Source organism: Protomyctophum bolini (assembly GCF_963924005.1).
Source record: "Protomyctophum bolini genome assembly, chromosome: 17".
Lineage (NCBI taxonomy): Eukaryota > Metazoa > Chordata > Actinopteri > Myctophiformes > Myctophidae > Protomyctophum > Protomyctophum bolini.
In genome coordinates this window covers 9,367,889-9,439,977 of record NC_137878.1, presented here as the reverse complement: position 1 = coordinate 9,439,977, position 72,089 = coordinate 9,367,889, and the positions used below count along the sequence as shown (strand labels likewise).

Below are 72,089 nucleotides of genomic sequence, written 5' to 3'. Positions count from 1 at the left end.
TGAATCTGATCTCAGGTCAGAATGGGTTAATGGCGAGTCATTTTGTGTCCATCTGCACTTTGACAGTATGTTCCTTTGTGTTGCGTGCGCACGTGTGTGTGTGTGTGTGTGTGTGTGTGTGTGCGTGCACGCGGGTTTCTCCAAATGGAATTTCACACTCCTACGCAGTATAAAGTTTTTTTTCCTGATGCTTCTGCACAATGCAAGAAATTCCAGATTCAGCTCCCCTGTCTGGAAGATGAAAAAGGGGGATGGCATTCTAGCGAAGTATCCATGCCAGAGAGAGGCAGATAAAAGCCAACACATAAATCCCATACTGTCTCACTGTATACTGTCTGGACCTTCAGCCGACTGCAGACACATCCACGTTGTTTTGTTAGAATGGTGTGTGTGAAGACTACAATAGACTAGACTACTATACAATACATTAAAATAGACTTCTTGTATGCTATTTTTGACTCATATGTGACTTAGGGCCGATTCATACTCCTATTTTACGCTGTTTCGGCGCTGTAGTGCCGAAATGATTTCGGCTCGTCAGAAATTTTCAGTAGCACCAAAGAGCCGACTTTAGGACGGTACCCGCCCCCCCCTGAACCTCAAATGACGTCAAATTGTAGGCTCTACAGCGCCGAACCGACTTTTATTCGGCTCTAAAATAGGAGTATGAATCGGCCCTAAAAGTTAATAAGGAAACTTCAATAGAACGGGACAGAATAAGACAGAACAACTATGAAACCTTGCATGTTTTTCACATGTCCCACTCAATTTTGTCACTGAATGCTGTCACTCAATTTGTCACGTCATATATTGTTGCCCAGATGACATCACTATGACATACTTTTTTTTTTTTAGATTAGATTAGATTAAATTTATCACTGCACATAGTATACAAATACTTTGACAATGAAATGAAGAGTGGCGTCTATATGCCAGAAGTGCAGTATTATACAGTAATGCATATGCTCCAGCATAATATGCACCACTACTCACCCACCCACTACTCACACAGACACCACCCTCAGCTCCAACGCCAACACAGGCAATTTAAATCTTGGCCCTTTTGCAGATGGAGTTCAAACATTTCCAAATCCCAAACCCATCCAGGCCATGCTCTGTTTGTTTCGCATACTGATTAGAATGCACAGTCCAAGTCATTTACCGTATGTCCAAAAATTCCTTTCAAATTGGGCTGTACAGACAGACAATCAATCATTTATTTCCATTAAAACTGAACCTATGGTAAAAACCCCACTGTTATGGCCTCCAATATAACCCAAATAACGAATGGCTCAGAATGGAGAAAACATGAAAGGGCACTACGGAAAATAGAAAGATTGAGAAAAGTTTTATTTCCTTACACACACACACACACACACACACGCACACACACACACACACACACACACACACACACACACAAACTCAAACCATTTATACCAGAACAAATTCAATAGAACTCAAACAGAACTCAGGGTTTGAAGATAAAGGAGGGGAGATGAGGCCAATAACCCCTATGGGGCCATGAAGCTAACAAAGAAACGGACTATTGGCCATCCCCAAGCTATAAACTAAAATAACACATCTAATTAAACAAAGATGAGGCTAACCAAATCCTACAAAAAAAATTAAGAAAATAGCCTAAAAAGCTATATGGGCTGTGAAGCTGCTGCATGGGTCTGCGTCTGTGTGTGAGCTGAGCTGAACATGCAGGGTTTTAGGCTAAAAATGTGGTGTTTCAGGTGGGGCTGCAGCAATCATCAATGATGTGCTGCAGGTGTGCCAGTCTGACGAGAGAGAAAATTGACAATTTATCAGGGCAGCGCCATTGCCTCCTCCTCCGGGGCTGTGTGATGCTTCATTCAATATCTGTTCACTTTCACACTAGTATAGGCTACTCTGCGGGTAAAGACAAGCCGTCCCAACAACTAGTAGCTGAAATGGCACACAAACAGCATGTTTAAAGATGGGTGGCCGTGATCTTAAAAAAGTATGCCTTGTTTGCCTGGTGGAGTGGTGGGTGGTGATTGGTGGGTGGTGATCTGAAGCCGCACCCACAGCTGTTGTTGTATGATAAAGGGGGAGGGGTTAGGGGAGGGTAGTGTGATGTCACTATATCACTGTTTTTTTTTTCCATTGGCACGTCTGACTGTAAAGGTATCAGCCTCCAGGAAGAAACCCTAAATACAAAGGGAAGACATCATTGCACATAGAAATACAAAAATCACGGCACCCAGCAACAATGTTCGGGAATATTGTGTGGCTTGTGGCGATTGGGTCCAATATTCAGTGACCATGTCTAAAGACTCGCTCAGAAGCTGTGTTCAGTGTTCTCGCTCACTTCTCCCATTAGAATGAATAGATTCCGGGATGCACTCACAGCTAGAAGGTCCTGGGTTCGATTCCCGGGGTAGGTACCCTACCCTCACAAAAAACATGCAGTAATCCTGGTCTCTAAACTGCCTCCCCCTGGCCAGCCGGGGCGCCTGATGGAGGGGAAAGGAACTGGTTGGAATAACGTGTTCCTTCCACGCGCTACGTCCAACCAGGGAAACTCCCCCCTGTCAGGTGTAAAGGAGCAACCTGGACACTCGGGCATGAAGGAAGCATGAGTTCAAGTCTGTTGCTCTCCCCTTGTCCCCCATATATGGGGACTAGGTTGGCGGAGGGTGTGTAGAACCCAGGATCACATTAGATATTTGACACAGGGGTGAAAAATGGGTTACAAAATCATGGGATAAAAAATGACTCCTATACGTCACGCAGATACATGATGTAAACCAGAAATGGCATGTCTTTCTTTTATGTTTTATTTATTTTCACCTGCATTACACGCAAGACAATACAAAAAAAAGAAAATAAACATTATGGCAGAGTGCTTTCCTTGGCCTACTTGCAGCTGGGATGCATAATCTTTTTGGTGTTTGTGGGATTATCTGGCCACACACACACATGCACACACGTGCACGCAAGCACACACAGACAAACAGGGGTAAAATTATCTCTGCCTTTCGGGCTTTATGGAGATCAAAATCCCAGAATTCACTAACCACCATCCATAAATGATAAACGGAATTTGGAAGAACAACATTTGGAAGAACATCAGCTTCTCATTACCTTGCACTCCTTTCTGTCTATTTTCCTCTCCAAGTCAGCTCATCTCTCTGCTCTGTTTGTTACATATTCAAATAAACCACAGGATTAATTTATGTCTGTGGCCTTAACCGATTCAGGACGGGAACCCTTTTTGTGTTTTAAAGCATTACGTTATGCTGTAGCTATTGGAAAATGGCATATCTATAAGTTCATATAGCGTACATGAACCGTCCTTGAGTTCCACGTTAAGAAGATTACTCAGTCCTGCTTCTTTCATCTTCGCAGTATTGCTAAAATTTAATCTATTCTCTCACCTCAAGACCTGGGGAAAAAAAATCATGCCCGCTTTCATATCCTCCCGTCTGGACTATTGCAAATGAACTCTACACCCCTCTGAGCCGTTCACCACTATCCTGACTTCAACTAGTTCAAAACTCCGCAGCCAGAATCCTCACCAACACAAACAGGGCACATATAACTCCAGCATTAGCCGCACGGCACTACACTGGCTTCCTATTATTAATACTTGTAATTACTGTCAAAGCTCGACATGGGCTGGCCCCGCTATCGTTGACCTACAGAGTACTGCCTCCTAAGACCAATGCTAGACCTCTCCGGTCCTCCAACAAAGGTCTTCTAGAAGCTTAGAACATAGAGGGTGAGCGGGCATTCGCTGTGGTATAGCTCCCACCCTATAGAATGCCTTGCCCCTAGCTGGCGTTGAACAATGCTGAGTCAGTTGACGGTTTTAAGAGACTAAAGACTCATTTATTCCGTAAAATATTTCTCCCGTGTAGCCAACCTTTGACCTGATTCATTTTTATAGCACATGTTTGTTTGTTTTTGTTCTGCTCTCTGCTCACTGCTCACTGTTTTTGTTCTGCTACTAGTGCTTTACACTACTGTACTGTACTGTATATTGTCACAACTGTATATGTTCCTTGTTTTTTAACTTCCTTCTATTGTTTATACTGTGTCAAATGTTTAGCACCTTTGTACGTTGTTTCGAAACGTGCTTTATAAATAAAATGTACTTCAAATCTTTGCTTCTGGGCGGGGGTCCCTGGAACAACATATTTTCAGATGGGGGGGTCGGCGGACAAATACATATATAATTCTGGTCGGTCCTTGACAGGAAATTGTTTGAGAACCACTGTCGTGATTTATAGGAGACATTTTGTGGAATCTTGTCTCAGTCCTAAATGGGTTAATGTGATGAACACATTGTGTAGTGGAAGCATTATGCATCTGTCACGTGTGCATGCTGTGAATATTCAAACCAGACTATGGCTGTCAAACACAAATCTGCTTTACGACCGTGACTTTGGTTAATCTGGGCAAAATGTCACTTTGATCCAGACCTTTAAAATCGATGCGATGCATCATGTCTATGACAGTAATGGATATAGTTGGCTAATTTATATGGTTTTTTTTGTTTTGTTTTTAAGATTTGTTTTAGGCTTTTCTGCCTTTATTGATGGTTTATAAAGTGGAGATTGACAGGAAAGAGGGAGAGAGAGAGAAGAGAAGGGGAGAGACATGTAGCAAAAGGTCGTCATGAACGGGACTCGAACACGCGACGCGCTGTCAGACCACAGAGCCTATATTATGTGGCATGCGCCTGGACCACTATATAGGCCAGCGGGCGCCGGCTAATTTATATTGTTGCACAGGAAACGTTGCTATAAATCAACACAGATAATTAACACTGAGTGTACAGTGAATATAATGGTCCATTTCGGGTTCATGATCCGGTCGACGGCGTGATGATAACTTTCGTCATTGTTGTAGTCAATGATTTGTAGTCATCTGATCTGGCAGGAAACCACAAGGCGGAATCACTACTATATGAATGGTCTACAAATGGACTACAACATGACGTGAATTACCATGATCCGCTCCAGTTCACCGGTTCATGACACAGCCATTTTGGAACACAGACCCTAGGCTTTCCTCCGAGGTGAATTAAAGCCTGTTGACGCGAGGTTGATGTAGAGAGCTAAAGCAGTGTTGAAAGTGTTCAAAGAAGTCTGCAGGCATAACCTAGTGGCGAATATTGAAGACGTTGTGATGGATGTATTTATGCAGAATCATAACATACAGTACACCACTGTTTTTAGGCCTATACGTGACTCTCCAAAAAGTGAGGGAGAGTTTTCCCTGTTTCCCTTTAATATGAAACAGATGTTCAGTGTGTGCACATGGCACATGGCATGTAAAATAGTAAAATTTTACGGTTTCAAATCATGTTCAGCCAAAGCACTTTACAATTATGCATCTTCTCATCTGTAGCAGACACTTAAAGGTTAAGTGTCAGTGAGTGCGTGCGTGTGTGTGTGCGTCACGTGCGTGCATGCGCCAGTGTACTGTATGCACTTTTGACTAGGCTATACCGTAACTAGGGAGAAGAAATACCAGACGTGTTCACATTCTGCACAAACTAATCCATGGATTTAGCCTCTCAACCTCCCTGTCCTCTCTCTCTCTCTCTCTCTCGCGCCGTCTTCTATCCCTATCTATCTCTCTTGCCCCTCTGCACATTCATCATCAGGATTATCATTTAGCTATGCTGCCTGGAGGTGTCTTTGTAGGCGGATTGCCCACACACACACACAACACAACCCACTGTAGTAGTGCTACAACACAACGCGAGAGATAAACCTCTCGAAAGGAATAATGTGTGTGTGGAATCTGATTGTGTGTTCTCCTCTGTGTGTTCCCAGTGGAATCCGTTTCACTTTCTCTGCGCCCATTATTGTGTGTCTCTTTGGAAACAGTGGTAATGCTGTGCTGTACTGTACTGTACTGTACTGTACTGTACTGTACTGTACTGTACTGAACTGTACTGTACTGTACTGTACTGTACTGTACTGTACTGTGACAGTGACCAGACAGTGACCTTTTACTTCTATACTCCACTACATTTTAGAGCCAGAATTTTTACTTTTACTCCACTACAATTATTAGAAAACTTGAGTTACTATAGTTACTTTGGAGATTTTCATTTTGATTAGAAAATATCACCACTTCAACCCTATATATTTGAAAATAACCGAAAATAACGCTATTTTCTAAATATTTTGTAGATATTTTGAACTTGTGAAATGGGACATTTCACAATTAATAATTGTTATTAATATATTAATATAATATATTAATATAATATTAATATATTAATAATAATAAGACATTTTGATGCCGACACTTTTGTACTTTTACTTCGGACAAGAAGGCTTTCTTACCTTTATTTGTAGTTGTTACGGCCCCACCAAAGAGGTCCAGGTGTTATTTTGTGCAAAAGCACATTATTAGCTATTTCCCCTATACCATAAGCCCTCAATGGGTGTTGGGTTTTAGTGATAATTCTCTTATTTCCATCGAAATAAGTAGTAAAGTGTGCCGCTTGGGATACTATTTACATTATGAAGAGATTATATTAAAAAGATTATATATATTTTTGAGTGATTGAAAAAAGCGAATTAGCACTAACACCCAACACCCCATTCAATTAAATTAAATTAAATTAAATTCATTGAGGGCTTATGGTAGGGGAAATAATGCGCTTTTGCACAAAGAAACACCTCGACCTCTGGTGTCATAACAACTACAAAAAAGGTAAGAAAGCCTTCTATTCTGAAATTCTCCTTTAAGTAAATCATTTGAGTAGGTTTTCTCCACCGCTGACACTGAGCCTGTGCACTGTATAGCTGTTTGTGTGATTTGTGTGATTTGTCATTCTCAACTCGACCGTGCACCTTTGGCAGGCATCTCCGCACTGTAATAGCTTCACGTACACAGACTGCAGGAGGCTTGACAGGTTGCTATGGCTTCATGTAGCGCTCACCGTATAGCCCCAGGCACTCCTGAATGGAGGCAAACAACACCTTATCTATGGGTGGCAAGTGGCTAGCTGTCCCCGCTGAACCTGCCTGTGTTACATGGCCTTAGGGGGGGAAATACACACTTCGCTTCGAATGTGGAAGGGGATTGTGTGCGTGCGTGCATGTGTGTGTGTGCTTCACCCCTAAGTGTGAATTATATTACATTGTCAAAATGTCAAATAAAAGCTTGGTGTTGACAGTCAGTGACGTGTGTGTGTGTGTGTGTGTGTGTGTGTGTGTGCGCGTGTGCGCGTGTGTGTGTGTGTGTGTGTGTGTGTGTGTGTGTGTGCGCGCCACCCCACGTGAATTATATTACATTGTCAAAATGTCAAATAAAACAGTGTTGACAGTCAGTGGCGTGCGTCCGTGCATGCGTGCTGTACATGTGTATACATGTGTGTTCACAGCCTGCACATAAGTAATAATAATAGTTTATTTATATAGCACCGATCATGTCATAAAATGCAACGCAAAATGCTTTACAGGGCAAAAGAAGATAACAACACAAACTAGAGATGTTCCGATATCGGATCGGCCCTTATTTGTCATATCGGTATCGGTGAATATGTCAGTCTAGCCACCTATCCGACACAGGGGGTAAGGGGGTTGACACTGTGACAGGTAAATAAAATGTTGGGACATGTGGAGTTTGCTTTGGAGTTGACCAAACTGCAAGTGCACATTTGAGTGAGGAGTCTGCTATAAACACAACATGAGATACTGTAGCTATAGCTATAAACACAACATGAGATCACGACACTTATCGGTATTTGGTGTCGGTATCGGGACATCCCTAACGCAAACGCAAAGTAACAATTAAGTTACGCCCAGAGGGACTTCACACTCCCTCCGAGCGTGAAGTCTGCCCGAGAGCACGCTGACCCTTTTGAAGGCCAGTATATCTCTCTTTGAACCAGGTCTGAATTTATTGACACCCAGCGGTGAACGTGCTGTTGTCGTTCCCACCGCGCGAGCGGCGTTGCGGACATGAAAGCTCCATAAAACTCTCTGAGCACCGCAGAGAATCGGTTGCATGTTGTGGACTCTGGAAGGAAGTCCTTGGCCGCGCTCGCCCGCTGCGTAACGAGACTCAGAGGTACCCTAACTGTGTAGCCCTGTGGTCTTTATGGGGTTAGTAAACAAGCCCAAAATGACATAGTTATTACCAGCTGCACGCACGCGCGCCCGCACGCTCACATACACACACACACACACCCACACACACGCGTTTGCTTCGCATTACTTTACCTTACGTGTTGTTGTACTTAGTTGAATTAGAACCCCATGGCCAAATAACATTGGCGCGCGGTGTGATAAGAACTAGTGCGTTGTTGCTGGCTGCAATTCTATCCCATTGGCTGAAAGGTATACCGGCTAGAGGCAAAACGTGTCTGGTTGCCTAGAGAGACGAGGCAGCCAATCAGGACGATAGCTTAATTGTCACTATACGGCAGCCAATTAGAAAGATAAGTCGCTACTACGGTATACAGCAAGCCGAGAGAAAATAGACCAGCTTTGCTTACACATCAGCAGCTGGTAAAAAGGACCAAAATGGAGCCACATCTGCTACATATGTTCAGCATGCAACCAAGCATAAAATGACTTGTCTTTTACTTATACTGGATCTCGTGTCCCTTCCTAAACATTTTGTGACCAGATTTGACTGATTTGACATCGTGAAGCCTCCAGGAGAAAAACTGTTTCATTTTTTATCATTTTGATCCTAAATGAGACTACAGACTCTTCACATACTAGAGCATGTCTGAAATAAATGTCAGAGCTGAATTCGACATGCAAATATGGAAAATAAAATGCTTAAACGTCTAGCTAGGTGTAATGTTATAGAGACCACAGAAGTGAACCTTTCAAGCCTGTTTTCTCAACTCGCTGTTTCTCGGCAAGACATTACTCTGTAAGCCATATTTCCAAAACTGGTGGGTCAAATGGAACAACCAATATGTCAATTTGAAGCTATGATTCCCTGCTTTTATATGACATGAAAAAACGAAAATGTCTCTCACACACACACACACACACACACACACACACACACGCACACGCGCGCGCGCACACACACACACACACACACACACACACACACACACACTCACTCACTCATAACAGCTTAAGAAATATAAGGCCACATCATAGCACGCCCTATTTTGGGTATAACTTCTAGTTACATGACCTCACTGGCAGCAGCAGATGTGTGAAAATGTTCTCTTGTTGGACCCAACTCCTCCTCAGTATAAAAATATACATATACATAAATAGTTATGAGATTGTTTACACTGCACAAGCATTCCATATCACTGAGTAAGATCGTCTGCTTTTAGTTTTCAGATGATAGTATAGGGAGAAAACCATTATGATGAGCAACATAGTTTTCAAGTGATTATGCTTAGTGTCCCTGGAAAGGATTTTTCTTTTTCTTTTGGTTGTTTTGACAATGAGCATACAGTACATTATGCTAATTGCCTTTTTAACCCATTCTGACCTGAGATCAGATTCATACGAGGTTTCCACTGGACACACACTGGTCTGATTAACCCATTCTGACCAGAGATCAGATTTAAAAAAATGTCAGTCGTTCTTCGATTTTTCAAAAATAGCAGACCTACAAGCTCGTAGCGCGCCACTCGGTGGCGCGCTACGAGCTTGTAGATCTGCTATTTTTCAATAGCTAAAGCATAACATGATGCTAACACCAAAATGGGTTCCCGGTCAGAATGGGTTAAAAGGAGAGCAATGAATTAATTTGGGAGCATGCTGCCACGGTGCTGCAAAACAATACGAAACTATTCACAAAATGCTGACTGATTCCCCACGCAGCCACAAAAAGGTTCCTTCTAATGTCCTCACCAAATGCAGCTAATTGGTACAATATCAGGCAGATGTGAAACCACATTTTCGCAAGAAAGAAAACACATTTTGTTTTCTAGGTTTCAGTGACACGTCGCAAAGACAAGAAACGGAAAAATTGGAACCGCACATGTTGGGGGAAGCCCCTTAAAAGGAATTATTTTGGCTTACAAATATCATGATAATAGGAACTCAAGTGCCATTAGAGCATACATGGGCAACAGCTGGCGGCCCACTTCACTTAATGTGGCCCTCGGGTTAATATCAAATATACTGATACATTATGCATTCGCCAACATGACCCGCTTTAGTTATACTTCAGTTACTATTTTATAAAGTTAACATTACTATAATTAAAGGCATTTGGGGTTGTAACCAAATGGACCGTTATAGAGATAGTTTACATTAAGTGTAAAATGAAACCAGAGGGTCCATTTGGTTAAATTATTGTTAAATATCTGCATCATACTTAAGTTAATTTACAAGAAGTCTACATAATTAGAGAATGTATAGAAGTATTGTTACTTTGATCAACGTTTGCCTGTTATCTCTCCTAATGGTACCAACATATACAGCATGGAAATGTGGACATATTCTTTAGATCTGATCTGAGATCTGAGGCTAAATGTCATCAAATGGTGGCCCGTGGCTCAAATGCAGAATAAATAATGGGCCTTGATATGAAAAAGGTTAATTGAAAACCACTGCTTGAGTGTGTTCTCACCAGGATACCAGATTTAATTTACCGGCTTTTAATGTCTTCACTACAAGATAAAATAGATGAAAGAATTGCCCCTGGGAGCATGGGGTGTTGATAATTACTGTATATATGTATTCACACAATACATGAAAGACATTAAGAGGCACAAGGGCTTTGTGATGCTATTTATAATTATATGCATTTTCCGTGTAATCCTGAAAGGAATTTCATTAGATTATCATTGGGTCTCTTTATGAGAGCCTGCTGCGTTTTCATTTACACCAAAGATGCAAACATCAACTACCATTTAATTAAAAAATTCAATGAAAATGCTGATTGATCTATACCGGGTATATAGCATTTTGTGAATGTCCACATGGCAGTCATTGAAATAAGTTGGGCAATGCCTATTAGGACGATGTGCAAATTATAGGTTAATCAGGACAAAACAAACACATTTCCATGAATGACGAAGGCATTTTTCACTATTTTGAAAATATAGGCAAATTACACTATATCCAAACCTTTTTGTCACAAATGACATACAGTATAGGGGGGGGGGGGGGGGGAATCTAAAGTTCATCGTACTTTAAGTAGCATGTGATGTGTCAAACTATGGGAGTTTCATGATGCTGAATCCATTCCAAGCATTAGTTTTGCACACAAAAAAACCCTCCTTGGGCTAAAACGGCCAGTGGTCATCACGAATGTGTAAAAATGGCCATATAGCCACTTGCCCAAATGTGCCCAAAAATCCCAAATTCCAAATATTTGTCACTGCATGTTCGAGAGTTCTGCATGTTTGACATGAAGATAATTGTGTGTAAGTGTTGTTGCTGTTGTTGCTGTTTTGTTGTTACTGTTGTTTATGAGACCGAAGACAAATCCCCATTGTGGACAATACATGAAACTAACTAACTAACTAACTAACTAACTCATTAATTGTATATTTATTTATTTAAAAGCAAGATAAAACGATACGTATATAGTAGGGCTGCGAATCTTTAGGTGTCCCACGATTCGATTCGATTCCGATTCTTGGGGTGACGATTCGATTCAAAAACGATCTTTTCGATTTTTCCGATTCTCGATTCAAAAAAGATTTTTTTCGATTCTAAAGCAGTTTTTTTTCCAATTAAATAGAATTTTAGCATGATCTACTCCAGTCTTCTGGCATGAAAGCAGAGTACATTTAGTAAAAAGCTTGTATAATTGTAAAGGTTTTATCAACTGAATGATTTAAACACACAAAGGTTAAATTTGAACCTGCAGTACAAAAGTTACAAAATCTCTTCTCACTCAATACCAGAACATTAGTATTAAAACAGGTGTAAAATAAATACAATTAGCTTAGCTGGTAGTAAATGCACTATGCAGAAACCCAGGCCATAATGCATTGCATGCACAGGTACATTTGTAAAAAAAAACAAAAAAAAAAAAACCTTTTTTTTTTTTTTTTTTTTGAAAAATCGATTTTTGGAAAATGAGAATCGATTCTGAATCGGACGGCATTAGAATCGCGATTCTAACTCGAATCGATTTTTTTTGACAGGCCTAGTATATAGCTTGTGGAGTTAGTTCAGTCAGGTATACTCGGATGGCTTCATGCTATTCTCAAGGGCGCATACGTAGATATATTCTCAAGGGGTTAATATGCTCCATTACTGTGTGGGTGTATACCACGTCTGCGAGACCCACATGTCATTCGCTGATGCGGCAGTCAGCTGACCAATTGGGCGGGGTATTTAAGCTCTCCTATCCACACTTTTCCTGGGCTGTGTGTGCTCCAGTTCCTGTTGATTTCATTGGATATCATTGGTCATCTGACCAGTTTCATTGGCTTTCATTGGATCAAATCGACAGGAACTGGAGCACACACAGCCCAGGAAAAGTGTGGATAGACATGTATGTTCTTCCTGCCTTCCTTCTGCATAATGGCTGCTGGTTGTTATGTGATGTTTGCTCCCACCGCCACCCCAGCACCACCGGTGCAGGTCTGTGTTCTTTCTGTAACCCCATGGGGGGTTGTTATTGTATATCTATCTGATCTCCCTGCTCTTAATGTTTAACGATGGTGTTTAATTGTGCCGAGCAGGGAGATTTCTTTTTATTATATGCACACTATTCATGACTTATCTGACTGAACTATAGCCTACTATATTGTCACAAATATTATGGTATGAAACAATGATCGCAATATTATCTGGGAGGCTGCAAAGGCCACTTTAAGAGCTTTGATTATTTCATAATAATTGTAAATACAAAACTTGAAAAATTGTTGCAAAGAAAATAACTTGAGAAGTAAAAAAAGATGTGAAGATCAGACAATCACGTCGACAGAGGATATAATTGGACAAACGAACTTCATCCAGATATATTAAATGTCCACATTTTAAATGAAATAAACGATAAAATAACCGCATCATTTGAATTCGGTCAATTTCATTTTCCATTCATTAAAATATGACAGGCCCATACATTAAAGGAGGAGCATGGAGTAAGGACAATCAAATAAATTAGTTTCAATTAGACAATAACATAAACAGAAAAAGATGAACACAGGTTTTTATTAATTTGATCATAAACCCAAATAAATCACATCCGGATTACTATACCTCCAAAGCATCAATTTACCTCAATTACCTTATTTAGATTAACAAACAACACCTGCACAATTCAATATTTACAAAGGCAGCACTATTAGTCACAATGTTTAAAATCGTATAATAATTTAACCATTTTGTTTTTAATTATTTCATTGGTAATGTGGTAAACAAAAAGTGAAGGGACCCATGAAAATGTGTCCGCGACCCACATAATGGGTCCCGACCCCCTGGTTGGGAAACAGTGCCCACGATTAGAATTGGCTATTTTCAGTGTGCAACTACAGTGTACAACAAAGTATAGGCTACAGTAAATCAGGCTTAAAGGGGATTACCACTCAGTTTCAACATTTTACTATGTCATTCATATACCTGTAAAATAAATAATAATAAATAATAAAAACGTCCCTGTTGCCTAGAGACTGGAGGTCTGAAAACACTCACAACATTATGAAGTATGGACCTTTGGATGTCACTGCAGCATGTCTCACTGAGATGTACTTCATAATGTTACTGATTGTATCGATTCCTGGCCACTATTATCAGCAAAATGACTTGAATCTCCAGACATGATTAAAGGAGACACTCTTGCTGATAATGAGGATAGTCTTGAGAAGGCTTTTGAGAAGTTGACAGGCATTTTAGTAGATTTAATGTGGGCTCTAATTTCAATGAATAATGTTCATATATAAAAAGTTAAAAAGAAAAGAAAGCACACACATACTATTTGTTATGCTGGGTCACATACGAAGATGACAATTTTACTGCATAGAATAAGTGATATATCAATATGAAAAGGCTCAACTTATGTATCTTATAGCATTTTTATGTAGACTTAGAGAGCAGTGTATGTAGACGTATAGCATTTAATGTAAACATAGCACCGTATAGTATATAATTTGCATAGTTTCATTATATAGATTTTCCACGGTTACACTCTTAGCTTACGTATGATTCATGATAACTACTTCTTATGTATATTTGATGTATGCTTTTTTCATTCTTTGTTCTTGCTTAATGTACAGTAAATCGCTCTGGGTCTGCTAAAGGCCTAAATTGTAAATTGTATCAAGAATAAGTTCCAAATTGCTCCAACTAAATATTATAAATATATATATATATATGATTATAAAATCAAATTCAACCAATCTAATCCTTGACTACACTGTACATATATTCTGACACCAACTAAAAAATATATACATCTTGTCTTTTCACTGCATGGATGCCAGGTTTCTTACCCATTTTGGGGCGGGAACCCCTTTTGGTGTTTTAAACATTATGTTATAATTTAGCTATTGAAAAATAGCAGATCTACAAGCTTGTAGGTCTGCTATTTTTTTTTAATCGTGAAAATATTTATTTCAGAAAACTGGAGGATTTAGAAGATTTTTTTTTTAATTTTGAGGTCAGGCCTAAATGGGTTAATCCTTGGGAATAATAGATATTTTGTTAAAAAACGTATAGTCGTGTACTTGCTATACAGTATAAAAGGTCATTGGGAAGGATACACGCCACACACCACACATGTACGTATCGTATATATACACGTCAGCAGAACAAATGTTCTCTCGTGATCCATTCTCTTCTTCCAAATGTCCAAGGCTCTGAACAAACACATTTCACATTTTAATTGGTGCAATAAAAAAATCAAGGATTAATTTATTGACTCTCATAAAGTGGGAGCCCATGGGGAGGTCTTTTGGTCTTCCCAATCCCAATTACGGAATCTCGTGTCATGTGTATGTACCATTGGGGAGACGAGATTCACTGTGGGAACAGAGACACAAGTTTAACCCTCTTCAACTGCACTTTTTAGCCTGGAAGGGAAGGACTGCATTGAGAATCTTGGTATAAAAAAAAAACACGTGTTTTCATATTCTTCTATATTTTGTTTCTCTCTATACACAACCAGTAGAGAGAGAGAGAGAGTTTGTGTGTGTGTGTGTGTGTGTGTGTGTGTGTGTGTGTGTGTGTGTGTGTGTGTGTGCGTGCCTCTGCGCATGTAGAGTGCTGTAAGTATATATACTTTTTAGTCACATGGCATATTGTTCATGACATGGTAGTTTTTGTGTATATAAAAATCTCCATCATAAATATGGCCACCCATCTATATCCAAATCCTTTGTTTTGATCCATTGATCCAAAAGCCAGGTTGTATTTGGCAGAACAACAGGGGGGGGAGGGGGGGGGGGGGGGGAGTCCAAAATGAATTATCTATAGAACACTATGGAGGGGAAAACAGCTTGAGCTTAAATCCATTCCCCGTTTTTCGCTTTGAACATTTTTGCCACGTGTGGCTTGGGACATTATCAATGGTGCAAATGGTATTATGCAATATTTATGTTCGTAAAGTATGTAGGCCACGTATAGCCTATACTGTCTGTGTGTGTGTGTGTGTGTGTGTGTGTGTGTGTGTGTGTGTGTGTGTGTGTGTGTGCGTGCGTGCGTGCGTGCGTGCGTGCGTGCGTGCGTGCGTGTGTGCGTGCGTGTGTGTGTGCGTGCGTGCGTGTGTGTGTGTGTGTGTGTGTGCGCGTGTGCGTGGCTGCTGTAAGTATAATGTGATGTCTGGGGTGATGGGTTTAAATTATCTGGCTCATGGCCTGTTATTTCCCTCCTTTCTCCCTACTTGCCTTCTACTTTTATTTATTACATTGAGGGACAGGAATGTCCCTCGATGTTCATAAATAAAACCCGACATGCCTTAAAAGAAACCTTTTTATTTTGGCACAGCGAATTGCTTATTTGCCCTTCGATTCCCCCCCACCCCCCCTCCCACCCCCTGATGCCTGCTTGCCACAAAGCTCAGTTGGAATGATTCATAAATGCGGCCCTAATATTTCCAGTCCTGCATTGTGTAAAAAGTTCAGTGCATTTGAGCAGGACCGACGAGTGTGGGAGAGTTTAAAGATAACAGTGTTGATTTTTGACAGCAAATTTTAGATTTTAGTTTCGGTCTTTTTGAATAACACTTAATGTAGTTTTAGTCATATTTTTGTCGTCTGCCGCATCTCTGCCGATCTATACGACGTCTTGTAGATCGGCTATTTTCAACATGCAACCAAGCATTAAATGACTCGTCTTTTACTTCTACTCAATCTCTAGTCCACTAGTCCCTCCTTAACCCTTTAGTCTATTGACGAAATTGTCAGTATATTTAGTCTTAGTTTTATAGTCATCAGCTTAGTTTTTAGTTAGTTTTTGTTTATAGGTTTCCTCGGTGAAACAAGGTAAGCGAAAAACACTTTTTCATCGTAGTTGTAGTCGACAAAATCAACCCTGATGTATTAAAAGGCCATCCACATGGACAGCGCAACCCAACGGAGATGTCACAGCTGGATGATGACAATGATGTGATAGTTCCGACGCGGTTTATGGTCCATTAAACCATGTCGGAACTATCACATCATTGTCATCATTGACTCCGCGTGACCGCGAGGCTCAAGCTCAGGGGCCCCTATAGGCCCCAAGCTCAGGGGCCCCTATATAGGCCTGGGCTCAATAGGCCCCTATAGGCCTGCATGGGCCCAATAGGGACCTGTGCTGTTTACTTTCTATGTAGTTTACCTTTGAGCCTTTGCCTAATTAGTAACTCTCCTCACCTGGTAGCCTCACCAGGGTAGTTAATGAGGTGATTATAGTTTGGTCAGAGTCAGTTCAGTTCAAGCCAGCACACTGTCAAGAGCTATCTCTCTCACTGCATGTTGAGTTAACCCTTTCTCTCAGGCCTTGGACAGGATAAGTTTGTGTGTTGCTTGTTAAACTTTATGGCTCTTCACCGTACCAAATGTGTTACATCATAGAAACAGACGACTGTGCGAATATGTGAGTTTGCCTTCATCTCTCGGCTATACCATCAGGATTTAACAGGGCTTGTGTTGAAGTTCCAACACAGAAGCTTATGGAGAGTTCGTATTTAGTCGACTAAAACTAGACTAACACTAAAACATTCCAGGTGACTATATGTGACTGTGACTAAAATCAAAATTAGCTGTCAAAAACAACACTGCTTGCAAGGTTTCCTCTGCCATCGATGTGAGTGTGTGTGTGTGTGTGTGTGTGTGTGTGTGTGTGTGTGTGTGTGTGTGTGTGTGTGTGTGTGTGTGTGTGTGTGTGTGTGTGTGTGTGTGTGTGTGAATGGGTGAATGTAATGCACAATCTATGTAAAGCGCCTTGGATAAAGGCACTATATAAATGCACCATTTACCATTTATAATTCAACTCATGCATTTGTTTGATAATCTTGCCCTGTACTGTATGTAGCTATAGCTATATTTTGTAAATCCTGGTTCTTAATTTCTTCTCCCATGTGCAGTCTCTATATTCCCTCTCTGTATATTTGCCTCATGTCCTTGGACATTACAGTGTGTACCTTCGTAAACCATGGGAAGATTAAATTCCACTCCTAAATTGCACACCACTAATGCTATTTAGAATGTTCTACAACTTTTCAATTGATTATTACTCATTGCGGTTTCTTTATTTTCTTTCATTATTAGGCTATGTCTTGTTTGCACAGTCTGTGGACCAGACGCCACACCAACAATTCGCTGTGCCTACTCCAATGAGCAAGTGACAAATGCATCTTCTTCAAGGTCCATTAAGCAAAGTGGAGTGACTTTAGTTTTCTTTTCGTTCTCACCCATATAACCTCTCTGCCTCGAATGAGCGAGCTGTAGAAACGCAGCGCTAACAATGTTTGTCCTGTAAATGTTTGAAATGAGTAATAGCTAGTTCAGTAGACTGTGTGAACAACTTGTGAACAACTTGAATAATTTCCTTGGTGAGGGACATCAACACCACTTTATAATTACCCCCCCCGGGGAACAAAAATATGGCTTATCTTATAAAACAGAGCACACTATAAGGATGGTTTCAGCTTCCTCAGTATTTATTTAACATGAAAAAAAGTAGGTCGGAATGGCTTTTTATCGGGGTGTCTATCCCCTTTTCCATTTGCTAGACCCCTTGGAGATGGATTTCTGATTTGGAGCGTATAACACCTGTGAGTTTCCCAAGCCGTTGGTACTTTTATATGTTCGCTGAGTTAGATGTGCACTGAATCAAACCCAGAACTTTATAGCCCAAAGGCAAGTGCTACGTTTTATACACTGTAAGTGGATAGATTAGCAGGCAATGTGCAGACACATAGACATCAAAGAGGGGCTTCAGCCCCTGCCCTTTCTACCCGTCTGTAAAAGACGGCCCTCTCCAGACCATGAATGCAGCGTTTACTATGGTGAAAGAAATGCAAATGCCCCCCTTTATCCATGCCATACACCGAAGGCAGAATTCAGGAGAATTGGCTTTATCTGAACTTGGAACATTCTACGCTGAAAGAATTTTGTTTGGAAATCTATGACATACGCCACATCCTGGCCTAGATAGTAAAAAGTGCCTCGGAAATGGCAGATCTACACGCTCTCAACGCGTCTCGCTGCGAGCTTGTAGATCTGCTATTCCCCCCTTAAAGTTGCCTTTTAGGGAATTTCAGCCCGTGCCAGGCTCTCTAATATTCTCTGCACATCCCGGGGTTGGATTGACAAACAGAAGTGCAATATATGAGGCTCATTTTAAGGCTTTTAATGTCTGCTTTATTTCACAGAGTGAGGTGGAGAAAAGCGAAGTAGAGAGAGATAGAGAGAAAAGTGATCACATTTGACATACAGTAGGCCATGAAGCTATATTATTAAAACCCACATCACTTCATGATTAAGTCTTCTTGTTCTTGCAAATCCTGTACGCACTTATAATGTCATCTTCAAAATTAGCATTGGACAAATACACCGTATCTCCCCCGTGTGCGTGCGTGTGTGTGTGTGTGTGTGTGTGTGTGTGTGTGTGTGTGTGTGTGTGTGTGTGTGTGTGTGTGTGTGTGTGTGTGTGTGTGTGTGTGTGTGTGTGTGTGTGTGTGTGTGTGTGTGTGTGTGTGTGTGTGTGTGTGTGCGCGTGCGTGTGCATGTAAGCCTATACTGTATCTTTTTCATATATTGAGCATTAGAGACATTTTAAACAAAAGCTATATAGTTGGTTTTTATGTACATTTCTTTCAAAAAATACATGTGTCTGCTTTGAAATGATGCCAGTACTCCACTCTGTGCTGAGAAGAAGAGCGAGACAAACACGAGCCAAAAGAATATGACTTACAATACTGTCTGTAAGAATAACAAAAATAGCTGTCATTACATTTCACAGCATTAACATCTAAGTATACACATACAAAACTCTGCTTGTATTTACAACTGCAACAAAGACAGCTTATTAAAGAACATATACACAAAATATACAACGGCTGTCTTTACCTCCCTGTGTTGAAATGATATTCGTATAACGTGTTGTACAGTGTGCCATAACCAGGAGGAACAAGCATGAATGACTCAAACCCCTCAGGGGTGTACTGTACTTTGTCCGGACCCTTTCCCCTCGACCAGTGTTGATTTTGTCGACTAAAACTATGACGAAACAATTAATGTCCGTCGACTACCTTTTTTCACTGACGGAAACTAAATGGAAACTAAATGAAAACTAAGCTAGGATGACTAAAACTATGAGACTAAATATAATGAACATTTCGTCAACAAGTTAAAGCTAGACTAAAATGTTAGGGAAGGACTAGTGGACAAGACTGATCCAGTATAAGTAAAAGTGCACAAGTAATTTTACACGTGGTTGCAAGTTGTGAGCTTGACGTTCAGGATGTTCAGGACTAGGCCAGATCCCAGTACAGCCCTTATGTCGTTTCCACGACGTCTTCACAAAAGACTACTGTACTGTATATGACTGAATTAAAATCAAAAATTGCTGTCAAAATCAACACTGCCCTCAACACAAAATATCTTAGCTACTGTATATAATCAATGGCTATTGTGTGTTAGCCTATTATGACCTTGAATATATATTTCAGAGCGAACATTTTTAACTAAAATATTTGCTTCTGGAGGGTCCCTGGAACTACATATTTTGAGATGGGGGTCCGAGGCCCAATAGAGATAATTCTGGGGGTCCTTGACATGAAAAAGGTTGAGCACCACTGACATAGAAACATAGGTTTTTCAGAAAAATGTTAGCATTTAGAAGATTCTTTTTTTTAATCGACCTCAGTCCAAAATGGGTTAAACAGGATGGAAGATGAAAAATGCATCATAGCATATTCTTTACTGAAAATGAGCTTAAACTGACACAGACGATAATATAGGCTCTCACAAGCAGTAAAGAGTACGCCTTCTCTGAAGAGGAATGGCAGATCGTTCTGCTTTGATTCCCCTGATTAGAGTCGAGGAGATTTCTTTGACTTGAGTCTGATTGTCACTGTCAGTCAGTTTCTACTGACTGGCAACAGCAAAAGGCATGGGAACATCGGGGATAGTAGAGCAAAGATCAAATGTTTTCTTATTGAGCACATAGGGGATTGTTGGCGAAGCTAATGCTCCCATGGTCGACTCTAAGGCTATACGGGGCTGTCAGTCAGTGTCAGGCTGTTGGTCACAAATGCATTAATATAATCACTGTAGATTTGAATAATTTGTCAGGAGAGATTATACATGTCGATGCCTTTAAAGTCTCTACACATGGGAGGCTTGGTGGATGTAATGATGTGTAATATGTATCCAGAGTCCTTTGCTAGCTAGAACTAATAAACCAATGCTATGCAAACAACAAGTTACAACAAACTAGTAAACTAAGTAAAAGAAAATGACTGACCTCGTTGAATCTTGCCTCGATTAAAACATTATTATACAATAAAACAAACACAAAAAATACAGTAAAAAAAAAAAATCTGAAAACTTTAAACGAAAAGTCAAAACTAAATAGAAATAAAAACGAATGAAAACTGCAAAAACTACAATAACCATGTTCCAGCCCTATACAGTATAATATGTGACAATGTCCCCTAAAACGGTTAAATGTAGTTTCAACATGATTGGCCTCATAATACACTGTTACTAGCTAGAGTGAGAAAATATGCTGACTCATTAATCCACTTATGTGAGAGAGAAAAGATATCAAGACATTTTCTGAAAGGCCTATCAGTTTATTAAACTGGAAACAAATGTCAAATAAATCTTAAACATGGTGCAGGTTATTTGTTTGTTTGCATCTTTTCAAGTCCTTGCTATATTGCTGGAATTTTGTAAATGTCAAATTTCAAATTTCATCGATCTCAAAATGAATAGTTTCCTAATTCATGGTCTATGAGCCTCCGATTTATTTTTTGTTTAGAAAAAGTAGTAATAACATAATGTAGAAATACTCTTTTACAAGTAAAAGTCCTGTATTACTTGAGTAAAAGTATAAAGTATTGACACCAACTATACCTAAATTACCGAAGTAAAAAATATTGTACTTTTGAGCCGAATGTGAACGAAAATAAAAGCCTTGGCCTACAGAGGCTAGTACTTGGTTATTTACTGCTCATGGCTCTGGTCATTTACAGTAAGTCGCTTGGAAATATTGGGTTCAACACTATTTCAGTCAGGACAACTCAAGAATGGATGGAATATATTATATTTATTGAATATAAAATGAGCAATATATTTATTATGGTTTGGCGATGAATTGGATCTGCTTTGTAGGTACTCGGATCAAGCGCATCAGTCCCAACCATATAGGGACAAGGGACTCCGAATCCCTCGTACCTAAACAGCAGATCCAAAACGACAGGTGGTAGCTGGGGTGGAGGAGGGTGAGCATGCAGCAAAAGTTTAAGCAGACAGCAGCGCAGCAGCGTCAGTGTGCGCAGCAGCAAACGAGCAAGCAGATCGAGCAGTGAAAACTTCCAGTTTAAATAGCCGTTATGATGATGGAATGACTGTGTGTGATTGGATGAAGTGAATCGGGTGAATGATCACGTGATGCTGAGGCGGCCCAATGAGCGGCCGGCAGCAACTGCACTGAGTTTCCGGACTGAACTTGCTCTGCGCACGTCTGTGACATCATGTCTGTGACATCATGTCTGTGACATCACGACATGTGACAGGCGCGATGCTCATTTATTTTTGGGGCTTGTTTCTATAAGCGGTTCTCAAAGTTTATCATAATAAAGGGCCCTCAAACTATATTTGTCTGCAAACCCCCCCCCCCCCCCCCCCCCCCCCTCCCATCTGAAATCATTTTGTGACAGGGAACAAGATTTGGAACAAGGTTTGCGTTGTTAAAATGTTTAAATATATATATATATATGTTCAAAATGTTTTCACTCTATAAGCTCACAAAGCATCGCAAGCCTGTAGATCTGCTATTGTAAAAAGTGGTAAAACTGTTTTGTTATTATTATAATATTATATTATTTAGATTTAGCTATTAACTCATTTTATGGGGACCCCCCCTGTGTGTGTGTGTGTGTGTGTGCGTGCGTGTGTGATCATGTGGCCTAGTCGCTTCTTTTGGGCTTGTTTTCGTAGATGCTTGTTTCTCTCACAACATCTGGCAACACTGCTCACAGTATAGTGCAAGACTAAAAAATATATAATTATTTCATCATCCTTATGAATGAGGGGTAAATGATCATCGCCACACATAATCTGTGCAAGATTGCTTGGCAATGGAAAATATGCATCAAAACAGTAACGATTGAGTTAGTCTCAAAGTCAATATCATTTGTGACTATAGTCCCTTACGCTAGTCGAACCTATTTTCTGTTTCTGACATCTCTCTCTCTCTCTCCTCTCTCTCTCTGGCTGCCCACCATTTACCATTGATTTTGTCGACTAATACTATGACTAATACCATTTTTTAAAAATCGCATGACGACGGCATCAAGGCCCGCCAAAATACATTTTAGTCGACTAAATCAACTGTAGATTTAGTCGACTAAAATCGTATGACATTTAGTCGACTAAAACTAAAACATTCCAGGTGACTAAAATGTCACTAAAACTAAATGAAAACTATTCAAGAGACTATGACTAAAACTAAAACTGTCAAAATCAACACTTTAAACCACTTAAACCCTATATATAATTTGTTGAACAGCTAATAGCAAAAATAGCAGATTTACAAGCGCCTACTTTTGCCGAATGTTCACCAGTTCACCTCTTATGCCCAGAATAAGGATGCTAGGGTTCATGTGGTTAAAATGAAAGGAAACAAATAACATAAGGATGGATGAATGACCCTATATATGTACAATAAATTAGGAAGAATGACGAATACAATCAAAAAGTGTGCGAGAAAGCCTCCTCCAGAACAGAATGTTCAACCATCCAGTGTTGATTTCGTCTACTAAAAACTATGACCGAAAAATGTTCGTCGACTACCTTTTGTCACTGACGAAAACTAAATGGAAACTAAATGAACACTTTAAGCTACGATGACTAAAACTGAGACTAGATATAGGCAATTTCTTCTTATTATTCTATATTTTATTGTATAGTGTACTGTACAGTATGGTGACAGGAAAGGGGGAGAGAGATGGGGGGTGACACGCGCCAAAGGTCGTCGGGATCTGGAGTCGAACCCGCGACACACCGTCATAGGCATGGCTCTGCAGCCCATCTACAGTAGGTGTCCAGACCGCTACACTAGCCGCCAGCGACGACAATGTAGTCAACAAATAAAAACTAGACTAAAATGTTAGGAAGTGACTAGTGGACAAGAGATCCACTATAAGTAAAAGACACAAGTCGTTTTACACTTGTAAAACTCGGCCATCACGACGGCATCAAGGCCCGCAAAGACACATTTCAGTCGTCTAAATCAACTGTATAGTCGACTACAATCGTATGTTAGTCGACTAACACTAGACTAACACTCAAACATTCCAGGTGACTGAAATATGACTCAAACTAAGTGAAAACTATTCAAAAGACTATGACTAAAACTAAAATCTAAATTTGCTGTCAAAATCAACACTGGAACCATCACACACACACACACACACACACACACACACACACACACACACACACACACACACACACACACCTCTTGGTGTGCGCGACATACAGTAAACATAAAAGACAAAAACACTGAATTACACTGGCAGCGGGGTACAAGGGATTTGGCAAGGAACAATAGTCCGGGAGGAAAATAATCTTTGACACTTCTGAGCTAGAAAACATCTACCGGTATTATATATATATATACAGGATTCCAGAGCATCAGGGACCTTTTAGATTTTTGACACACTGTACTACTGTACTGTTTGTCAACGGTACATACGGTTGTGCGTGCGTGCGTGTTTGTGTGTGTGCACACGCGCTGCAGTTATCACATCAGTTCTCATCTTATTTCAGACAAGAGTACATATACACCCCGTCGTACCTCCGACCACTAGACCCTTCGGTGCGTACCGATATATATTACATAATGGTGAAGTAGTACCAGTTTCTATCACGATAAATGGAGCTCACATAGCTGAAGTTCAGGAGCAGGACCACACCTCCAACGCAGATACCTCCACCTCCTATCGAGCCACCTCCAATGAGGCCACCTCATTGACCACCGCCCTTATTTAAAAAGCCCTCTGTTCTCGTTTCTCGTCACCCCTTCCCCCCCCCCCCAACCATATTTCTCATCCTATACTCATCCCCTCTCACCCTCCCTCTACATACAGGTTCCTGATGGGGGGTCCGTCATGAACCGGGAGCATGCCGGACCCCCCTCCCACCTCGGCTCAAACCTCCTTTGTCATCGATGGCCCCGTCGTGGGCCATCATCCATCGTGGGGGGGGGGGGGCGCAGTACGTAGTTAAGACTAGTCGTTGGTCCGACAAACGACAACCCACCTCAAACCCTAACCATAACCGCAAGCACGGGAGCAGCCGCATGTCGGAATTACATGCGGTCCCCCCATCGTGGTTCACGTTCACGAACACGACTCATTTTGTTTCTTTCGTCGATAAAATCTGTCAAACGTCCTCATTCGGCGGTGTGGTCCTCGCTAGTGAATCATCATCAATCATCTTCACCACCATCATCACCACCGTCATTATGATCATCATCACTGTCATCAACAGCCTCCTCCTCCTCTTCAGAAGTGCATACAACCAACCGTCATTCAAAGGGTCACATTCACCTTCATCGCCGTCTCTTACAAAAGAAAGCGTCATCGACCTGCGGCGTCACAGTATAATAACATGTCACTATCGTCGCATGCCCCGGACGGACGTGAGCAGCAAAACTCACCACAGTTTAGCAGCATTGGGACGAGCCAACAATTAGGACGCAGCCCGTATATTCACGGCATTATAACACCAGACTGTTCTAAAAAAAAAGAAAAAAAAAAAAGCAGCCACAGCAGCAGCAGCAGCAGCAGCAGCGGTGTGTTCCAAAATGAGCTTTGCAGCTAATCCGTCTCAGCAAGCTTGCAATCTCCAGACCCGTAACATCTCTCTCTCTCTCTCTCTCTCTCTCTCTCTCTCTCTCTCTCTCTACTTACAACCAGGCTCAGTGGCAGCAACAATATGAGGGAAAACATGGCAAATGTTGAATAGACTCAACTCAATTCAATTATCGAATATCCAGGAAACAATACGCGAGGATATTGGAGAGGAGTTGCCATCCAGTTTATATGTGGTGGTATATTGTATAATATGAGTGAATGTAATGAATGTACTTAGTTACTATGACTTATAGGGCTCTTGCAACCAAAAACATAGCAAACTAAACAAGAGACATGTGCTGGATGAGAGAGAGAGAGAGAGAGAGAGAGAGAGAGAGAGAGAGAGAAAGATGATTCCTGGTATAGAGGGGCGGGTAGCGCATTGCTCAAACGCCCCCTGCCCCCCCTCCGCCCCTCCCCTCACCGAGGCTATACTTAATGTCTCTCCTATATGGGATATGCCCGGCCCCAGGTGAGTCCCATAAGCGCTGACGAGCCCTGCCTCCTATATACCTGCATATAACGGGACTAAACGGAACAGAGGAAAAGGGACCCAAAAGGACACAACCACAGGTGGAGTCAGAGAGATCATCACACATCTCTCCACAGTCTGGCGACCGGGGTCATTTTTAGTCATCGGGAGAGACACATACGACCGACAAAAAAAAACAAAACCCCAAAGTCCCTTTTGTCGTTTGTCCTGGGTTCAACCGTCACAGCAGCAGAATCCATCTCTTCGTTTTGCCCCCTGATCCTTGGCCTCGTTCTTCGTCGCTGCTTGCTTGCGTTCGTTCCCCCCATTCCTTCCTTTCCTTTCCTTTTTCCTTTCTCTAAGTCTGGACTCGTGGAGGAGGAGGAGAGAGCATCAGGCGTAGGTCTCCCCTGTTTTCAGCGCCACCAGCTCAGAGTCCTCCGTGTGGCGCCCACCCCCGTTGGAGTGGTCGCCACCGCCGCCGCCGCTGCAGTCGTGGTGGTACATGAAGGCGGGCACCTCGCTGATGGACGTGGCCGTGTAGGTGGAGCGCATGGAGCAGTGGTCGCGCCGCCGCTGGCCCCACTGGGTCTTGCACTGCATCCACTGTCTCTTCAGGGCCGCCTGGACCTGGCAACGTACAAGGCAACAACAGAACCAAAAGGATGACGTCACTCGAGATATATACACAAGACAATTAAGGGTGCATATATACAGATCTAACTAGGGGTGCAAAAAAAATCCCGCTATGAACGATTCAAAATCAATTCATAATTTCCAAAAATATTTTTTTCCTTTTTTTTTTTGGTTGCTTACAGTTACAGGAGTTTTCACTACACGGTGTTTGTGTCATGAAATGTAAGCTTACGCTAATCACAGTAACCATCATGTCTTCAGTCATTTTCAAGTTACTGTAGTCAGTAGGCTACTACTACTAGTCACTTCAGTTCAGCACAGCTGTATTGTATTTGTAGTATTGAATCGAGAATCATTTTGAATAGAGAATAGTTTTGAATCTGGAAAAAAAAAAGATTTTGAATCGAATCGTGACCCCAATAATCGTAATCGAATGGAATGGTGGGACACCCAAAGATTCGCAGCCCTAGATCCAACACTGTAGTACGGTGGTTTTCAACACTTTTTCATATCAAGGCCCCTTTTATGCCCTTTATTCATTCTGCATTTGAGCCACGAAACCACCATTTGATGAGATTTTGCCTTGCAGACCCAAAAAGAAAGAATATGTCCACATTTCCATGCTGTGTTGATGTGGTACCACCATTAGGAGACATCAAAAGAAAAAAAATATTGATAAAAAAATAACAGTTCTCCTTCTACATTCTCTAATTGTGTGTAGACTTCTTCGTAAATTAAATAATTGCTACATGAACTTACTCATGTGGACAGAATGATGAAACGCGAGAAATGGTCTTGAATGCTGGGACACTGAGATCGATGCAACACTTGATGAAACGAATACAGCATCAAAGTGTTTTTTTTAATCTTGCTGGCGTAATGCTGGAGTAACACAGGTCTTTATATATAAGCAAACAATGCAAGTCTGTTGCATTATGGCCCCGGAATCAAGGGAAAATTAACCCAGATATTAGTTAGTTAGTTAGTTGAATTTATTGTCCACGTGTGGAAATTCATCTTCGGTCTCAAACAGTAAAAAACAAACGGTTACAACAACAGCAACAACACTTAACAGTTAACACAATTATTTTCACTCTGTTGCCTCCCTTCCCCTGGCTGATTGTGATACTGTGTCCACCTGCGCTTCTAAGCTGAAGAGACTTTGGTTAATGAGCATGGAGGTATATTAGGGACTCTGTGTTATTGGTTGGTTGCTCGATTATAACACTGTGTTTCCCAAGAGTGGGACTTTATGTTATAGGGTTTTCTGAGTTTAAATGAAAGTGCTTGAGTGCAAGTCGTTGTTGCCTGGATTATTCTGCATACGGGTCCAAATACTGAGGTGTTCCTGACAACATGGAACATTTTTTGTGAGTATAATTATGCTAAGCGGGAATAGCACTTACCTCCCCATTGAAGAAGCAGAATATTGTTGCCACCAATAAACCCTAGAGAAGGAGTAAAACAAGTACAGTACGTTACAGATGTGGCCTTGGGGAAAAGCATTGGATGTCCCGTAACCCCAATTTCATACCCACTCTTCTAAACAATAACCCACGTGTTGATATACTTTGGAGTTAAGCAGAATAGAAAACGTAACTGGTAGCGGTAGTTAAATAGAAAACCTGCTGTACCCCGTAGTTCATTAACTTCAATAGATCTAGTTGACCTGGTAGTTCTAGAACGGATTCGTATGGGTTCATGTATGATAATACATGCACAAGGCTGTGATCACTGATCAGACAATGGCATGTATTGATGCTGGTACAGTAAAGTCGCACGATTTGTCACACACGTTACCGCAGTGAAATTTGTTCTCCGCATTTGACCCATCTCTTGGAGCGGTGAGCTGCAGCCGTGCCGCGCTCGGGAATCATTTGATTAGTAGATTTGACCCCCCCAATCCAACCCTTTGATGCTGAGTGCCAAGCAGGGAGGCATTGGGTCCCATTTTTACAGTCCTTGGTATGACCCGGGCCGGGGATCGAACCTTCGACCTCCCAGTTTCAGGGCGGACACTCTAACCACAAGGCCATCCAGTATGTGGTTCTTACAGGGGTCATCGCCATGTTGTGGACATTTTTGTCGACGTATTTTTTGAGTGGTGCACCAGCAATGCCTGTGTACACCAGTATGTACCCATGTGGTAATGTTTGTTTGTACCCATGTGGTCATGAGCACCAGTATATGACTATAGGGTACTGAGTGCTGATAGTGCTGCAATGTTGCCTGCTAATGAGAGAGAGAGAGAGAGAGAGAGAGAGAGAGGGGTGGTGGGGGGGGCTGCACCACTCAGTTCACACGGGTGTGATTTCTTTTGCCACGGACATACAGAATGAGTGTACAATAATATTACCAGAAACACATAAATAAATAGCCCTGAATAACAGGTCTGTAACTGTGAGTGTTCTGAGTTACCAGGGGTCCTTGCAAATAAAACATATTGAGAACCACTATAGTGCTAGTGGAAATAATTCTGGGGAAAACCTGGAGACTTGACATTGAGTAAAAGTTAAAAAAACAGAAAGACAAGACCAAAGTCTTGACACTTTTTGTCCATGTACGGGCATGTTGGGTGACCCCTCCCTGGCTTCTTATACCTGGTAGTGCATGACTATGTGCATGATGTAATCGAACACCTCCCCGGCCCGCTGGTTCTCGGGCCTCCAGGGAAAGAGGAGAAACTGAATGCCCAGGAGAGGCACCAGGATCAGAGTGGCTCGCACAGCCTTCATGTACATGTTGGACTCTGCCCGGTGGGTGTCTCTCAGCTTGGTCACCAGCACGCGCACAATGTTCAGCAAGAAGAACAGGTTCACCTGAAGGGGAGAAACGTACAGGAATAGAGAGCGCATGCATAAAGTTGAACAAATCGAGTGGCAAAGTGAGTGGGCAAAGTGATTTAACGTCGCTTAATGCAATCAGATAGGACTTTTCCGTTTGTATGTATGGGAATGATCCATGTTAAAAACTCGGAAAGAATATATATTCAAAGATTTGCGCCACGTTTTCACGATTTTTCAAAAATATCAGATCTACAAGCATGTGCCGCACTATGAGCTTGTAGATCTGCTTAAAACAACCAAAAGGGGCTCCCGTCCTGAATGGGTTATTAATGCATGACTCACTCATGAAACAAAATGTCTCTGCAACGAGCCAGGTGTTGTCAGCTGCACTGGCATACTGGCTGTAGGTAAAGTATGTTTCAGCTTATAAGGCAGCAAAGTGAGCAGACTTACGACTTAGCCAGCCGGGCCAGTGTTGTTTTTGTCGACTATAACTAAGACGAAAAATGTTCGTCGACAACCTTTTTTCACTGAGGAAAACTAAATGGAAACTAAATAAAAACTATGCTATGATGACTAAAACTAAGACTAAATATACTGACAATTTTGTCAAAAAAATAAAAACTAGACTAACATGTTAGGAAGGGATTTTACAATTAGTTGCATGCTGAAAATAGCCGGTCTACAAGCTCACACCGCGTCGCAAAAAAAAACGTCTTTACGACGGCATCAAGGCCCGCCAAATATACATTTTGTTCGACTAAATCAACTGTAGATTTAGTCTACTAAAATCTTATGATATTTAGTCGACTAAAAGTAGACTGACACTAAAACATTCCAGGTGACTAAAATGTGACTAAAACTAAATGAAAACTATTCAAGAGACTATGACTAAAACTAAAATAGAAATTTGCTGCCAAAAACAACACTGGCCATGCCCCAGCCTGCATACTGTGTGATTTCTGGTCTAGAGAGGGGCGGATTCAAAACCATTTATTGGTCCACCACTTTCTCCTCCTCCCCCCCCCCCTCCCCGATAGAACACAGCAGACAACACTGATGTCACCAAATTTGGAGCGACGCCCCCTCTGCACTGTTATTGGTTAACGAAATACAAGGTTCACTCCCACTCCTATGCCATGTACTTTTCCTTTTCTTTTCTTAAAGGGATTGTGACATAAAAAAAAGGTTTTGTAAAAAACAAACAAACAAAAAAAAACGTTTTCTGAGCTAAAAAAAACCCTGAACTTTTAACATTCAGTAGATTTTCTGTGGTCTGGGGTTTTCTGGCTCAAACAAGTGCTCTGATTTTCCTGCTGTTTGTGATGTCACTACAAATCCCATATGTCAATGGGATTTGCCAGCAGATGTCACTGTTTTCACTGTTTTGCCTGTTTTAATTGCAGCTCAAAAAGGCTTCCAAACCCCAGAGAAAACTCCAGACCACAGAAAATCCCCGGAATGTTCAAAGTTCAGGTTTTGTGGGTGTAATTGATTTCATGAAACCTAAAAGAAAAATGAAAAATAAAAATAAATGAAAATGAATGTCATGACACCTTTAAACAAAACGCCCGCGGTTCCCCCGAGGCTAACTTACGAGTAACGCTGCCATAATGGGTCCATGGACCACATAGAGAAGATGGGTTTCTACGCTCATCCAGCAACTGCAGGAGGGAAAGGAGGGAAAGTCATCAGTCAAATCTTCCTCATACTGCTTAGCCCACACACATGCCCTGCACTCACACACAACCACCACACCCACCGCACACACAATTTGGGTGCTCCTACGTTAATTTTGTCTGTCGCAGACATTACACATGTGCGTAAACACCACAATGTTTATTTTTTCAACGGCAGGGAAAAAATTACTCACTTGTCATCGAAATACTTTTTCCTCGCCACCGCATGGATGGAGGCAGGCACTAGGGGAAAGCCTTCGAGGAGGGAGAAGAGATGGCAACCACATATGATGTTTTGAATACGTTCATTATATAATGTTATATAGTCACAACACAGAGGTATAGCGTCGAAGTGTCCTTGAGCAAGACTCTGAACCCCTAATTGCTCCCGATGTGCAGGTTGGTTGCCTTGCATGGTTTCACCCGCCATCGGTGTATGAATGAATGGCTGAATATAAAGCACAATCTTTTGTAAATCGCTTTGGATAAAAGCGCTATATAAATGCACTGCTGCTTGGCAACCTAAGTGGTCTTAGTTATACCTTGTATTGTTAATTAAATCACTCTTGCCAGGACAGGTTGTATAACAATGCGTTATGAAATCTTCATTTAGTAGTATTGTTGAAATGCAAACAAAGGCTATAGATTTCGGCAAGCACAGCTGGGTTCCTCGTTCGTCACTACGGCAAAGCGTCAACATTCCGACGGTGTTGTCTGAAGCCCAACGACGGCACTGCGTGCAGGGCAATTTCACCTTATAATACTGTGTCCATTTAGAAACCCTGTCCATAAACAAAGATGTCCTTTTAATTTGAGCCCAGGCATATAAACATGTGAATCTGTGCACGGTCCATTTTCAGACAGCAATGCAGGCCCTATACGGCACATTGGCCACAGATGCACGCAGCTGCTCTAAACGACTGTCTATCCCCGACACCTGTACACAATGCACATTGTCCTTGTGCACCCAAGGTTATCCACTTCATCTTTAACCCATTTAGGCCTGAAAAAAATGTTTTCTAAATCCTGACAGTTTTCTGAAATACCTATGTTTCTATAGGCCTATATATCACTCAATATTTCATGTCAAGGACCCCAAAAATGATATGTAATTGGCCTCCGACCCCCATCTGAAAATATGTCGTTCCAGGGACCTCCCCAGAAGCAACGATTGTAGTTAAAAACGTTTGTTCTGAAGGGGAAAAAAATCCAAATTTGAGGCACATTTTCACGATTTTTCAAAAAGAGCAGACCTACAAGTTCGTAGCGCGCCACACGCTATGAGCTTGTAGATCTGCTATTTCTCAATAGCTATAAGCATAACATAACGCTAACCCCAAAAGGGGTTCCCGCCTAGAATGGGTTAATAACGATTGCCAATTCAGTTTTGTCCTCCCAACTTATTAGTTTGATTCATTTGAACGAGTGGAAAAAAGAGAGAAATTGTGTGCAATGTCATACTATATAAAGCTGTCAAGCAAGGGCTTGAAAAGCGGGGAGATTGAACGGTATGAGAGTGAGTGGCATTTTTTTTTCTCTTTGGTCATTCGCTAGATTAGATCCCCGCCGCGGCTGTCAACAAATTGAGCGGGTAGCGATCAGGCAGCACTTGACGCGAGTACAGTGTGATAAAACACGACGACACGTATATATAAATCATGAAGGCAGACAGCTAGGCGTGTCAATGTCAAGGTTAGGGTAGACCAGATGCCTTTCACTCTCACGTGTGACTCTCATGTGAGCAAGGTTATACGAATCGTTAAAGTATATTTCAGCGTTTTCATGTGCCCCGCCCCCCTCCTTATACTCTCTGATGGACTGTGGTAAACACATTGTATTTTTTTGAGTGGTGCAACCAACCACTCCTATACAACCAGCAATGTCCGTGTTCACCTATATGTGTTCACCCACCCACCTATGTGTGACGTTAATGAGCACCAGAATATGACTATTAGTACCAGTAGGGGGCGCCAGAAACAGAGAGAGGGACAGTGCTGCTCTGTTGCCTGCTAATGAGAGAGAGAGAGAGAGAGAGAGAGAGAGAGAGAGAGGTGGGGGGGGGGGGGAATTGCACCACTCAGTTCACACGGGCGTGATTTTTTAATATATTATGCTTTTAAGTGTTATTTTTTCTCTTAAAAGTAGGCTTTTTATCTTTTCTTTTTTTACAGCATTTGTGTACTTATGTCTTGGGATTTCTTGTTGTCTTTTAACCACCTCAACAAAAGAGGTTTCCGAAAAAAATAAAAAATAAAGTATAGGCTACTTTGAAATCGAATAAACATAACCTACTTATTTAATATCACGGCATAAAGAAACACTGCATGCAGCAAAAAAAGAAACTAAACTAAACAAAACTAATATTTTTGCTGACGCATGAATATCACTGTATTCGCACAGTGGAAAAAATGTTGCCGGTAAATGAATTATTTCATGTGCGTCGTCACTCTTCATTAAGGCACGTACATGGCATGAATGACTCACCCCAGCCCAGGAGGTAGTACCAGTGCAAGTGCTGCTCCTCTGCGAACACGGCCACCACGATGAGCGTGTGCAGGTAGATGCCCTCGCAGAGCATCCAGAAGTAGTTGCATCCCAGCATGTACATGTGGAAGAAGTGCAGCACCTTGCACCCGGGCTGTATATACACATTTGAGAAAAAAAAAGAAAAAAAAAAGATTTAAAAACCCATTTTGTCCTGACGGTTTTCTGAAAAAGCTATGTTTCTATGTGTGTCAGTCGTTTTTCGATTTTTCAAAATATAGCAGACCTACAAGCTCGCTATGAGCTTGTAGATCTGCTATTTTTCAATAGCTAAAGCGTAACATAATGCTGACACCAAAAGGGGTTCCCGCCCAAAATAAATGAATAGAATAGGTTTAGGGAGCAGCCATATAGCTAATTCCTTGCCCTATACATTTGACTATTTATAGTGGGTTTTCAACCCTTTTCATGTCAAGGTCCATTATTTCTTTTCATTTGAGCCATGTAGACCACCATTTGATGAGATTTAGCCTCTCAGACCCAAAATATTTTGTTGTCATTGGATATAAAGACCCACAATTCCATGCTGTATTGATGTTGGTACGGTAGGAGAGACATTGATTGATTGATTGACAGGCAGCTTGCGAACCGCTCACCCAATCAACCGGCATGGAGTCATGGAGGAACACATGGAGGTGGTTCCAGGTGGTCCCCAGCTAAATGATTGTACGCTCTCTCAAGAGTTACATTATTGTTAAACATCTGCATTACTTAATTGACAAGAAGTCTACACAATTACAGAATGTAGAAGAATTGTTATTTTTGATCAACGTTTGCCTAATGGTACCACATCAATACAGCATGGAATTGTGGACAAAATCTTAAGTTTGGACTGGAGTCTGAGAGGCTAAGGGCTCCAATTTTGTCGCAGCCTTTACCCGCAGCGCGGCCCGCAATTCAGCCGCTGCCCGAAAATCACGAATATAGGAGCTTTCTCTGTCCCTTAATGGTATTTTGGCCCAGCGTCACCCTCTATCTTTTTTTGCCGACACCGGTATTTGCGCCTAGAGGTGTGGTCATGGGCGTGTTGCCCATAAATGTTACCCTAAATTGGTATTTTGGTCACATACATTTGGGAAGTCGATAGTGGAGATTAAAAGCACCTGTAAGCCGTGCCAAATTAGTTCGGTAGAGAGGAGAGGCGCGCGCCTCAATGGAGATGTCTGCAGGCACAGAGTATATAGGCTCTGCCTCATCTCTCCTTATTCTCCTATCTCTTTTGTAACTTTCCTATAATCAGCAGAAGTCGAGTGCCTGCCACTTCCTTGTGTCCATTGTGTTCATATAATTGTATAGTCAAAGAAGTTATTTGTGCGCGATTCCATTCCCATTTGCTCTTTCAGTTCATGATCACCCCATAGCAGCAAAAGGGGTTTATTGACCGAACTCAATGAAAAGACGAGTGTTCTTGGCTCTGTGCGTGGAGAATAAAAAAGCAGTGAGACTTCAGGGCAGCGGCTATGAAGCAATATAGCACTAACGGCAACGGATAAGGGGTCTATTAAAGGGATCTCTTAAAGCCAAGACTGGCGGTGATTGGTTCAATTTGGTTTAATTATTGTTTAACGCCCAAACCTCACCTATATGCATAATATAACGGGTAACGGAGGTGTTTAAGGGATTTAGACAGGTAACCAAAATACCAACTTCAGTGGGGGAACACCCTTTCCCCACTCCTAAATCCCCCAAAATAGTGGCTTTAGAAAGATGAGACAAAAATGGAGCCCTATAAATCTCATCAAATGGTGGTCCGTCCGAGGCTCAAATGCTGAATTCAATTATGGGACTTGATATATGAAATGGGTTGAAAACCAGCTGTCCTAGAAGACTAATTAATTAAAAAAGGACTATAATTCCAAAGCCCATGTATAGGTCCTTTTCAACGTTTTGCTGCTTTTCAACTTCATAAAAACATTCCTCTGACTTTAACTGCGACTGAGCGAAACGGCGCCACGTTTTAACATTTTGTGAATAATTTACTGGCGTACTAAACAAAGCGGTACAGTGCGTGTTTTCCTCCCATTTCTCCTGGTCTCCTCCCTTATGCCGTGACGCGCCGGGATAACCACAAACGGTGTTTCTATTCAAACCCTTCCCTTTAAAAAAAAACGGTGCTGCATGCAGTTACCATGAGTACACATTGGACCATGCATGCGTGCACTGCAGTAGTTCTTAACCCATTTTGGCCTGACAGACATCGAAATAAAACAAATGACCGTTTTCTGAAATACCTCATGTTTCTGTATCTGTGGTGCTCAATATTTCATGTCAAGGACCCCAAAAACGATATGTAATTGGCCACCGATCCCCATCTTAAAATATGTTATTCCAGGAGGAACGCCGATCAGAAGCAAAGATTTGAGTTAAAAACGTTCGCTTTGCGACACATTTTCACACATTTTCAAAAATAGCAGACCTTACAAGCTCTTAGCGCGCCACTCGGTGGCGCGCTATGAGCTTGTAGATCTGCTATTTTTCAATAGCTAAAGTATAACTTTGACGTATTGCTTAAAACCCCAAAAGGGGTTCCCGGCCCAAAATGGGTTATAAGTACAACCTGATTACCTTTCTTCTGAGAGAAAACAGACAAGCCATTTGACATATGGTGGAAACGGGGATGTAAATTGTCATGGTGGTGATGATGGTATGAGCTGTCATTCCCTTTAAGCTTCTTGGATGCACTGGGAGGAGGGGATCTCCTCCCAGGCAAACACTCCACTGAAGACGTGCCAGACGGATTTGGGGGGGGGGAACGTGACTCTGAGCGCTATAGCGGTAGCACAAAAGTTGGGAATAACAGCCCCAGATGCTGGAGGCAGTGGAGGCCGGCCGGCCTGTCTCTGAGACGATGATGCCTTTTCTGGCCACGGCATCAGTGTTGATTTTGACAGCACATTTAGATTTTAGTTTTGGTCATATTATGGGCTCCATTTTCGTCACCGCTTAAACCCCTTATCCCTAATGTTCTTTGCCTTTTTTTCTTTCTTTTTTTACTATTTTGAAAAAAACATTTTTGAATAGTTCAACTAGCCAATCTACATTGTCATGTTGTGAGCTTGTAGCAGTTCAGGCATTCAAATGCCAATCTGGAGGCTGTTATTTTAACCTGCCAGGTAGGGTATATCAAAGATGCATACAGTACTTTAACCCTGCTCACTTGTGCACAATTGAAACCACCACCGCATAAGATTTTAGCCGACTAAATCTACAGTTGATTTAGTCGACTAAAATGTATTTTGGCGGGCCTTGATGCCGACTGTTTTTTACACTTGCTGACGCGACGTGTTGAGCTTGTAGATCTGCTATTTTCAACATGCAACCAAGTGTAAAATGACTTACAGTATACTGGATCTCTTGTCCACTAGTCCCTTCCTAACATTTTAGTCTAGTCTTTATGTGTTGACAAAATTGTCCATATTTAGCCTTAGTTTTAGTCATCATGGCTTGGTTTTCATTTAGTTTCCATTTAGTTTTCGTCACTGGAAAAAGGTAGTCGACGAACATATTTTGTCACAGTATTAGTCGACGAGATCGACACATACATGCTCTAGCTACTTTAACCCATTAAGACCTGAGGTCGATTCTACAAATGCCTTCTAAATCAGTAGTTCTCCAACTTTTTATTAATTAAAAATTGCCCGATTAAAAACAATATAGGCCTATCTAAAATAGCTGATCTACAGCTTACAGTATCTGTACAAGCTTGCTCTATGTGTCATGTCGTGACATGACGTGAGTTTGTAGATCTGCTATCTTTGAAGGTTTTTGAAAATGTTAGACATTTTCTCACATGCCTAAAATAGGGACATCGGGGTTGAAAGTGGCTGTACGCTAGGGTAAATGGGATTTTGTGTAATGTATGCCAACTTTTTATCAGTTAATTTTAACACTATTTGGATTTGAAAGCTGATGTGTATATATATCCAATCTAGCAAATGCTGCAAACTTGGTTGACAGCCAAAATGTTTTAAAATGTAAAGGAGAAAAAAAAGAAAAGGAAAAAAAAAAAAAAAAGATTCTTGTCAACAGTCCTACAACCGTCCACCCCAGAGCTCGTTTGTCATAATGATTTCCATAAACAATAACAGGAGATGTTTCTTGAAGAGTATCGTGTTGTAAATTTAGGATCACTCCTGACCTCAAGGCATTCCAAGAGACAGATTTATATCTTTTGCCTCAGCAGACCCTCGACTTCCAAAGAATTCACTTCTGAAATTCAGCATGTGCTCAGTGGCAGCCTGTCAAAAAATCTCTTCACAGACATATCGAAAAGCACTGACTAAAGGGATGATGGCTTTTGTGCAATATCTGGTACAGAAGTGATATGAGCACAGTTACAACAATATATCCCTTAAACCTGCACTGCAGAACAGACCACTGTTTTAACTATGTCAAATCTAGATAATTTTGAAAGATATCAAAATAATTGGAAAGGGGGATCTAAATAAATATTTGCATGCATGCTTGTACTTGTCCAGACGTTGCCCAGACGTTTCGCATTTGTGTCTCATTTTAATTAGTAGTGTAGTAGTGTAGTGTTCAAGCTCACAACGCATCGCAGCGCGACGCGTTGTGAGCTTGTAGATCTGCTATTTTCATCCACAAGTGCCTTTTTGCCCCTGCCTCTCCAACACTCTCTGCACGTCCCTTTGATAGCCCTCCATATTTGAGCCAAATTCTAGGCTGTGTACATTCGTGATGGACGCGCAATCAAGGATTAAGTCTTTATCATAATGCCACGCCCTGCTCCTCGGTTCGTATTTGCACCGTGACTATATGGCTCCAATTCTGAACTATTATGGCATGGCCATTTTCTGGTTATAGTTCTTGTTCTGTATAATGCCTTTGATGTTGAGAAAGGAAGCACTTGCTATTAGTGTTGACTTTTTGTACTGTACACTGGTTACAGTCATTGACTTATTCTGTGTTTTCAGTATGTTCTGTATTTTGGTTACTTTTTTACTCTGTGTGTGTTTTTTGGTTGTCTTATTTTGTAGTTTTGTTCTGTGCCTTCCTGCCCCCTCTTGTTGGTGTTCCCTGTTCTGTCTATACCTACCTGATTATTGTTTCCTAGTCACCTGTGTTCTGTTTGCCTGTTAGCCTATCCTGTGTTTGATTGTATTTTGAGTTCACCTGTGTCCTGTTACCCCTGTCTATTTAAGCCCTTTGTTTGCAGTGTTTCCTTGTTGGTCTTGCCTTTGTTTTTGCCCTATCTTGGTTTAGTGAAATAAACACTTTGAAGAAGATATAGTCTGCTTTGCATCCTGTTGCCATGCTTTTGGGGCTTTTTTTATCCCACGATTTTGCTGGCCAGGGGGAGGCAGTTTAGTGACCAGGATTACTGCATTTTTTTTACTGTTTTTTTTTTACCTACCCTAGGGGACACGGGGAGAACATGCAAACTCCACACAGAAAGGCCCTTTCGCCAACCCCGCCTTCGGATATGGGCACTGATGACGCGGAGGAGGAAACACGCCGCCAGCACCCACAGCGTCCCGAGCGGGAATCGAACCCAGGACCTTCTAGCTGTGAGGCGACAGCACTATACATATAACTGTGCCACTGTGCCCCCTCAAGATCGCACTTTTTGAGGAGAAAAAGGACTATTGTGCACGTCGGATCGGGATGTAGGTGTTTCTACCATGTGAGTACAAAAATATTATTTTTAATGCTGGATTAATGCTTATTAATCAAATATCGTAATCTCGTGAATGGCACAGTTGGATACAATAAATCTAGTACAGTAGTACACCTACAGGTACAGGTACTGCAGGTTGACAAGCAACGTGATATCTCCCATTACCAACAGTGTTGATTTTGAAACAATGATGAAATAATGTTTGTCGACTATACCGTTTTAATTTACACAGAGGAAAACGGAATAAAAACTAAGCCATGATGATTAAAACTATGACTAAATATATATTGACAATTTGTGGAGAAGAGATCCAGTAGAACTAAAAGACAAATCATTTCATGCTTGGTTACATGCTGAAAATAGTAGCTCTACTATTTTCAGCAAGTGTAAAAATCTGCCATCAAGGCCCACCAAAATACATTTTAGTCGACACAACACTAGAACATTCTAGTTCTATTCTAGTGAACTAAATTAATATTATTCAAAAGACTAAAAAAGACTCAAAAAGACTAAAACTAAAGATTCAAAAAGACTAAAACTAAATCAAAAAACAACACGGCTTACTAAGCAGGGGCATCTAATTGGCTAGAGTCGCAGATTGGTAGCCGAGGTTTATTGCGAACGCAGTCAGCACTTACTATGAGACCTAGCAGATCATGTCTGTGTGTGTGTCCGTGTGTCCGTCCCCCCTTTGTGCCCATATATGGAGCTGAGTGATTTGTTTGTCATTGATGCAACACACTCCATATATGGTTATGGCTGAGTCATGGTGAATTGTTATTGCAATTTACGATCTGCGTTCGCTTCCCGCGTTTGCGCGTCTTATACTCGTTATATATTGCATCAGCAAGAAGATAGCTGTTGAAAATCGTAGCAGAGGCCTATTTTTTCAAAGAGAATCCTTTGGCATTGATGAGATGCGTGGAAATCATTCTGTTCAACTGTGAAATAGCTTGCTTTTTGTAACTGGACGTGTTGATTACTGGTTGTGTAGTAGAGAAAAAGTATGACTTTGACGGACTGATTGAGCTCACCGGGTTTCGGCCCACAACTTCTGGATTGCCAGCGATGGCTATGAGGTGGACGAGGGTGAGGGCAGAGTTGAGGACGTAGGAGAGGAACAGGTTCTTGTGTAGCGTGATCCTCTGGCAGCTCAGGCTCCTGAGAAAACAAGATACACTTGTAAATGCATTCGCAGACTTATACATACATTGTCTATGTGCATTTATATGCTGTCAATCATATACACAACGTGTACATCCCGGATGGTCAGAGGAAGGCCAAGCAATTAAGGACCGCAAATCTCCTTTTGGTTTTTGGTACCTCATTATAATAATAATACTATAATCCCTGTTATACTTTCTTATAGTTGTATCACTTTTTTTCTGCAACTCTCCGGTCTTTCATATACTGTCTGTCCATGGGCGGATTTTTGGAGGGGTGCAGGGGGGGCACTGCACCCCCTGGCAACTTCTGGCTAACCCCCTGGCAACTTCTGGCTTCTGACTGTAGTTTGTAATCATCTCTCTTATCATGATATGATGACTCGCTGTACGGCTGTAGTGCATGTGTGTATGTGTGTGAGCTGCTGTACTAAATAACTCATTTTTAGGGGTTAGGGCATTGTAAAAACGCTAAAATAATAAGCCAAGCAGTCGCACCCCCTGGCGTCAAGTTCAAAGTCGGCCTATGTGTCTGTCTCTCTGTCTGTCTGTCTGTCTGTCTGTCTGTCTGTCTGTCTGTCTGTCTGTCTGTCTGTCTGTCTGTCTGTACATATATTACATACATTCTATTTAAAATGTATAGTCAAAGCATTTTCTGTGTAAACTTCGAGCTAAAACGGAAGAACCTACAGTATTATGTGATTTCTAAACGGCACATGTTGTTTAGTCCCAGAATATTTGTGTTAAATAAAGACACAAAAAAGATTGGACAACCAAAAAGGTTGTCCAATTTGTAATTTTCATTTACGTTATAAAAGTTGTTTAAGAAATGCTAATGCATTCCGGTCATCAGATACAATACAGTACATTTACTGGGTTACAGAATGAACTGCCATGGAAATATTTGGAATACCGGTATGTTTTTCTGTGGGTTTTTTTTTTAAGAGTTAAATGACAATCATAACAAAACAATATCTGAGAGGCATTACCACATCACTGATAATATATTCAAATGACATTTCTAGAAGCAAAGCATGCTAATCTGATTCCAAAGGACGGATCGGCATATATACATAAATGACTGAAAAATTGCGGCTGCATTTGGCAATAAAAACTCATCTGCTCCATCAACATACATCATCTGACAAACGTCCTTTCCGATGTTGATGCGGTTAACAGGACGAAGACGAGAAACACTGGAAAGATTTGTTTCTGGCTTCCGAAAGCATAATGAGGATGTCAGATGCGGCTGTTTGTGAAACGTAAAAACCGAGACTAATTGGGGAGCCTCTTCTGAACCCTGCTCTCTTATAGTTAGTCAGGCGAGCTTATATAGATTCAACATTTGTTTTTAATTACACAGTACACAAAACAAAGCAAGATCAATATAAAACTCTACTTCTGTGCCTGGGACATCGATGGCGTCAGACACGGCGGAGCGATAGTGGTTATGAAGGCTTGATAATATCGAAATTCTCTTTGGACTATAGCTGTCAGATAACATGTAACAGATGCTTCCTAATATCATTTAGATCAGTTTTACGGTAGCACAGCCACCCAGCTAAAAATACTGTTTAACCCATTCTGACCTGAGATCAGATTCATATGAGGTTTCCACTGGACACACACTGGTCTGATGAACCCATTCTGACCTGAGATCAGATTTAAAAAAATGTCAGTCGTTCGATTTTTCAAAAATAGCAGACCTACAAGCTCGTAGCGCGCCACTCGGTGGCGCGCTATGAGCTTGTAGATCTGCTATTTTTCAATAGCTAAAGCATGACATGATGCTGACACCAAAATGGGTTCCCGTTCAGAATGGATTAAGAGAAGCTTCAAGCTATAAAGATGCTATAAAACAAATAAAATGTGCAGTCCTAACTCCTGCAGACTCATATAAACGTCTCCTTTACACAGTAAAGAGTACATCTTATACAGTGGGTCACATTATGAATGAGAAAAACAACCCTGACCACGACATAACAATTCCACAGGCCTAGACTGAATGATCTATTTGACTATACATTTTAAATAGAACGTATGTAATATTATGTAAAGACCCCCAGAATTACATGCAATTGGCCGCGGACCCCGATCTCAAAACATGTTGTTCCAGGGAACCCCCAGAAGCAAAGATTTGTGTTGAAAACGTTCACTGGGAAAGAATATAATTGATTGCGAACTCAGTGAGCACTTACTATGAGACCTAGCAGATCATGTCTGTCTGTGTGTGTGTCTGTCTGTCTGTGTGTGTGTCTGTCCCGCTATACGTCCAAATATGGAGTGTGTTGCATCGCTTACTGTGATACGTCCAAATATGGAGTGTGTTGCATCGCTTACTGTATATGTGGACCTGGCCCCTTTTGTGCCCATATATGGAGCTGAGTGATTTGTTTGTTGTGGACCTGGCCCTTTTGTGCCCATATATGGAGCTGAGTGATTTGTTTGTTGTGGACCTGGCCCTTTTGTGCCCATATATGGAGCTGAGTGATTTGTTTGCTGTGGACCTGGCCCCTTTTGTGCCCATATATGGAGCTGACAGTTCTCACTAATTCGTAATTTATTCTAATTGTTATTGCAATTTACGATCTGCGTTCGCTTCCCGCGTTCGCGCGTCTTACTCGTAATTATATTCAAAGATTTGCATATATTTTCACGATTTTCTTCAAAAATAGCAGATCTACAAGCTCGAGTGCGGCACCAAGTGCCGCGCTACAAGCTTGTAGAACTGCTATTTTTCCAACAGCTAATTAAAGTTTAAAATAATGGTTCAAAGCGGTTCAAAGCTAAAGCAACACCGAAGACTATTGATCCCTACATGCTGGTATTATGGTTTGTTTTGATACTTACATAAACCATGCGCCTGATTCGGTGTCAACTCAAGACTGAGCCGCAACACGCTTCTACAGTAGTAGTCACACTACAGTATACTGTATACTCACTGTATACCTTTATCTGTGAGGGGCTGTCACCCTAACAGCGAAAACAGTGCCGTACGTACGCATACAGTGAGCATCAAGACTCTCTGGGATGGGGCGATATTTCTTAACAAACTCAGTTTTTCCACAGCGAAAAGCTGAAGTATTTTTATCTGGGAATCCTGACAGCGTTGAAGTCGAGTCATAAATAAAGGACCAGTGCAGCTGTACACCCCTGCGCATACCACACTGTAAAAAACTGCACATCTGGACCTTATAATGGTCAACATTAAGACGTTCTCCCTTTTTAAGAGATTGGGCCATAAATATGCTCTGTGGTCGTAAAAGCTGTGTTCTGGTATAAGTGGCGTCTTCGGTAACCTATTGAGATGTTCATTTGTCAATTATATAAAAGCTTTTCTGCTGATGCCTACTTGATAGTGAACGAAAGGATATCAGGTGTGCTTGGGTGTCGCTGGGTTTAAGAGATGGGGGCGCCTATGGGACCCCTGGGGCCCAGTAGCTTGTGTAATAATAATAAACGCATCACAGGTAGCCTACTGTAGATGAATAGACATGAATTGAGCAGCAGGACACACTGTGAACAAGTTCTAGACTGGTTTACAGCTGCCTCCAGCGATCAACACCCTCACTGCACGTCCAACACACCATTTTTTTCTTTTTTTTTATACAATCGAAGAATTTTCACGGTGAATCTTGGGCCAAGAGAACAGCTCTTCCAAGTACTGCTATTGCGCATGAAGTTTGAATTATTTTCTCCCCGGGGCACCATCACCATCTTCCAAATGTTGCTCCAAAAATAATGGTACAAGTGAAACCGCAAAGTCTTCCGTGCCGTTACAAAATGATGATGATTTAAACCAAATCGCTTCCCGTTTTCCAGAGATGCACTAAACAAAGACAAACCAGCAAGTAACTAACCACGAATAGCATCCTGCTTAACTTGTTTCTTTTTTCTTCTGCTTTTTTTTAATTATTTATTTTATTTAGTATTGCTTAATTATACCAAAAATTAATGGACCCATTTTGGCCTGACGCAGATTCTAAAATGCCTTCTAAATCCTAAAGTTTTCTGAAATACTCATAACACATATTTATATAGCCGCTTCAAATATATATATTTTTTGAATACTGTACATACTGTACAGAATCCCAAAAGGGGTTCCCGCCCAGAATGGGTTAAAGCAACCTTCTATATTCGGTTTAATATTTTGAACACCTATCACATTGAAATTCAGCGGCCACTTCATCATTAATTGTGCCCTTCTCCTTTGGGATTAACCCATTTTGGGCGGGAACCCATTTTGGTGTTAGCATCATGTCGTGCTTTAGCTATTGAAAAATAGCAGATCTACAAGCTCGTAGCGCACCACTCGGTGGCGCGCTACGGAGCTTGTAGGTCTGCTATTTTTGAAAAATCGAAGAACGACTGACATTTTTAGAATCTGATCTCAGGTCAGAATGGGTTAATCAGACCAGTGTGTGTCCAGTGGAAACCTCGTATGAATCTGATCTCAGGTCAGAATGGGTTAAGCGACACATTGGAATGGAAATCTGCAATGAGCCACAGCTGCCGCACACACATTCCAAAGAAGAACACATATTATCACCAAACTCATTTCTATGTATGTCTACGTTCTGTGAACCCCTAAATATCCATGAAATTAATCTGTCTCGAGAGTATAGTTTCATGGGGGGAAAAAAACACGCTGGCATGAAATGAAGGGGACACGTCCAAATGAATGAAAGTTAACTATAAATTAGAAGCTGTGACACACGTTGATAAGGCCACCATTTCAAGCTACAGCTATACACGTTACAACATGCCAGATAAAACCGCTAAAAGACATATTAAATGGTAGCACTCCAGTCAAGATAAGAACCATGACTCCCAGTCCCAACCACATATAATATATAATACATAAAAAGTACGTCTCTGAAAATGTAGTGAACTAATAAAAACCATGTCACACAGCTGTCAATCATCCATTCATAAGGCTTTTAGATATTTAGAATAATGACAGCATGCTGCAAATCACATAGATGAGCAAATGCAAGTACTCCAACAATTAAAAGGAGAATACATAGTCGGGTCATTAAAATATTGTCACTGTCAGGCAGAAACCTTGTTCATATTTATTTTTTTCCCCCCTTTTTTATGAGATATTGATAAGAATTTGTAGTTCAAGTCACAAGAGTGACTCATAAAAACTAAGTAGTCCTTCTACAAGCTCACAATGTGTATAGTGAGAGCTTGGAGATGCCCAGCTGTTTTCACTATAATTAAAAAAATAGTTTTGGACTAATATAACTTCGCTGGATCCTTTGATTGATCCTTTGATTAGGTGGATGGGGCATCTGGTTATGGATGCCTCTCGGGTGTCTCCCTATAGGGAGGTCCTCCAGGGACATCCCACTGGGAGGAGACCCCCGGGGGGCAGACCAAGGACCACGTCCCACTGGGAGGAGACCCCCGGGGGGCAGACCAAGGACCCCACATCCCACTGGGAGGAGACCCCCGGGGGGCAGACCAAGGACCACATCCCACTGGGAGGAGACCCCCGGGGGGCAGACCAAGGCGCAGTTAGAGGAATCACATCGACTCACTGGCCTAGCTTGGAACGCCTCGGGATCCCCCAGGAGGAAGTCACTATCATGTTGCTCCGGAGAGGGAAGTCTGGAGCGCTCTTAGTGGAGCTGTTGCCCCCGCGACCCGACGGTTAAAGATGGATGGATGGATCCTTTGAAATACAGGTAATAATATTACCTGTATTTCAAAGGATCCATCCATCCATCTTCAAAGGGGAACATATTATGTTCCCCTTTCTGGAAAGTATTCCAGGTTCCGACCAGACAGTGACGACATAAAGCACATCGTCATCATCATCATCAGTGCATGTACACTTGTACAGTAATAGGCAGTGACAGAACATGACACCAATTACCTGAAGTAGAAGAAGATGGCCAGAGAGATCAGTAGGGAGGCTATGGACAGAGCATGACCCACTATGGCCATGTAGTAGAGGATGAACACTGACTGCACACAAACACAAACAAGAAGGGCTGGTTAGCATTAGACGGTGAATAACAAATTAACAATTATAACCTGTTATATCCTTAGTGTTAATTTAACTGTGAAATATTATTGGCAGCTCTAATGCAAGGGTGGGGGGTCTATAATATTGCTTAAAGGACAACTTTAGTTTTTTATTTCAACCAAGGTTCATGTTCTATAGGTTGTTATCAGAGAAAGTAAAAGATGAGTGTTCATTTTTTTTCATTTGCTGCTTTCTTTCGTTTTAGCAAATGTAGCTATTTTCTACAAGGGGGCGGGAGCATTCGAACATGGGGCTAAATATGTATCTTTTTTATTTTGTATTATTATTTACTATAGTCCTACTAGACCCCAGGAAATTACATCTGGCCACAAAAGATCACAGGATCTACTGAATGTGAAGGGGGTGACAAACTGACATGTTGAGCCATACAACACAGTATGGCAGCCCCCTATATAGTACCCCCCTTCTCTAGTTACGGTATGACTTAAGGATCTCAGATTCATCCAGGGACGTCTGTCTTAGTGGGCAGAATCTTGATGTTGATTGAAATCAGGTGATATTCTGGGCCAGATCTGACTAGTGTTGGTTTGACTTGATTCGTCCAGGTCCTGAACATGCTTGCTGGGACATTAGGTTATATTACCGTTACCGACATCGAGTATTTCAATAGATTACACTCTTAATTGCAAATATAATCAGGTATAAGCAGTAATCTGTGGCCATATTCTTTTAGAAAGCTTCCTTACCATCTTTGCATATCACATGGGTCACCACAAGAAGCATTATGACATAAAGTAGACTGCCTTAGCTATACTAAAGCTCAGATATGTTACGTATAAACCTTTGATCTCACATCATTCCACTTTGATAACATAGGCTCCTCCACTGCGTTGCATTTAACATTATTTTTCCATCACTAAAACCACCGGTTGGTTCCCAAAGGGAACCGGTTCAGTTCCAAAATTGGAACGTTAATTATGAATTGATTGGGCAAAACTATACCTACATTAAATGGTTCATAGGATGAATATAAGTAAATAAATATATGATAACTCTTCCACAGTATATAGGCCTATAATAGCTTTTTCATATTTGTTTTTGTTTTTGCATATTATCCTATAATTATAATGCCTCATTTGCATATTACACGTTTTAAATGTTATATTGTAATACAATACATCATTGTCTTCGTGTTAAGTAATCAACTGGGGAAGTTTCGTGGTGATAACAATCTAATATAGGTATGGTTTTGCACACTCAAATCATAATTAATGTTCCAATTTTGGAGCTCTGGCTCATGGGCTAAGAAGCAAAAAGAACTGAACCGGTGGAACAGGGGTCTATGTGGGAGAGCAGTGCATTGTGGTCTAGCAGTATATAGGAATTCAATGTGGTTCTTCTTGCGGGAACAATATTTATAGGTGTCAGAACTAAAATGTGCTTATAGTCTTACAACTTCTCGTTTCTCACGAAATGTGAAGATGCGTGCCAAATTCCTGACGCATACCTCAGCTTTGAGTTTATAACGCACTTGTATCTCACATCTGTGCGCATGCATTACCCTCAACTTCTCTTTAGTGTTGGCGTTGCAGAGTGTGTAGTTGGACCAAGTTCTGTTTGTGTCTGGATGGCGAAACCACTCCCCGTTCTCCCTGCAAGACTTAGTCGCCTTCTCTGAAATAACAAAGAAAAGTATACGGTAATAGACACGTAGAAACAACCGTTTCCATTTTAATATGTACAGTACGATCCATAAACTTCGGCCCCCATTTACGTCTGATGAATAATTCACCCGCGATTCAATGAATATTTTATAGCTCGGGTCACTTTAACCCATTCAGGACGGGAACCCCTTTTGGTGTTTTAAGCAATATGTTATAGCCTTTGGAAAATAGCAGACCTACAAGCTCACAGCACGCCACCGAGTGCCGCAATATGAGCTTGTAGATCTTCTATTTTCCCTGGAACAACATATTTTCAGACGGGGGTCGGTGGCCAATTTTTGGGGTCATTAACATGAAATTGTTTGAAAACCACTGACACATATAGAAACTGACACATATAGAAACATAGGTTTTTCCAGAAAACCTTTGTGTCTGGTCTGAAATGGGTTAAATACGGTCAATGGAGGCGCGGAAGTGAATTTATCATGAGAGGTTAACAAGGCACCGGCAGACCTTTTATAAGAGCGGAGACACTTTGGGGCAGCGCGCTGTTCTCACCTGTGGAGTCAAAGTCGACGAAATAATTGGGGCAGCTCTGTAACGTGTACGTCCCCGCCGGAGTATCGTCCCAGCACAGCCAGCCATCCCAGTTCCGGCTACAGTACAGCTCTGTTATAGGAACAATGAAGACATAGGCGTTGATAAGAACAACAACAAAAACAGCCACACAAAAGGGCCTGTTTTCTTTCCCTATTATACTACGGGGTCATTTTGGAATAACATCAAAGAGGGGAAAAAAACGAAGAGCGAGGCTGTCGGTTCCGGATGAGTTGAGACTTGTTTTTTGTTTCATTATTAGTCCATAGAGTTGCATAATTATTACGAAAATGCTTTGTTTAAAGGTACTGTATACTGTACATCTCCCTTCAGGGGTGAGTGTGGTTATAATGAAAACATAAACCAAAACGCAAGAGGCTTCAGGTTATGGAAGGTTCAGGGTTATGTAGTCAAAAAGAGCCATTCGAGTAATTTTCCAGTACAGGCGAGAGAAAGGTTGAGAGCTGCCATTTAGTTAATGGACTACGATCAATATCATGCGATATGGAGACATAATTAATTAGTCTTGCACTTTGTCTACCTGTTTTGTTGTACGGCGGATCTCGGTTCATTTTCTCGTAGCATTTGTATTGTCCGTCAAGGATTTTCTTCCTCTGTATTTCCTGTTCTTCTGGGATGGCACTGAACTTGGCCTCGACGGTGGGCTCTACCAAAGTGCCGTTCAAATGCAACGACGCAGCCTTCTGGGGAAAGTTTGAGTGATTTGTATTGACAGACACAAAACACATTATTAAACAGTACAAGGCATTGGGCACAATAATAATTTTACACAAAGGACACAACATCCTGAAATATTTCTGAAGCCATTATCACTCCAGACATCTGTTCTCGTCGTTATTTACTTACTAAATTCAAGGTTTCCTTTTGAAGTTATATTCTGGCTACAAGGCGTGCACAGACTTTGCTAAAATGGAAAAAAAAGGCACCTTGTGCGGCACGGGGAAACGCCGGCTGCCTTAATAGTGTGTGAGATTCATAGATTTTGGGTCATAAATAATATATTAGACGCTTTTAATCCAGAATTGGTCGGTGTCACCATGGGCCACATACTGTGTACTGTAGACTGTACAAAATAAAAATAAGATTGACAAACTGCACAAAAAACTAACTTTCAAAAGGGCACTTTGCTGTCCAGAGGGCAAAGGCACATTGGTTCCCAACTGTTTTCATGTCAAGGACCCCCAAATTGACACTAATTAGCCCCACGGACCCCCCATTTGAAGAGATATGCCCCATAAGAGAAGATTTCTACGGCTCTGGCAGTGATTCTCAGCATGTCAAACCCCCATTTAATGGCATTTCAATCTCTAGGACCCTCAATTTATATTGTAAAATCAATGTTCATTTAACTCTTGAGAGTGTACAAATTATTCCAAACTATCATTTAGCTACAGGGACCCCCTGAAACTCCCTCAAGGACCCCTGGGGGTCCCCGGACCCCACTTTGGGAACCACTGCTCGCTCTAGCACCACCTAGTGTCCATCTGTGCACGACGTCCCTGGCTGCAACGACAACACATCAGGCGATCGGGGAACAACAGTCTGCTTGTTATTTATCCCACTTCATTCATCACAGAGAGTTCGTCCATCTTTGGTTACCTTTAATTTGTCCTTGGAGACAGGCAGACAGTTGGACCTGCTCTTATTGATGGAGGGACTTTGGACCCAATTGCCCCGTTCATCACAATATTTGGTCTCGTTTTCTGAAAAGACAAAAACGTTAAAGGTATATAAGATGGTGTGCCGTGATTTTTTTGTTTTGTGCGTGTCTATGGAGTTAACATTACTCTAATAGACCCCCAGGTGTGCTTATAATATTCGAATATGTCTTCCCTGTGTATGTTTGGTTTCTTCCTGAAAGCTTGAAAGCCTTTGATTCAAAAGGCCCAATCGAAATCACACCACTTTTGTTACATCATTCATAACCCTATAGCCCCTCCCTCATTATCATACAACACACAGCTGTGGGCGAGACTCGAGTTCAGGTGGGTGGTGCTAAGGTGAAAACCAGGTATACTTAATGAACTGGTGGGTGTGGCCCATCAGAAAGGAAAGGAAAGGAAAAGAAAATATGTTTAAGGGTGGAAAAAGATCACGGCAGTCCATCATTAAAGAACTGAATGTTGGGGTCATAGCCGGTTCCTTTTATAAGGTGATGCGGGGGCTGAGGTATGCTATACAATACACTGACTCTCTGCAGAAGGCTTCAGGGAGCGCTAGAATATTAATAACTTTATATGAATAGCCTCTGATATCAAAAGGCTGACGCGTGAACAAGGGTTATCTGGTGTCATGACAGAATAAACAGATGAAATACGAAATACATAACCTGTTATCATAACCGTCGTTATGTTTACCCATTTTGACCTGAGATCAGATTCTAAAAATGTCTTCTACACACTGACAGTTTTCTGAAAAAGCCATGTTTCTATATATGTCAGTGGTTCTTCGATTTTTCAAAAATAGCAGACCTATACAAGCTCGTAGCGCGCCACTCAATAGCTAAAGCATAACATAATGCTAACACCAAAAGGGGTTCCCCATTTGAGGTTGATGTCGAGTAAGGAATTCCTGAAAGAATGGCTACATTCCCTTTCCTTATAGACGAGTGAACTGTTATTATCATCATTCTTTTCCCAGGATAGGTCAGTGTAGACTATAGGGAGATAGACAACCGACAAGAAGACAAGACCTCACTCCGGATGAGGTTCCCAGTTCGATCCCTGTGGGCTCCCCCAAGAGTCAGTGTTGAAATGTCCTGGAGCAAGACTCTGAACCACTAGTTGCTCCCAATGTGCAGGTTGGTGCCTTGTATGGTTTCCTCCGCCATCTGTGTATCCCTATCCATCCACCCACCCATCCATCTTCAACCGCTTATCCGTAGTCGGGTCGCGGGGGCAACAGCTCCAGACTTCCCTCTCCAGAGCAACATTAGCAACATCACGCCATCGGTGTATGAATGGGGTGGATGTAATTAATGCACAATCTATAAAAGTGCTTTGGATAAAAAAGCACTATACAAATGCACCATTTACCATTGTTATTATGATCTGTGCACTAACTGGCTGAGCCTAAAGGCATACCTACTTTATTATTTTATTCTCAACCCCCCCCCCCCCCCAATGCTTGGCCACGCCGTTGTTTTTAAGACATCAGTCCTCTGCATGATTCCTGACGTTATACAGTGCAAGCGTTTAGCAAAAATAGCCCTGCAGACATATAACATGACATTATTGTTATGTTCAAAATGAAGAATCCCCTGTTTGGAAATCATGTCCCGCATGCGATGGTCAAAATGCTGCACGGGGGGCTGACGCCTACACACACAGTACACACGCACACACACACACACACAGGACTATAAGCTGCGAGGCACGGATGTTCCTGTCAGTGATCAGCCCGTGATGAGCGCCCCCGCGCTCAGCCTCCTCTTGTCCTCTCTCCGCTGACAGCTCATCAGGTCTGCAGCAACATCCAAGGCCCCCGCCGCAAAACCGTCAGCGCCGGTATCACGTTTCCCACAAAATGAAACCATAGGGGAGTCTTATACTCAAGGCCAATCTGGGGGGATTCCCCTTCATGAGCGCTCCGTGTAGCATGCACCTTCTCTCGCTTTTATTCTCCCGTCTATCTATGATCCCTTTTCTTTCTCTCCTGTCTCTGTCGTCTCCCTTTGTTCAGCTTCTCTTCTATATTTATCTCTTCGTACCTTTCATCATTCCGTGTCTTGGTTTTTTATTTCTTTGGTTGTTTTTAGTTTTTTTTACAGTGGGGTGAAAAGGGCCTTCTCAGTGGCCGCCCCTCGCTATATGTAATGGAGCTTTCAGTGGTTTAAAGTATAACTAAGTACATTTACTTGTACTGTTGTGACGGTATATTTTGTCCTTTACTCGGGCAATACTTTTACTTCTACTGTACTCCACTACATCTCAGAGGCAGATATTGTACTTTTACTCCACTACAATTATCTGAAAACTTTAGTTACTAGTTACTTTGTAAAAATATGCATTATATAGATTTTGGCCATTTGAAAATAGCAGATCTACAAGCTCAGTAGATCGGCTGTATAAATAAAATAAATGTTATACATTTGAAAACTTGTGAAATGGGACGTTGCGCATAATGAGTACTTTCTATACCTTTGTACTATTTCGATACCAATACCAATACTTTTGTACTTTTACTCAAGTATATATTTTGAATTCCCGGCTTTTACTGGTAGCGGAGTGAGTATTTCTACATCACCGTATTGAGACTTTTACTTAAGTAAAACTAATTATTACTTTTTTTCCCACCACTGCTGCCTTTCTGCCTCCCACTCACTCTGTCGATGTTCACCCTGAACGGGAACCCCTTTTTGTGTTTTAACTAAGCATTATGTTATACTTTAGCTATTGAAAAATAGCAGATCTACAAGCTCATAGCGCGGCACCGAGTGGCACACTACGAGCTTGTAGATCTGCTATGTTTTTATTTATTTGAAATCAATTGTGAAAATTCGGCACAAATCTTGTTTAAATATATATAGACTTTTTATTTTATTTTGACGTCAGGCCTAAATGGGTGTAATATGGTCTCTGGACTGGTGTAATATGGACTGGTGTAATATGGTCTCTGCTCTTACAGTAATTCATCTATTTTCGTTATGGAAGCTGTGAGTCAAAAGCGCAGAACGTGAGCATGCAGCCCCTGTACATGTGCATTAGGCATGAAACGATACACTCAACTCACGATACGTATCACGATATGAGGTTACAATACGATTTTTCACGATATTTGAAACACAAAATTATTTTCCAGACGAATGACCGATTTCCTTTTTTTAATGATTTATCTTCCCCCCCCCGAGCTTTTATTCACAATTTGTATTCAACTATATTGCAAAAGCAGCATAACTGTTTTCTTCCTTTCTTTGATGGCATCTTAGGATAGATGTAGACCTATTTGACAGTGCAGAAACATAATTGCCTTCCTTGATGTATTAATGAGCATGAACGACCTTCACCTGTGTCACAGTCACAGACAGCTCCCCTCTGCAGGCTTCTACTACTGAAAGTGACTGCATGAAGTCTGTCTCAAATATGATTAAAGCTCACATTTCATATCACACACACCATAATGTACTAACCCCCCCTATAAAAAAAACATTTATTTGTATTAAATCGCCGGGATTCACGACGATAATCGTTTGGATTAATATCGATATATATATATAGAGTAGCAGGATGTTCTTACCAGCAGGGTCCATTTCAGGGTGACTTGGGCAGCTCTGTGTTACGTATGTTCCAGCAGGCCACTCTCCCCAGCACAACAGGCCGTCCCACACAACGCCACAATACACACCTGGGAGGGAGTCAAGTTGTAATTGGATATAGTACCATGTCACTATAACGAATGCATTATTATATGCAGTATATTACATTAGTGTTACTGAGTCCGCCACTGTCTTTCCTTGAATAGTAAACACGGTAGAATGTGTGTAAATACATAAATACCCACAAGTTGGGTCTACATACTAGCAAGTTTGACTAGGACTTAAAATCTAGCTCAGAATAGGACATTTATGAAGCTTCCTATACAACCACTTTCAATAAGGAGTTTGAGTTATCTTTTGGTTTTACCACAATAATAACTAATGAATGAACGAAATATATAGCATGACAGTCATTGACAGATACAGTAGATGTTTTTCATCCATAACCGTTCTGTGTTTTGATTGCCTTCCATCCACTGTCCTGGGCCATCTATGACACCTATATCCTTCCAGCACAACCTGCAATTTCCATAAATACAGTCTGTTCTTGTATTAGGATATACTCAACATCACGTTGAGTGGTGGAGAAATTAATCAATGATAGTGTGTGGACAGCTATACCACAAAGAAGTGAGTTTTCTTTTAACGCACTTAAAATAAAAGCTTTGGTAATGCTTTCACTGAATGAGAAAGATACCTAATTTCGTTGCAATCATGCACTTTATTTGCATTCTGCATGGTGATAATTGTTACCAATCCTTGTATAGCAATAGATTGACTACAAGGATGGCAATTTGTAGATTGTATTCAAACCTAGAAATGGATTGTGCTGAAATATCAAAACATAACATTTCTATCTAATTGTTTAGATATGTCTCCTTTCTCAAAATGTTCACACATTCACTGGAAACTAAACCTTAATGGATTAGGACAGCTCTCAAGTGCTCCTTGTTTAGGAGTATTTTCCTAAAGTTGACAAAATGCCTTTTCTCCCATGCCGACAAGTGGGACCAGATTTGTCTCATTCAGAGAATTTCCTGGCACTTAGGACCAATCAGCTACACTGAGAGGCCTGACAAATACGAGCCCTGGACTTTGTTGCCATGCTTGTGGAACACCTGGTGAGAGGATCAGCTCTGGCTACTGCGGCTTACAATTACATTTAATTACATTTAGCTAAAACAGTTCTCTTTTTTTTACAATTGCCCATTTGGATGTGTCCCGTTATACAATGTTGTCTGATTGAAAATATGTGACTCAGGCTGGGAAAAGGTGCCTCAATTCGCCAATGGCGAAATGGCAGAAAATGACAATATATTCAATTTAGTTTTTGCGGGTTTTTAGTTTTTTTCTCCATATTAACACAGTTTGAATGTTGAAGAAGGTTTTCATTCCAACAGATAGCTGTTTTAGAGTCATTAAATGGTTACATTTATGTCAATAAGTATAGGCTTGTGGTTCGCTAACTTTTCTCAGTGTTTTGGGGGTGCAGAAGTGAAGGCTGCACAGGATTTGCATAGCGTTTCAATTGGCCATCGAAATGCATTGTTCTCTAGTTTCACAGTCTGAGCACCGGCCACACAGCGTGCATCTGTTTGTAAAGACAGTATTCTTCAACATGGTTAGTGTGTAACTCATCATCTGGCTTTGTTCACGGTTTGAAGGAGCAGAGGACCCCATTCTGGAAAGATTTATTTTTGATTTTATATACGGTGACAGTGACTCTGAGAGAAATACGAAAATAAGATTCTGAGTGCCAGTCTGAGTCTGTGTGTTGCAGTCAAGAATTGGCGTGCTACATTTAAGCGATATGACACGAGAGGGTGTTCTTTAACGTCATTAATGCACGCCTGCGATGCTGCAGGAACTCCGAAAGACATCGCAGAAGTGCATTAATGACGATAAAAAACACCCTCAAGTGTAATATTGCAATTATACAACAGTTACCCTTAAAACTAAGATCATCGCTAAAAAAATTTTTTTAATGACAAATGTAGCCACAACGACCACAAATGTCCCAGGAAACTAGCTAGCCTAGCCACCGAGTCTGCTGCGCTCTGGGAGATTTATTTGTTTTAATTAGGTGTTCCTTTGTGCTGGTTTAAGCATGGCTAGAAAGCTGTTTCAACCAATCAGATTGCTTCCTTGAAATGACCTGTTGTTCTCTTCGTTTCACGGAATTACTTATTTTTTTTAAGCATTTATTTTTTGCCATTTTCAACCTGGTATCCCGGGCCCATTTCAGGAATGCCATTATTGTAGGTGAACATGTTTGCGGATTAAACTTTTATTTTCACAGGGACTAAAGTGGTTAATAGGCTACATAAAATAACGTTCCATATAAAGTTTAGTATTATCATTCTATTTATAGAGCACCGTAAAGTCTCTGCCGCTTAGAAGGCGCATGTTGTATTGCGAGTAGGAAAAAAAAGAAGAGAGCGCTGTCCTCGTTCGCACCACTATACAAGACACAGACGTCACAATGGCCACTCACAGTTGTACTCGCTCCAAGATAATTAAATTGGCTCTTCAGACCTAATGCGATTTGAGCCCTCACCCGTTCTGTTGCGCAGATGGTCTTTGCTGGACAGCTCAAGACATTTGTATTGACCTTGGCTCGACGCAGGCTGGCCGCCCTGGCCCTCCATTATGCTCTGCCCGAGACTGAGCGCTGTATCTGGGGTGGTCTCTGTGGACACAGCGACCGCCCAGCTCTGTGGAGACAACGAGGCCACAGGAAGACGGATGAGAAAAGGGAGAGGAGTCAGACAGAAAAATGTGCTTTCTACCGATATTTGGAGTATGTGTGTGGGGGTGGTTATGGTGCATGTGCGTGGCCAGGTGCCTCCGCTTTCATCTGTATCCGTGTCTGTGATCGTGTGTGTGTGTGTGTGTGTGTGTGTGTGCGTGCGTGTGTGTGTGTACATTATGTGTGTGTGTGTGTGTGTGCTATGCGTGTAATGATGAATTGTGGTAGTCCCCGTGACTGTCAACCTCCCACATTTGGCCTGCAGGCAGGGAGCGTGGTGTGCCTTCCATTTACACACATGAGTTCACAGACCGCTTCTTTTTCGCCCGACAGAGAGTTAGCTTCATGTGGAGGGAGCAAAACGCATGCTGAGGTTCATGTTATCTTCTCAGCAGCATGTGCCGCGACAGGGACACAATCACCCTGGCTCCCACACACACGTGTACAGGCTTGCCAACTGAATTTGTTGGGGCGGAACCACAGCCAAGCCAGAAGTCACCGCTTCTGAGAGGCGAACCGAGCCGAACCTGCATGGCAAGGCCTCTGGGGCAGCAGGGGCATATATATATATATATATATATATATATATATATATATATATATATACTGCAGAAACGAATTAGAAACTTTCAAATTTATAGGAGTGACTATAACCACTGATGTCTAAATAAACGTATAGGCCTACTGCATGTGCTTAATCAGCTTCAGCAGTATAAAATACTGTACAAAATGTGATGGGGATTTTGACATTTACAACACAATTATGTGCATCGGAGAAGTGTATAGGGATAAGGGTAGTCAGTTTCTCCATAGGAATCTTATCTGTGGTGGATGGTTTGCATTTGGAAGTGCACTTTAAAATGATGTCATACAGTGTAAATGCCTCTCGGTTGCTTTCTGAAAGCATGTCTTTTATTTGTTGTTTGGCCAGGAATTAAACCACATAAAATGCCAGGCTCACTTTTATACACTTTTCCCATGTCATTTTACGTGAATCTAATCATTTTGGCCAGCAATTATTTATGGTCAATGTTCTCTTCAGTCCCGTCTTTTCAGGTCTCAGTGTTTTTTTCTGAGAGTGACGCTTACCTGGCCAAAGCAGGGGAAAGGCCACAACGGCAACAACAAAACCAGTCACAGGCAGGGTGATCTATGACACAAGGTGGTGCCTGGTGTAGGAGCCATGAATTGGTTTAGTATATGTTTGGTCTATGAAATGATTGGTGATTAACGTGGATGATTGACGGGCATAGGGGCGGACCTGATTCATTCAATACCTCACTTAGTTCACCTGTGTGGGAAGACGCACTTTTGTTGACCGCTTTATACCGCTTATTTAGCTTTCTTTTATTTACTTTGATCACGTTTGATCGCTGTGGCTATACTTTGCTTTATGTTTGAGCACCCTTTTAGTTATGCACCTTGCTTCAATAAAACACCTTAAACGCATTGTTTTGGACCCAGCGAGATCCTTTTGTTTGCGGAGCGCGACTGACAACCTGGCCCGTCCCGTCGCCTCTCAGCGACTTATTTATACATTTATCTCCTGTAGTCGCTCAACACCTGGTCTAAACTGGGGCATGGCCACAAAAGCCTCCGGGGGCGTGTCCAAATATAAATTTGACTAATTAGACAGCAAATAATCAGGCCGTAAAAATGCAATGTTTTGGGCCCAGATCGTAGTGTTGTTTGATGGGTTCTCACAAACTCTTTTATGTATATACCACGACGCCATATTACGAGGGAATGTTTTTGGTGAACCCACCCCCCTGTTGGCTAGCTGGCCTGCACCATGATTGATGCATTGCTATTTGAATAATGAAGGAGAAGCTAACAGTTTTCTGCTGAGGAAATGGATCTGCTATAGTGTGTGGAGGGTATGCGGAGATGGATCGTATGTATTTTTATAGAGGGGTATGCACATTGCATAAAGTGAGTGACAAATCGAGTGGGAGCGAAATAATTCATAGACTGGACTAGTTTGCTCATAACAAGGTGTAAGAAAACAACCCAAACCTCCAGAAAAGTGGTCTTATCTTACCCTTTAACATATACAGAGAAACGGAGGACGATTTTCCTTTCCTTTTGCATTTTTTTCCCCTTCTTTTGCAATATTAATATCCCGTGTCCGTGTCCTGGTATCAATATAACGATACCATGACAACATATCATTCAGTTATATCGTATACAATTGTACAGTACATACAATAGAGCTGAATAATTATGATGTAGCAGGATGAGTTGGTGTCGCAGCGTGACATATGAGCCGGGTGTGGTTCACCGATTGGTCTATACTTTTGCGGGGTTCAGTCAGAGATACATAGAGACGGATGGATACAGACAAACCACTGGCTTTGAATGTTACCAGCCCGTCAATCAAGAATATGTACGTGACCAGAAGCTTGGAATAGAGCCAATAATTATGTGATAATCAGTAGACATACTAGGAAACGCGGAAGTGAAACCACCGACACGTTTATAGGGAAGCCCTTTGCTTTTTGTGTGTCCATGACCGTGACCATGACGGAGGCGCTGGTTGCCGACCGTCTCTGGTTGCCTTGAGCCAGAGTCGCCGTGCCGAGTGTTTTGTGACGGCCACCAGAGCCGACCGCCTCAGCGCCGTTCCAGCTGCGTATTAAATATTAGTCCCCGCCTACTTTCCATGGCCCCCCTGACATGTCTTGCACCGTCCTGCGTTGCCGTATGCGTGCTCCAAGTGAACACGTATACGGTTCACGGTTGATAAAGGTGTAGAGACCTGCAGCGGATGGCTGATTTAGCGGATAACCGCGGTTGGCGGATGGTGCGGCTAACCCATTCTGACCTGAGATCAGATTCTAAAAAATGTCCTCTGCATCCTGACAGTTTTCCATTCTGACCTGAGATCAGATTCTAAAAATGTCTTCTTTGCATCCTGACAGTTTTCCATTCTGACCTGAGATCAGATTCTAAACATGTCTTCTGCATCCTGACAGTTTTCCATTCTGACCTGAGATCAGATTCTAAAAATGTCTTCTTTGCATCCTGACAGTTTTCCATTCTGACCTGAGATCAGATTCTAAACATGTCTTCTGCATCCTGACAGTTTTCCATTCTGACCTGAGATCAGATTCTAAACATGTCTTCTGCATCCTGACAGTTTTCCATTCTGACCTGAGATCAGATTCTAAACATGTCTTCTGCATCCTGACAGTTTTCCATTCTGACCTGAGATCAGATTCTAAAAATGTCTTCTATGTCAGTCGCTCTTCGATTTTTCAAAAATAGCAGACCTACAAGCTCGTAGCGCGTGCGCGCTATGAGCTTGTAGATCTGCTATTTTTCAATAGCTAAAGCACGACATGATGCTAACACCAAAATGGGTTCATATAAATATGATGATATCATTAATGCGGTTGGATAACGGGCGGATAATGAATTTGCGGTTTGCGGGTGACAAAAAAACTCCATCCGCAGGTCTCTAATAAGGTGTACTATAGTTAATGCAGTGATAACATTATGAATCCGTTGGACAAACCCTGTTCTATAGTCGAACGGCCCCTTCGGCGCTGTAGTGCTGTAGTAGTGCCATAGGATGACGGCGTTGTGTTAGCGTCAGTGACTTCTGCCCCCTCCCGAATGCTCGATGTCTCATGTAGCAGTTTAGCAGCCGTACATATGATGTCACTCCAACCATTGAAGCAAATGACGTCATACATACGACCACCAGGCCACCACGAATAGCAATAGATGATCAGTATACTGACTGAGAGAGGTTTGTGTGTGTGTGTGGTGTGCGTGCGTGCGTGCGTGTGTGTGTGTGCGTGTTTTTGTGTGAGAGAGAGAGAGACAGAGAGAGGGTCCTCACCCTCAATCCAAGGTCTTTCCTCACCTATCACAATCCATTAATTAATTTGCTTCGCCATGGCAGTTTTGAAGCGCGACAACAACAAAAAAAGAGAAAAAACAATAATGATATAGGAACATAAAACAGAACCGTAGAAAAATGTGTCAGGATCGCATGCCAACACCACCCCGTCCGCGTGTCGGACTTGATGCTGAGCAGCAACCCAAATAGCGAGCTTCTATTTCACACTGATACGGATGGATGGACCAGCACTTTATTTGGCATGACAGGAAATACCGCACGGCGCACAGTATATATGCTCGCCAGGCTGCTAAATGTTAGACGTCGGGAATAAAGAGACTTCACATCAATTACAGCATTCTGTAGTGGACATTCTGTAGTGGACTGGATGCCTCATCCTGCCATATTGCATTGTTTCAATGCGCAATAATGCATAATATACAGTACACGCACGCACACACACACGCATGCACGCACGCACGGACGCGCACACACTCTCTATCTCTCTCGTAGTACCATAGACTGTAAAAGCGTAATACTTACATTCTCAACACAGACAAAATTATCCAGGCACGTATGCACGCACACAATCAGACACATACTCAAGACACACACACACACACACACACACACACACACGCTGAAACACGCCGTCATGGATTGAGGGTCTTTTTTTTGTTCCATCCGCACTTGTAATTAAGAAGTTGAACCAATTTGTGATGAAAATGTTAGTTATGAACTATACCAAATGAATCTTTCACATTCATGCCGAGCACACAGAATCGTCGGACCAAATCTGTTCAATGTTGAAGCTCACGCGATGATGACGAGAGAATTAAGTCGTCTCCGAGAGGCTCGACTTTGATTAACCCATTCTGACCTGAGATCAGATTCACACGAGGTTTCCACTGGACACACACTGGTCTGATTAACCCATTCTGACCTGAGATCAGATTCTAAAAAATGTCAGTCGTTCTTCGATTTTTCAAAAATAGCAGACCTACAAGCTCGTAGCGCGCCACTCGGTGGCGCGCTATGAGCATATAGATCTGCTATTTTTCAATAGCTAAAGCATAACATGATGCTAACACCAAAATGGGTTCCCGTTCAGAATGGGTTAAAAAGAGGATCTTACCAGCGTGAACGGCAACAGCACCCAGGGAACGCTTGACAAATGCATCTTCTCTCCGGGGAAAATCATCTATAGAGAGAGGGCGACAAAAAAGGAAATAAGTGATGACATGACATTACTAATTACTATGTGGAAATAAATAAACAAATCTGCTGTGAAATTGCAGGTTGCATAAAAAAAACATTCACGCAGAAATATCTGCTGCCTCTGTTGTGTTTCACAGCGGGATTATAGCCGTTGCCCTCGGGAGGGAACAATCGTTCATCGGAAATGCAAATTCGACGCGGGAGGAGATGCGGTATTGACATTTCAGAGCAGTAAAGTTTCACTTTGTTTGTGTTCAAGGTTCAAGTTTATTTAGTGTAGTGTGTGTGTGTGTGTGTGTGTGTGTGTGTGTGTGTGTGTGTGTGTGTGTGTGTGTGTGTGTGTGTGTGTGTGTGTGTGTGTGTGTGTGTGTGTGTGTGTGTGTGTGTCACAGCTAATACACCAGATATTGTTGTTGTTGATGAGGACAGTAGAGAAGTGACCATTTTGGAAGCGGCATGTACATTTGACCACAGTCTGGAAGAGGCATTCCTTACCAAGGTGCTTAAGTACCAGCGTCTTAAGGATGCTATTATACAGCTTGGCTACAAATGTAAACTACTTGTGTTCATATTTGGAAGCCTCGGTAATGTCCACAAATCAGTCGTGAGGGGCCTGCAGATTGCAGGCATGCCCAAGCCGAGAGCTAATTAAGGCATCGTCAAAATTCTGTTCAGTGTCTGCAATAATTGGCAGTCGCCATATATGGAGGCGATGCTTTCTGTACCCGTGATCTGTATCCTGAAGCACTCACTTGTTGTAGAGTTTTTTTTCAAGTTTGCGCATCCACTAATGTTTGTGTTCAAGAAATGTCTTGTAAAATGTGAATGCAAAGAAATGTGTGTGTGTGTGTGTGTGTGTGTGTGTGTGTGTGTGTGTGTGTATGTGCGCGTGCACATGTCACGTGTGTATGCCTATGTGACAGTATGTCAGTGTGTGTGCAGTGTGCACAGTACTGGTGGCATACAGGGAGCGTATCCATTATTATTCACAAAACAAGGGCACCAAAGAGGTACATGACAAATTACAGGCAATCCAAGCAAACCACAAACAGGGAAAAGGAGTCCAACGAAGATAGTGGGCGGGCTCATTCATCACTTTGCTCTGAGCCTCACTTTCCACGGTGGAGCTGCATCCAAACACCGCGCCACGCAGTGGAGTGGTGCGACTCTGAGTTTGTCAGAGATAACGGCTTGCTTCGCTGCTTCGGGCTTCATTGCTTTGTCCCTGTGTGAGTCCCATTTCTAAAGGGGCCATTACTCTGACACGGAACAACTAGAAGTGGGCTACTGTTTGTATAGCATTGGATAAAGAGAGCCCCTTACAGCAGTGGTTCTCAAAGTGGAGTCCGGGCACCCCCAGGGGGGTACCTCGAGGGAGTTCCACGGGGTCCCCAGATAAATGATAGTTTGGAACCAAATGGAACCTTATATGGTTCTGTAACTCTGAGAGTGTGCGAAATGGAATGGCGCAGCTAGCCCACGTTGTCAAATCTTCAAGTCTGTGAGGGGATCTGGCAAAGCGTTTTCATGCATAATTTCCGTATGTCTGCAGCCGATGCAAACTACATGCCTAAGGGAATTACCCACAATTCATAGCATTGAACGTTAAATATAGTATATAGCAGGATATCCTCCAAACATCAGTATGCAAATTAGTCATGTAGCCTGATTAGAACGATAACAAATACTGTGCTTCTCACTGTTCTCAAAGAGAACGGACAAAAGGACAAGAGATAAGAAATTAAGTAGGCTACAAATATATATAGGCCGACAAAAATACAATTTAAAACGAATAATAATCAAACACTGACATTTTATTTAATGAATAGAATAACCTAAATACAAGTGTAACGCCCGGGATTCCAACTTGGACCTCCCACGTGAAAGTCCAACATATTATTAACCACTAGACCAAAGGGATATGATATCCTTCTGGACCAGGGGAGATATTAGACTTTTGAGGCCACCAGGCAGAGGCTCTGAGCCAAGTCTCTGCTACACAAGCACTGATTGTAATCGAGTTTTCAAAGTTGTGGTATAAGGGTCATGGATGACTCATCTTCAAAGTGTTGTTTGTCCCATTCCTTTAATACCATTTTGAGCCCTAGCAGCCTCTCCGGTCAGGGGATCTTAGTATAATCTGATCGACAGGAAAAATTCTGACTTTAAAGAAACACGTTTTTTCAGTTTGTTTCTGAACAAATATCAAATATTGGTTCATTTGTTCAGAAGCAAACAGTGCTTCTTTAAAGTCAATTCCTCCTGTCGATCAGATTATACTAAGATCCCCTGACCCTCTCCCTCTCAAGCACTTACTACCAGGTGACGTCAATTAAGTCTGTGAGGGTTGGCGGAGGGTGTGTAGAGCCCAGGATCAAATTGACAGTGACACAGGGGTGAAAAATGGGTTACAAAATCGGGGGATAAAAATTATAAAAAAAAGGGGAAAAAAAGTCTGTGAGGGTTCAGGGCTTTATAGGACAATTGGAACTTGGCCAATTATTCTCAGACTTGAGACCGCAACCATGCATGACTGCAGATCCCATAGCCCACCCATGGCAAAAATGCTAACAGACAGCTTCAAATCGCAATCATGGGTCAATATTGGGTCAATGCATATGTGTGATTTCTGATCGATTGACCAAACCACTAAGGAACGAAATCCATGTGAAAAGTGCCAGTCTGCCGTTTGGTCATTACGACACTGAATCAAATTGAGATTCAGTTTTATTTGACACATTTCCACACATGTTAAGCTGGGAATCTCCACTATATAAATCCATAACAACAGCTCAAAAGAATCTTACTGTATATTACAATTGGCTTAAAGGACCACTTCGCCACTTTTCAACCTACCTTCATATAGTTGGTCCTCTCCTCACTAATGTTCATGATAAAATGCCACCATAATAACCATATAAGGAGTTCCCAATGCATGCTACGCCCAAATATGGAGTGTGTAGAGTCTGAATGTGTCGTCACTCGTCACGGCATCGGGCGCGAACAAATCAGTCCTATGCAAAGGTCTTTCTTATCTGAGAAGTAATTATAATTGTTCAATTATCCATTTTGAATGGGTCGAATTCTTTGGACCTGCGCTAACCTCTACCACATACTATACAAAGCTGTATGCGTTACCGTTAATATTGTCGCGATAATATCATTCCAGATTTCCATATCCCTAATTCTTCCCTTTGGGTGGTTACAGGGGACTCCACCTTGACAGCCATCGTCAAGTATTCTAATTAAGGCAATTAAAGTCCCACGTAAAGCTGTCACAGGCCTATAGCACTCACCATAGCAAATGACACTGATCATCCCCTCAACTGGAGATATATATTATACTGTATATAACTTTGATATGGAGGGACAAAGTTTCATTTAGTAGAGGTTTTGTCCACTCAACCGTTGCAGCATTAAACAAACAGCCTCACTGCTACAGTATGTTGTTTGTGCTAGGATCTATACTGCAGATGTATTCGTTAGATTCCACATAATTGTAGTGTCTTTATGTGGTGCTGTGTTGTTCCTATGTGTTTGATTGTTTAACACGCTGTATACGTGATGAATATCCCTCTGGGACAATAAAGGCTAATCTGTCTATGAATCCCTCACTGAGATCCACCGTAGTGGATAGAATTAGCATATTATATGCCTTCGGACATAATAATAGGAAGACAGTATGCTTGCGTCACAAACAATCGCTATTGTCAACCAAAAAAAGGATATCGCACGCACCAATGTTCCGTCATGCCCTCTGTGCCATGCGGTAACACTCCTATGTCACGTATTTGACTGTCAAGGCGATTTGTAGAGAAAGCTGAAAGAATTGATCTTGCACTTGTTGTGAGAATAAATTGGTCGACAAAGTGGCTGCTTGGGGAAGAGTGTTCAATTGACGTAGCTGAACATACTGCAACACAACATCCCAAAAGAGCCTCTTTCCACGCCTCACACTCTTTTCACATGCACACAACCCACACATCTATCGATACAGGCAGGGTCAGGAACGTCTCAACTCACGGCTTCACATGAAGTTTATAAATTGAAGGGAAAGGAACTGGTTGGAATAACGTGTTCCTTCCACGCGTTACGTCCAACCAGGGAAACTCCCCCCTGTTAGGTGTAAAGGAGTAACTTGGACACTCAGGCATGAAGGAAGCATGAGTTCAAGTCCGTTGCTCTCCCCATGTCCCCCATATATGGGGACTAGGTTGGCGGAGGGTGTGTAGAGCCCAGGATTACATTAGACAATTGACACAGGGGAGAAAAATGGGTTACAAAATCGTGGGATAAAAAAAATATATATATATAAAAAAAATAAGAAAACCCACGGATGAACCACGAGTGGAGGCTAGATAGTTACTCACACTAATGAAGTGAAAACAATACTGACTGAGGTGAAGTGAAACTTCTAAATACTACAAAAATGCGCTCCTCTAAGCACAGATCTCTGCCAGACCTGATGGCCTACCCAGGGCTGTATCATTGGGGCGTAGCGGTCGGGACATGTGGACGCTGCAGAGAAAACTATTTTTTACTATTTTGAAAAACATTTTTGAATAGTTCAGCTAGCCTCTACATTGACACGTACTGTACTGTCAGCTTGTAGACTGGCCATTTTAACTATTAAAAAATGGTTAGGTAAATAGTAAAAAAAAAAGGCAAAGAAGTTTAGGGGTTTAGCGGTGACGAAAATGGAGCCCCTAGTGTTGATTTTGACAGCATGTTTTGATTTTAGTTTTAGTCTTAGTTTTTGTTTTAGTCTTTAGTTTAATATTTTGAATAGTTTCCATTTAGTTTTAGTCACTTTTTAGTCTCCTGCAATGTTAGTGTTACTCTAAAAAAAAGAAAACCTACAGATGATTTAGTCGACTAAAATGTACTTTGGCGGGCCTTGATCCCGTCGTAATGGCTGATTTTACACTTGCTGAAAATAGCAGAAGAAATCCCCTTCCCCACAAATTATGAAAGCAATTACTGGAATCTGAATAATCTGATTCCAGAGAGAACATGTACCGATTCTTGAATTGACGACCTGTATGATTCAAGGTAGGCCTCTGCACAGTAGCACCATCGAGGCTCATTTGAAAAACAACGTTTCACGCCAATCAATCCAGCAAAGCCCGAGATTAGCTGCTCCAAAAACAGATACTGTAGACCAGGGGTGGGCAACTTTGACGATGGAGAGGGCCACTATATTTTCACATTCACTCCCAGGGGGCCACTATATTTTCACATTCACTCCCAGAGGGCCACATTGCATATTACTGTCGTAGCAAAAATAGCCAATCTACAAGCTCAAAACAAGTAACATTTTTATTTAATTTCAAATGCATTTAGTTAACTTTATGAACTAAATACATTGGACATAAAAAAAAAGGCAAATGAAGGATAGACTGGACAAGAACTGCTACTAAACGCGCTTGGCTCGAAGTGAAGCACAGCGCAACACATTGCCCGCCTTAGAGAAACGTTCTGCTGCAGTTATTTTGCAGGCTTTTCTCCTTGGCCCCGTTTCCACCAGTTGGGAACCGGTTCAGTTCTTTTTGGTCCTTAGTCCAAGAGCCAGACCTCCAAAATTGGAACGTTACAGGGAAACATCATCCTTTTTGCAAAACAATATATATATGCTAATGTCATTTAGAAGATTTAGAACACTTTCCTGGGGGGTCTTCATGTGTGTAATGTGTGGTTTTAGATATTATTTAGGCACGAACATGTTCGTACTTAGCAGGCAACAGGTCTAGAGGGGACAAATATGTTCGCACTTAGCAGAGAACAGGGATGATTTGAATGGAATATTTAGGAAAGGTCATGGAAGCGTATGAGAGCTTCATGGGCAAAGATAATCAACTTAAAAATCTCAAAATGGGTCAGAAAGACCTCACAGTGTTAAGGGACAGAGAGGAATGTGGAGTGGCCGGGTCATTCGGCTGAAGGGAAACAAAGTGAGGCGACTCGACGGTGAGAAGAAATGTATCACTGACAACTGAGTACAGCTGTGAGCACTAAATGAGCATTAACCCATTTTGGGGCGGGAACCCCTTTTGGTGTTTTAAACATTATGTTATAATTTAGCTATTGGAAAACAGCAGTTCTACAAGCTCATGTCGCAAATTTGGAATATATATTTTTTTCAGAACGAATAAACGGAACAACATATTTTCAGACGGGGGCCGGAGGCATATTACATATACTTTTTGGGGTCCTTGACATGAAATATTGAGCACCACGGATATAGAAACATGAGGTTTTTCCAGAAAAAAGACATTTTCTCAACGTCTATTTAACCCTAAATGGTAACCCATTTAGTCTGGAGGTGTGTAATAGTCTGGAGGTGTGGATCTCTTGGGCATGACAAAGCCACCGAGGAGTCCTCATTCTCCCAGGTAGTCCTCACTGAGGACTACCTAATATTGGCACTCTATATACTTTCATTGTCACTTCGCTCTGAATGAGGGTACACGAGTGTGGCTGGCAGATGGAGCAAGGTAGCTGGTTTTCAATTTCACAGCCTCATTCATTAAAGTCCCATCAAGGTCCCTGATGATGCGGCGTTAGCTTAAAAAAATCCATCATGCAGCGAGCGAAGGATCTCTCCCCCCACCTGATCTTGTTGTTTCAATCGGAAAACAACAGAGGTTTGAATTATAACAAAAGACGAGGCCGGTCAGAGAGATCTCATGGCGCAATCTGTGGGCCTTGGTGGTTGGCTGATGGCAGCTGTGGTACGATTTCATCATGGACGCAAATGGGTCCGATGTGTTAACTTCCAGTTGCCTGGGCATGTCGTGTGGGCATGTCTCTGTGCAAGCATTAGTCGTGGCGTTTGTGTGTGTGTGTGTGTGTGTGTGTGTGTGTGTGTGTGTGTGTGTGTGTGTGTGTGTGTGCACGCACGCACGCACGCACGCACGCACACACACACACAGATTAGGTGCAGAGACAGATTAGGTGTGAATCGAATGAGTCACTCACAATATAAGAATGGGCCAGCTAGTGTCTGCTGTACCCACCAGTGAACACATATTATATAGAAAGCCTTGAAGATATAACTTGAAGGAGATGGAAAGAGGGAGTAGCCCATGGGGGAAGATATGGTAGGAGGACGGTAGGAGGGACGGTAGACTGGGGACACAAACAGGCCAGCTTTGTTAGTGAGTGTTTAGTTTCATGCATTGATTTGGGTACAGGATTTGGGTACCATTTATTAGGCTTTTTTTTCTTTTTCAGCATTTGACTGTTATGCATTTTCATCATCATCATCATCATCATCATCATTTATTTAACTCACGACCATGATCACATGGTTTGGAGCACAGATTCATAAAAGTATACAATCGAAAGTATACAATACATTACAGATTACACAATATACATAGACATATCGGAAGGCTTTCCCTATTTGTACAGTGGAAGAACATTTTTCAGAAAAGCACCCAATATATAGATTACTTTTTGTTTTTCAGATTTTAGTAATGCAATTAATTTAAACATAGAAGGGTGGGTAAAAAGTTTAAGTGGCAGGTATTTTTGCCTGAAATTCATAATGCCAGTATTCTTACATTCCAACAAAACATGATACTCGTCTCCAATTCTGGCTTCATTACATAGGTTACAAATCCTCTGACTTCTTTCCAATCCTTTATATCTACTGATGACCTTTGGGATTATTGTGTTGTTTAGCCTAAGGTTGCAAATAGCCTGTCTATACTTACGGTTTTCACATAGAAGGTATTTTTCTAGTTTGAACTCTTGTTTGTATTCAACATAGATGTCACATGATGTCATACTATTGAGTTCACTTTGCCACTTTTGCAGAAACTGGTCTTTCAACCTTTGTTCGACAGTTCGCTTCAACCAGTCAATGTTATTACATTTCTGGGCCAACCAAAATGTAAGAAATACCACAGTCATCCAGTATTTTCTTCACCTGTGCAACCCAAGGTGACACATGGGCACCTGTGTTGAACAGGTTAACCCCCCAACCCAAGGTGACACATGGGCACCTGTGTTGAACAGGTTAACCCAACCCAAGGTGACACATGGGCACCTGTGTTGAACAGGTTAAGCAGACAGCCGTACATTATTCCACTCTGTTTACTCTCTTTTCCTTCGATCAACCGAGCCCAGTACCCGATAAGTCTCTTTTTAACAGCGATACAAATTGGGTACCTCCCCAGCTCACCATACACCATATTACTACAGGTAGTTGTTTTAACTTTTAGGATATACTTGAGAAATGTAAGATGTAATTTTTCTAGTTTTTCTAGTTTTTGTGTACAGCATGACTGGTGAGACCAATTTGTCGAAAAGATCCAATGCAACATTTACTGGTAAATCAAATGATCTACATTTACTAAGGAGGGTCAGTACCTGGCACGTGAGGCCTGCTTGTGTAGTTCTTCGATAGCAATCTTAAATGAGCCATTATAGTTCATATAAATAACTCCAAGGTATTTTGAAACTATGGACAAGCTCTAGGTTGACTCCATTACAGACAAACTTTAACTTGCTGATATCAGCTTTTCTACATCCAAAGACTGTGACCTTTGTTTTTTCACTATTGATTTTCAATTTCCATTTTTCACAAAAACCACACATCAGGTCTATTGCCTTCTGCAATCCCTCCTTTGTATTTCAGTGGATAAGAAAAGTACTTACTGTAAGCTACAAATAAATGTTGGCGCCATAGAAAAGCAAAACAACAATTGCCATTGTTGGAGATGCTAATGATACAATATATATTTTTAGGATAAGGCTATATGGCCATAAAAGTACGGGCACATCCGTCTCCAGGTTTTCCAATAAATATCTCAGCACCGCACAGTCATTTACCTTTCTCACCTCAACTCGAACCTGACTCCAACACAGAAATATGTTAGCTTAAGCCCTGTATTGGAATGAGACTTTAAGCTTCGTTCGTGCTAAATTACACTCCTGGGAGCGGTGCTGTTATCAGATGCTATCACAATCCCACATTCAGTCCTGCACCATTATACGCACAACAATGCTATAGAAATTCTCACACATTCTTGCACAGCAGTATCCCAAGCTTGTCTTCACTATAATCACAACAATTCACGTAGCCATCGTATTGTTGTTGACTGGTGGTCCTATTATAACTTGTTGCACAACCTTAAACAATTAAGCACATGGAAAATATTGCTCAACGTGTGATTTTGTCGACTAAAACTATGACGAAAAATCTTCAACTACCTTTTTTCACTGACGAAAACTAAATGGAAACGAAGGTATGACGAGTCATGAGTAAAACTAAGACAAAATATACAAAAACTAGACTAAAATGTTAGGAAGGGCCTGCATGGGCCATGGCTCAATGGTCCAGGCACCTTGGCTGGTAATCCAGTCTGGCAGTGTGCCGTGGGTTCAACTCCCGATCCCCGGGCTTCACTGCATGTCTTCCCCCCCCCCCCCCCCCATCTCTCTCCCCATTTCCTGTCAGCCTACTGTCTGTCCCTCCATAAAACATATAAAATATACGCGAAAGCCACAAAAAAACATTTAAAAAAAAGAATGTTAGGAAGGCACTATAGTGGAGAAGAGATCCAGTATAAGTGAAAGACACTTGGTTGCATGCTGAAAATAGCAGATCTACAAGCTCACGCGTCGTGAGGTTGTTCTGGAATGTTCATGAGGTCCATTCAAATTGGGTAAATGGGACTGCTTGTACGCCAAGCATTACACACAAATATACAGAAAGCGCACGCGCGCGCACACACACACACACACACACACACACACACACACACACACACACACACACACACACACACACACACACACACACACACACAGGGGAGAAGGATGAAAGAGCGTCGATAATAGTTGAGTCGGTGTGAACTGACAGCTTACTGCTGGGTGGGTTTTATAGATCAAGGCGAGAGACATTTTGTGAGGGTAAAATAAAATCCTGGGAATGTACAGTATACAGTAGCTCTAAAGATTTGTTTGCACTAGAAATGTGGCATTTATTGCTATTAGCTTTTTCCAAATAAAATAAACAATTCAAAATAATAATCCATCCATCCATCCATCCGTCCGTCGCGGGGGCAACAGCTCCACCAGAGAGCTCCAGACTTCCCTCTCCAGAGCAACATTAGTAGTACATTGTGAAATAAATAGTAATAAATATTATAATTTTGTATTAATCGTAAATATTATTAAAAAAATAGTAAAAAAAATAATATTCATAATCATGTTACGTTTCCTCCATTCTGATTCTGATATGAATGTCAGATGGAGGTTTTTGTGTCCAAAGTGCTTTACAATGTGCGGCGCATTCACTCATTCACACTCACACACTAATGGCAGGGAGTTTTCCAAGTGGCCACTTGG

At 41.6% G+C, this 72,089-nt stretch overlaps 1 protein-coding gene across 1 annotated transcript; it reads right to left on the bottom strand.

The window, feature by feature from the left end:
- Positions 1–26,107: 26,107 nt before the first annotated feature.
- On the bottom strand, positions 26,108–62,945 carry calcr (calcitonin receptor; the record flags this gene model as incomplete). The annotated part of the gene is made up of 16 exons (XM_080787069.1): positions 26,108–26,566; positions 27,979–28,020; positions 29,173–29,391; positions 30,956–31,022; positions 31,232–31,292; positions 33,522–33,675; positions 40,254–40,380; positions 46,267–46,358; positions 47,942–48,054; positions 48,603–48,713; positions 49,183–49,345; positions 50,262–50,365; positions 53,898–54,005; positions 56,474–56,630; positions 61,648–61,713; positions 62,844–62,945. 16 exons carry the CDS (start codon positions 62,943–62,945, stop codon positions 26,330–26,332), a joined length of 1,923 nt encoding a protein of 640 aa, XP_080643195.1. The 3' UTR covers positions 26,108–26,329.
- Positions 62,946–72,089: the final 9,144 nt, after the last annotated feature.